Here is a 72089-nt window from a genome sequence, read left to right as displayed (position 1 = left end):
CCAAGGGAAAAGGGGCAGATAGCCTTCTGGAAGGCTCACTGACTTAAGGAGGCAGAATAGCTCAATGGAAGAACTCCTGCTTAGCATATATGAGGTCCCTGGTTTGATTCCTGTCTCTTCCTTGAGAAATGACCCACCAGGTTATCAGGCATATGGCTGAAACTTTATGACAGGGAACATACGGACATTCTCTTTTTATTAGCTTTTCTAGGATCTCTTATTTAAAAAAAAAAAAGGGGTGGGTGTGGTTTCCTTTTTTAAAATTTCCCTTATTATATTCACTAAAGCCCAGTTCAAAACCTGCAGAGTGCAGGCTGCAGGGTGAATGATCAATGAACACCAGTTGCCTGAAAAAGATCCTTAAGGGTCTAAGAGAGAAGGTTGTTTTCTGTGTTTATTTTTGTTTATTTTTAATTTTTCTATTGACTTAAAATATGAGTTGCTGCTGTCTTGCTTCTTGCTTGTCGTGTATCCCCTTCCTTTGTTTCTCTGCTTGTTTGTTTTACCTTTTTTCCTTTTTTTCTTTTGTTTACCGATTTACTCTACTGATGCTATTTCTCTTCTGTCCTTCACCTTTATTTCTCTAGTTTTCTGTTGTTCTTTCATTCCACCTCTTTTATTTTGTCTCCAATTTTTCTTGTTTTTATTTCCCTCTCTCTCCCTTTTTCTCTGTTTACTTTCTTTTCTTTCTTTTTTCTTTCCCCCTCTTCCTGCCATTGAAGCCTTTTAATCCATTCTATATATTTTTTCTCTGTTTCTTGTTTCATTATTTTTATTTCATTTAACTAATCTTATTCCTCTGTGCTTCTTATTTGTGTTAATTTTTCAATTTTCTAGGTCTTGTGTGATTGCTCTCTTACCTTTTACAATTATTATTACTATTATTCATTTTCTCTTCTTATCTCTTCCTTTTCTCTGGTCCTAATTTTTTTTCTTTCAAAGGAACATAGACAACAAGGAAATAGAATTAGAGAATGAAGTGTCAAAGTGAAACCTTACCATACACACAAAAACAACAAAATAAAACCAAAGAATAGAAAGAGACACTAATCAACAGAATAAACCCATCAAGACAAACAGATGCCTAGACACCATAAAAAATTACAAGCTGTACTAAGAAACAGGAAGACATGGCTCAGTCCAACGAATAAACTAAAAACCAGGAGGAAATGCAGAACATGAAACAACTAATCAGAGATGTCTAAACAAATATCATGAATCAACTTAATGAAGTAAAGGAAGAGATTAAAAATACTAAGAAGAGGAGAATATACTGGAAGTATACTGGGAATATACTGGGAGAATATACTGAAGGTTTTGTAAACATACATAAAAAGATAACAGATATGAGTGTGATGAATGGCACAATCCAAGAAATAAAAAATACATCTAAGGCACATAACAGCAAATGTGAACCGGCAAAGGAAAGAATCAATGATGTCAAAGACAGTACATCTGAAATCAAAGAGAAAGATAAAAAGATAGAAAAAATCCAGCAGGGACTTAGGGATTTGAATCACAACATGAAATGCACAAACATACACATTATAGGCATCCCAGAGGGAGAAAAGAAGGGAAAGGGGACAGAAGGAATGTTGGAGGAAATAATGGCTGAAAAGTTCCCAACCCTATTAAGGGAGATGGACATACATGACATACACAGGAAGTGCAGTGTACCCCAAACAGTATAAATCTGAACAGGACTACTCCAAGACACATACTTTTCAAGTTGTTCAATGCTCAAGACACAGAGAGAATACTGAAAGCAGCAAGAGAAAAAAGAACCATCACATACAAGGGAAGCGCGATAAGATTAAGTGCTGATTTCTCATCTGAAACCATGGAGGCAGGAAGATAGTGGTATGACATAGTTAAGATGCTAAAAGAAAAAACCTTCCAGCCAAGAATTCACTATCCAGCAAAAATGGCATTCAAAAATGAGGGAGAGCTGAAAATATGCACAGATAAACAGAAATTAAGAGATATATCAATAAGAATATGTCACTTCAAGAAATATGAAAGGGAATTCTGCAGGTGGAAAGGAAAAAATAGGAGAAAGAGAGCTGGAGGAGAGTGTAAGGAGGAGAGTGTAAGAAGAGCCAAAAAGAGAAAAAGATGAAAAAAAAAACAACATATGGAGCATAACCTAAAGAAAATAAGGCTAATGTAAGTAATTCCTAATAACATTGAATGTTAGCGGATTAAGCTCACAAGTCAAGAGACACAGATTGGCAGAATGGATAAGGAAATATGACCTACCTATACACTGTCTACAAGAAACCCACCTTAAACCCAGGTATGCAAGGAGACTGAAAGTGAATGGTTGGAAAACAATTTTATAAGCAAACAATAACCAAAAAATGGTGGGAATAGCTATACTAATACCAAATAGACTTTACATGCAAAACTATTATAAGTGACAAAGAAAGACACTATATATTAATAAAAGGGGTAATCTACCAAGAGAAAAGAACAATCATAAACATTCATGCACCTAACTAGGGGGCTTCAAAATACATGAGGCAAACACTGGAAAAACTAAATGGAGAAATACATGCTTCTACAATTATAGTGGGGGACTTTAATACATCACTATCACCAATAGACAAAACATCTTGAAAGAAAATCAATAAAGAAACAAAGACTTTGAATAATACATTAGAGGATCTGGATGTAACAAACATATACAAAACATTACACCCAAATACAGCAGGATATACATTCTCCTTAAGTACACATGAATCATTCTCCAGGATAGACCACATGCTAGGACACACAACAATTCTCAATAAATTCAGAAAGACTGAAATTATATAAAGTAATTTCTCTGACCAAAATGGGCTGAAGCTGGATATCAGTAAGGGACAGAGAACCAGATTAAGCACAAATTGAACAACACACTCTTAGACAAATAGTAGGTCAAAGAGGAAATTTCAAAAGAAATCAGAAACTACCTTGAAACTAATGAAAGTGACCACACAATGTATCAAAACCTATGGGATGCAGCAAAGAAGTACTGAGAAATTCATAGCCATAAATGCCTATATTAAAAAAGAAGAAAGAGCTAAAATCAAAGACCTAACTGCACACCTGGAGGAATTAGAAAAAGAACAAACTAACTGCAAAGGAAGTAGAAAAGAAGAAATAAAAAAAGATTAGAGCACAACTAAATGAAATTGAAAATAAGAAAGCACTAGAAAAAATAAAAACAAAAACAAAAGCTGGTTCTTCAAGAAGGTTAATAAAATTGACAAACCCTTACCTAGACTAAGAAAGATAAAAAGAGAGAAGATGAAAATACATAAAATAAGAAACAAGGAAGGGATATCACCACTGACCCCACAAAAATAGAGTATTATAAGAGGATACTTTGAAAAATTATGATAACAAGATGGATAATTTAGAAGAAGTGGACAAATTCCTAAAAACACACAAGCAGCCTACACTGTCAAAATAAGAAATTGATGAACTCAGCAGACCAATCACAAGTAAAGAGGTAGAATTAGTGATCAAAAGCCTCCCAACACAGGGAAAACCAGCAAGATGCAGCTGAGTAAGGAGCTCCTAAAGTGTTTACTAACACCCAGAGCTCCATGAGACCAGAAGAGCATCCTGGGGGCTCCATGAGACCAGAAGAGCATCCTGCAACATCCTTGAAGGAATGGAAGGAGGAGACTGCCCATCTGCAGAGAAGATTCATAAGTAGAGCGCTCCCTACCACAGAGGCCAGTGCCCATCCTACACTAGAGGCACAAGCTGCTTCGGGGGCTGTTTTGAGGTTGGAATTGAGAGTTCCACTTCCCTAGAATGGGGAAGGAAGAGACAGTTGGGCACCAACTTCAGCTACGGATGAGTAAATTAGGCGGGCTAACATATAATCCTGAGAACAGCTAAAGTTTAAGCCTTTCCAAGTCAGAAAGAGGCTGGGAGCTGCCATCTTAACTCCACCCCAGTCACAAGGGGAAGCAGGGTGGACTGAAAATCACAGTGCTGGTAGGGACTGCTTTCTTTCTATCCAGGTCAGATTGCAGCTGTACCATAAGCCCCAACCCCACCTACAGCAGGGAGGAAACTGGGGAGACCTGCACCAGCCTCTCTGGGAAAGTACCAGCCAAGCCATAGAGGCCTGTGATTAATCTACTTTGTGCTGCCTCAGGAGCTATTCTGTGGCTGGAATTGGAAGTTCCATTTCCCAAAACAGGGGAAGAGGAGACAGTTGGCCACCAATTTTGGCTACTGATTAGTAGATTCAGCTGGCTAAGGTATAACCCCAGGAACAGCTAGGGTGTGAATCTGTCCAATTCAGAAAGAGGCCAGTGGGCACCATGTTGAATCTGTCACCAGCATGAGGGGAAACCCAGCAGACTGAAAATCACAGTGACAGTAGGTTTCTTTCACCCAGATTGGCCTGCAGCCCTAGCCTAGGCTTTTGCCCCACTTCTGGCAGGGAGGAGGCTGGTGGGCCCTGCATCAGCCTATCCAGGTAACTGCAGGTACCTTTGGCTGTCATGGACTGAATAACTGGAAGTCTACCATGGCAACTGCAGTCATCTTGGACCCACACTGCATAGCTTATTGCCCACACCTACAGCTCCATCCCTGCCCCAGGCTGGGGAGAAAGGGATGTAAAGCTTCATCAGTCTCTCTGGGCAACTACATTTTGGGCTGTACAACTTGGATTATTCCACACAGCTGTGACTCTGTACCTACTCCTGGCAAAGCAGAAAGTTGGGAGAAGCTTCATCAGTTCCTGGGGCAATAAGGGCAGCTTGAGAATCCACAGCTTATAGCATCAAATACATCCTTGGCTGCTACTACACAACCAGCAAGGGAGAAAAGGCAGGAAGCCCTAAACTAAAGAGAAAAACTGCACTCAGAATAAATACTCAAGTAAGCCAGATGCCAAGACACCAACAAAAATATTATAATCCACACCAAGAAAGAGGAAGATATGGCCCAGTTAAAGGAAGAAGGTAAGCCTCCAGATGACATAAAGTGAACATACAAAAGAACAGATAAAGAAAAGAATGGAAAAAAAAATTGAACAAGGTCTCAGGGAACTTAAAGATAGCAAAAGATGTGCAAACATACATGGGTGTCCCAGAAGGAAAAAAGAAGGGAAAGGGGCAGAAGGAATATTTGAAGACATTATGGTAGAAAACTTCCAAACCCTATTGAAGGACATAGATATCCATGTCCAAGAAGCACAATGTACTCCCATCCAAAAAAATCCAAATAGACCAACTCTGAGATAAATACTAATCAGAATGTCAAATGTCAATGAGAGAATTTTGAAAACAGCAAGAGAAAAGCAATGCATAACATATAAGGGATACCCAATAAGATTAAGTGCTGATTTCTCACTAGAAATCATGGTGGCAAGAAGACAATTGTTATCATATATTTAGGATACTAAAAGAGAAAAACTTCCAGCCAAGAATCTTATATCCAGCAAGATTGTCTTTCAAAAATGAGGGCAAATTAGAATATTCACAAATAAACATAAACTGAGAGAATTTCTAACCAAGGGACTGGATTTTCAGGAAATACTAAAGAGAGTGCTAGAGCCTGAAAAGAAAAGACAGGAGAGGCTTAGAAGAGAAATCAGAAATGAAGATTATATCAATAAAAGTAACTAAAAGTGTCCAAAAAATGGTGAAAATAAAGTATGACAGGTAAAACTCAAATAGTCAGAAATAAACTTAACCAATGATGTAGCACTTGTATTCAGGAAAGCTTCATCTAGGTGCTAAAAGAAATTTAAAAAGCCCTAAATAACTGGAAGAATATTCCATGCTCACGGATTGGAAGACTAAATATCATTAAGATGTCAATTCTCGAATTGGTATACAGATTCAATGCAGTCCTAATAAAAATTCCACCATCATTTTTTAAAATTGAAAACATGATTATCAAATTTATTAGGTAGGGTAAGGGGTCCTGAATAGCCAGAAACATCTTAAAAAGGAAAAACAAACTCTCATCTCCAGACTTTAAATCATATTACCTACCTAAAGTGGTAAAAATAGCATGGTACTGGCATAAAGACAGACACATGGACCAATGGAACCAAATTGATGGTTCAGAAACAGACCCTCACATGTATGCTCAAGATATTTTGGACTAGCCTTTCAAACCCACACAGCTCGGGCAGAACAGTCTATTCAACAAATGATGCTGAAAGAACTGGATATCCATAGCCAGAAGAAAGAAAGAGGACCCTATCTCATACCTTATCCAAAAATTAATTCAAAATGGATCAAAAACCTAAAAATAAAAGCAAGAACCATAAAGCTTCTAGAAGAAATTGTAGGAAAATATCTTCCAGACCTGGTAGTAGGTGGTGGATTCTTAAAGGAGATAATAGGAGGACTGAGATGGAATACTGAGTTTAATGTATGTAGAAATTTTAATTAGCCTTAATGTAAAAGTGTGGAAATGTATAGAGTGGATGGTAACAAATAGTGAGTAACAGCTTGTTTATAAATGGGGATGTGGCTGAAAATGGTAGTCTAGGTATGTAAATGCCAAATGACAAAATGCTAGAAAATAATCAAAGAAAGGAATAGCACAGTAAACCAAGAGGTGGATGAGAATTGTGGTTGATGGTAAAGATGCAAGAGTGTCCTTTGTGAGCTAGAGCAAATGTACTATTTTTGCAGGATGGTGGGAATGTGGAGAAGCATGGGAAAAATACAACTGGAGTGACCTATGGACGTGGTTAGCAGTAATAATATATTCTTGCATCTATGCCAAAGATATACTGTGTTGATAATGGGGCAGTACGTGTGTGCCAAATGTATACTATCTGCAGTAAATGTTCCACCACCACAGTGTGGTATGTTGATAGAGAGTTGTTGTTTGGGAATTCCGCACATGTGCATGATTATTTTATAAGTTTACAACTCTGTCACAAAAAATATATATTTAAAAAATAATAATAGGGTGGGTTGTGGGAAAAATACATCAAATGTAAGATAAGGACTATAATTAATAGTAAGATTTTTACAATATTCTTTCATAATTTGTAACAAATGTCTCACGACAATGCATGGTGTTGGTGGAGGATTGATTCATGGGATCCCTGTATTATGGTATTCATGTTTGCTTTGTAAGTTCACAACTTTTACTATACAGTTATTGTTTATATATGTTTATATATAAATGATATAAAGATAATAATAATAATAGGATGGATTGGGGAAAATACTTTGGTTAGTAGTAAAATTTTGACAATGCTCTTTAATCATTAGTTTAAAATATTTAACAACAATGCAAGGTATTGGTGGTAAGGTGAGTTATGAGAGTTCTGTATGATGTTATATATGTTTGTTTTGTAAGTTCACAACTATTACTATATACTTATTGTTTATGTATGTTCACTTATGAATAATATACTTCAATAATGTTTATGTATGAGTGATATACTTCAATAATTTTTTTAAAACTAAAAAAAGATCTTTTGAGGAGTAATGTTTCCATAACTTGTTGAGCTGCTTTTTTCTGTTCTTTCACTTTTTGAATTTGAAATAAAGCTGTTAATTTTTTTTAAAAAAGCCTCCCAACTCACAAGAGTCCCATCCACCAGCTGTGTGGGATAGAAGCCCCCTCTCAACTGAGAGGTGCAGTGGCCATCACCATCCCATGGTCTTCATGATGGAGGAATAAAATAAGGGTTAGAGTGGACTTACTGGTATTCTATCATAGAATTATTGTGACTCTAGCAATGGGAGAAATTATATCATCAATGCAGAGACAGTGGCCATGGGAGATCCTGAAGGCAGGCAGAAGGAAAAGAAAGTGTGATATGGGGCGTTTTTGGGAATTGGAGTTGTCCATGATATTGCAAGGACAAATGCAGGACATTATATATCCTGCCATAAACCACTGAATGGACTGGGAGAGAGTGTAAACTACAATTTAAACTATAATCCATGCTGTGTAGCAGTGCTCCAAAATGTATTCATCAAATGTAATGAATGTACCACCTAATGAAAGAAGTTGTTGATGTGGGAAAAGTGGGGGGTGTGGGGAGTGGGGCACATGGGAACCTCCTGTAACATTTTGTGTCATCTATATATCTTTTAAAATTAAGCTATATATATATACATTTTTTTTTAAAAAAAGCCTCCCAACTAAGAAGAGCCCAGGACCAGATGTCTTCACAGGTCAATTCTACCAGACATTCCAGAAAGAACTAACACCAATCCTTAAACTCTTCCAAAAAATAGGAGAGGGAACATTGCCTAACTCATTCTATGATGCCAACATCACCCTAATACCAAAGCCAAACAAAGAAGCCACAAGAAAGGGAAACTATAGACCAATCTCTCTAATGAACTTAGATGCTAAAATCCTCAACAAAATACTTCCTAAGCATATTCAATAGCACCTCAAATGAATTATACACCATGACTAAGTGGGTTTCATCCCTAGTATGCAAGGATGGTTCAACATATGAAAATCAATCGATGTAATACGCCACATAAACAGATTGAAAGAAAAAAAAAAAACACACCACATGATCATCTCTATAGAATGCAGAGAAAGCATTTGACAAAATACAGCAAACTTTCCTGATAGAAACACTACAAAAAATAGGAATAGAAGGAAACTTCCTCAACATGATAAAGGGTATATATGAAAACACACAGCTAACATCATATTCACTGGTGAAATCCTAAAAGCTTTCCCTCTAAGATCAGGAACAAGACAAGGATCCCCACTTTCACCCCTTCTATTTAACAGAGTATTAGAAGTACTTGCTTAAGTACTTAGGCAAGAAAAAGATGTAAGAGGCATCCAAATTCAAAAAGAAGAAATAAAAATTTCAGTATTTTTCAGATGATATGATTCTATACATAGAAAGCCCTGAGAAATCTACAGTAAAGCTTCTAGAGTTTATAAATGAGTTCAGGAAAGTCACAGGTGATAAGATCAATGTGCAAAAATCAGCAGCAATCTAAGGAGGAAATCAAGAAAAAAATACCATTTACAATAGCAACTAAAAGAATCAAATACCTAGGAATAAATTTAAGTAAAGATGTAAATGACATATGTAGAGAACTACACAGCACTGTTAAAAAAAATCAAAGAAGACAAATAAATGGAAGAATATTCCCTGTTTATGGATAAGAAGACTAACCATCATTAAGATGTCTAACCTACCCAAACTGATCTACAAATTTAAAGCAAGCCCAATAAAAATCACCACAGCATTTTTTACTGATTTGGAAAAACTAACTATGAAATTTATTTGGAAGGGCAAGAGGCCCAGAATAGCCAAAGTCACAGTGAAAAAGAAAAATGAAATCAGAAAAATCATACTTACTTTAAAACATACTACAAAGCACAGTGATCAAAACTGCATGATATTGGCACAAGGACAGACATACTGAACAATGGAACTGAATTGAGAGTTCTGATATAGATCCTCACATATATGGTCAACTGATATTCAACAAGGCCACAAACCCATTCAACTAGGAGAGAATGGCCTCTTTAATAAATGGTGCTTAGAGAAATGGATATCAATATCCAAAAGAATGAGAGAGGAATACCATCTCCCACCTTATACAAAAATTAGCTCAAGATGGATCAAAGATCTAAATATAAGAGCCAAGACCATAAAGACCTTGGAAGATAATGTTGGGCAGCATCTACAGGATCTTGTAGCAGGAAATGGTTTCATGAACTTAACACCCAAAGTACAAGCAATGAAAGAAAAAATAGATAAATGGAACCTCCTCAAAATTAAAAATTTTTGCACCTCTAATGAGTTTGTCAAGAAAGTGAAAAGGCAGCCTACTCAATGGGAGAAAATAGTTAATAACTATATATCTGATAGGGGCCTAATATTCAGCATGTATAAAGAAATCCTATACCTCAAAATGAAAAACACAAACAACCCATTTAAAAAATGAGCAAGTGATTTGAATAGATACTTCTCCAAAGAATACAAATGGCTAAAAAGCACATGAAAAGATGTGCTTCAACATCAGTAGCTATTAGGGAAATGCAAATCAAAACTGTAATGAGATCATCTTACACCCACCATATTGTTGACCTTAAAAAAACAGAGAACTACAAGTGTTGGAGAGGACGTGGAGGAATGGGAACCCTCATCCACTGCTTGTGGGAATGTAGAATGATGCAGCCATGGAGGACAGTTGGGTGGTTCCTCAGAAAACTAACTACAGAACTGCCATATGACCCAGTAATTCCACAGCTGGGTATATACCCAGAAGAACTGAAAGTAGGGTCACAAACAAATATATGCACACCATTGTTCATAGTGGCATTATTTACTATGGCCAAAACTCAGAATCAACCCAAATGCCATTCAACAGATTAATGGATAAACAAATTGTGGCATAATACATACAACGGAATATTACTCAGCTCTAAGAAGGAATACAGTATTAAAACATGGGATAGCATGGATGAATCTTGAGGACTTTACGTTGAGTGAAGCAAGCCAGGCACTGAAGGACAAATATTACATGACCTCACAGAACTAGCATCTCGAAGATAGGCTTAAAGGAAATAGAAAGGGAGAAGAAGGTTGTCAGCCAATGCCCATATGGGCAAAATCTATGATAAAGGGGAAGTGTGTAGTTGTACAGTGAAGGGACATTACAGTATCATGAAAGTAATGATACTTTTAGGTTAGGTGGTGCTGGTTTGTCAGGGGGTGGGGTATGGAGGGTGGATTGGACTATCCATGGAATTGGGGGAGAGTTGGGGAAAGGAACAGGTGAACACTGGAGATTGATGGGTACATGGTTGAAACTACAATGTTTGGAATGCTCTTTTGGCAGTATGGCAAGTGACGGTTGTTAGTATGGGGTGGTGGATGTAGGGGACATTTGGGACAAGGCACACCTAGGACAGGCTTCTAGGGAGGGTGTGAGTATTCATCTTGCCATAGTGTTTTATATCAGTGGATGGAAACCTACATAATGGTGGACTCCCAACATGGGGAGGCCTGTTATGTTCTCAAATAGAGGGCCAGGAGTCTCTTGAGAGCATGAGTGAAGCCTAATGGGGGAGGGCAGACCAATGTGTCAAGACCTCAGTGTTGTTGCAAGAAAATGTGAATTATTTCCTTCGAGGAGTGAAGCCTGATGGCTCCATTTGTTCTGAGGGGAGGGGGAGAGAGGAATAGAATAAACGTTCCACGTGATCTTGCTATGATGGATACAGGGCATGGTGAATTGCATCACAGTTTATGAAAGTGTATGGTCCAAAATGTAAACCATAATGTAAACCATTTACCATTGTTGGAAGCTGTTTCAATATTTGTATGTCAGTTATAACAAACATACCATCCACATATACAATGTTATTAATAGAGGAAGGGGAAAAAGGGGAGGATGTTGGGTATGTGGGAGTCCCCTGTATTCAGTATATGACGCTTCTGTAACCTAAAACTTCTTTGAGGAAAAAATGAAAAAAAAAAAAGTAAGACACTGAGGGAATAAATGGAAGACAATGTCACTGTACATAAAGGACCAGAGATTTTATAGTGAGGAAAGGGAAAATGTCCCAAAATTTTTAAAATATTTTTTCATTATTTTTATTATCCTAAATTTTTATTTTTATTTTTTAAAATATTTTTGAGTTTTAGTTCTTATTTTTAAATCTATCATTATTGATTTTCTTATTAATAGTATTTGGCTATTTTATTGTCTTCATATTTGAAGAAATTTTGGATCACAGAAGGGTTACAACTGTGGCAGGGGAGGATCATTGGTGTGGGATGTCAGTAATGGAGGATACATAGGAAGAAGCTCGCCTGGGCATACATATAAGGCACATGAATGAGTTCAAATGTTCATGGGGCATTGTCACAGTGGGTGGAGATTCACACAATAACCAAAGGAATATCAAATTTCCATCCTGGGGAGCTCTGCCACATTCTCTAATATATCAGCAAGAATCCCAGAAGTACAGGGGCAATGACTAGTGAAGAAGGATGGTTCATTGACAGTCCCTTGATATTGATGACTGTACTTATGAACCTTTACTCTTGAAATTGAAACTTAGCCTAGTGTGGTAAGGTGCCTAAGAGTTGTCTGCTGGGAGCCTCCTTGTTGCTCAAATGTGGACTCTCTCTGAGCCAAACTCGGCATATAAATACATTACTGTCCCCCAGTGTGGGACATGACTCCTAGGGATAAGCCTCCCTGGCACTGAAGGATTACTACCAAGCACCAGCCAGCAATGCAACTGGGAAAAGACCTTGATCAAAAGGGGAAAATGAGTTTATATGGCCAAAAGACTTCAAAGTGAGTCAGGAGGTCATTCCAGAGGTTATGCTTATGCACATCTCAGAAGGATTTCTTTGACTGCCAAAGTAGATACTATCCCAACAATGGCTCTTGAGGGCTCTAGAGACATCCAAACACTATAGTCAGGGTAGATAGCTCAGGAGTTTGGTGCCTTGCCATTTGGCCCTACTTTGGAATTTATGTTCCCCAGGGTGACAGAGTTGGACTCAATTGCAGATCCCTACACATGGCTCTTCTGTCCTATTAGGTCCTATAATTAGTACTAGAGTTGGTAGTTGTATGTCCAAGAGACTTAAATCTTTGGGCTTTCCATGTGCCAGTTGGGCCCTGATTCTCGTTGGAATAGCAACACCTACTCTCCAGTTCATTGGTCTCACCCAGGAAAACTAACATGGTGGTGAGGATGGACAACTACCATACCAAGGAACCAAGAGAGTCTACAAGAACAAGCAAGAAAGTCCCATCCGTTGGACCTATGGTATCACAGCCCCATCTCAATTAGAGGTGGAGTGGACATTACCATCCCAGAATCCTCAGGACTGGAGAATGAACTATGGACTAAAGTGGACTTACTGGTATTCTACTATAGACTTATTGTGATTCTAGCAATAGAAGAATTCATATCATTGATGTAGAGATAGTGGCCACTGGAAGCTCTGAGCACAGGGAGAGGGTAAAACAGATATAATACAGGGGCATTTTTGGGACTTCTGAATTGTCCTGAATAACATTGCCAGGACAGAAAAAGGCCGTTATAAATCTTGACACAACCTACAGGTGTGGGAGAGAGTGCAAACTACAGCATAAACTTTAATCCATTCTTACTGGCAATGCTCCAAAATGGGTTCATCAATCGCAATGAATGTAGCACGCTAATGAAGGATGTTGTTAATGTGGGAAAATGTGGGAGGTGTGGGGAGGTACGGGAATCCCCAATATTGTTTATGTGACATTTATATAATCTAAGTCTCTTTCAAAAAATAAAATAAATAAAATTTTTTAAAAAGCCATAGGAGAAAAATTTAATTCACATCATGAAATAAGCTACATAAAGTTTACTAAACAATTAACTTACTCACCAAATGTATCCTATCTTTGGATGAAGATATACTCATAATTAGAAATTTAAACATGCATATCCTCATATACACATTACATTTACACACTGACATATAGTCAACATGTAATAAATATTATTCATCTTTCAAAGTCCGTTGAATGCTTTTTCTATAAGGCCTTATCTGCTCCCAATTATATAAATTTATTTCTTTTCCAAACTTCTCCAGCAATTATCAAATGCAGCAATTGTTGTAAAACTTAACATATGCTATCTTATAGTATTTTTTAGATATTTCATATTAGTCTTATCTCCCAGATTATACATTCCTGGATAGGGACAAAAAATATATATATTTATTGTCCATACCCTAAATATTTAACAAATCAATATAAAAAATATTTTAAACAGAATTTCATTGACAGTATAATTTTACACACAGTATCAAATACTAAATGTACAGACACACAGAAAACACTCAAATGCAAATCCACTATTCTTCCTATGTTTGAGAGCTTTGTCTTTGTGAAAATTCTGATTACCTCCCACTATTGAAGCTGAAATCAGCTGCTTTCCCTCAGTTCCCTGGTGGTAAGTAAAGGCAAGGGTTCAAAATCCAGACTTGATCAATCAGATGTGACACAAAGAAGCAAGGACAGAGGAGAAACCATTCCAGCAAAGGCAATGAGAGAAGGCTTCCACAGGCTGTGGTGGCAAGAAGGTAGCTCCCTGTGGCATGAGTTTGGCTAAGATTTCTACTGCTCAGAGAAATCTGCTGGGATGCCACAAACAGGGTCAGTAGCCATCTCCCAGCCCTACCTACACCCCTCCTTTTCTTTGTGTGCATATGTTTCAGTATGTTTCCATTTTGCAGGGGGCAGGGGGACACATTATGTCTAACCAAATGGTCAGACTGTACCTTGAATCCAAAACCAGGAACAAATGAGCCCAGCTATTTATCAGGGCAGAAACTCTGCACAAGTCTTGTTTGATATATACATATTTTTTGCTCAGTGGCAGGGCCTCCCACCCGCTGGGGTACACACATCTTGGGCAGTATACGTGTCTCTCCTCCTGACACAAAGCGAGGCATACAGAGCTGCCATCCACTGACCCTGACTCTAGTAGTTGACCCTCCCGGGTGCCCACAACAATGGGATCTCTTGCCCTGCTCCTTTGAACTTTGTTCTGTGTAAGAAATAAAGCAGTCATTTGCTGAAAGTTTCTGTTGGACATGATGCATCATATAGCAACTGGCTCTATACCTTCCTAGCAATTCTATGACCTGGCTAATACCTTTTAAACATTCCTTTTCTCTTTATATCAGAATATTTTTCTTTTGGTTGTAACTGAAAACCCTTAAGGATACACAATGTATGTATGTGTGCTTACATTTGAGTATATACTAACATACACACACAAACACACCTGAAATCATCTCCTAGAAGGAAAAAAAGTATGTGTGAATATGTGTATGTGTGTGCATTCCCTGTCAGTGCCACATAGCTTAGACTTTTTGCAACTAAAAGGTGGAGGCTATATAGTTTTGTTTTGTTTTGTTTTGTTTTTTGCTTTTTCAACCCCCTCTAAAATGGTTCATGTTCTGATATTTTCTAAATAGATTTTATTGATTTTTGTTTGCTTGCCTGTTTTAATAAACATTTACTCGCTCACAGTAGAAATTTGATCATTCTCAGTATGACTTTTTCCCTTACCAAGAATGTTTATATATTTATTTATGTATTACTTTGAGCAATTTGATGTCTGTATTTTTAAAGTTGTATTCATTTCTCTACATGATGAATGGTGTGAGAAAATAATCTATGTTTTTCTAACTGATCATCTAGTTACCTGACACTACTTATTAAGCAATTCTCTATTTCTTTTTTGATTTGAATTGCCACCTTTATATAGTATTAAATTCATATGTATATCCAGGGTACTTTGGATATTTTTTCCAAACAACGTAAGTCTAAATGTATGCCCCCATTTAATTAATGCAGCTTTGTAATTTGATTTATTTTCTGGTTGAGCAGATGGTATCTTATTTTCATTGAAATAAATTCTTTCATATCTATGATTTTTATTAACTTCCTAATTTCTAATATTTTTTTAGTTTTTCTTTTATCCCTCAATTATCTTTGTAAGACTTTTACCTACAATATTATTCTTCTTAAATAATCAGTTCTGGAATTTATTCAATGATTTTACAGTTTTTTGTCTACTAATTCATGGTTTGTTTGAATATATTTTTATTTCAATAACTAACTTCATCCACCTTAATTGGTCCTTTTCACCCTCAGCTCTTTGGAGATAGTTCTCATTTGTCAAACTATAAATATGTTCCTTTTGGCCTCTTTACTTTGGTTTATGTTAATTATATCTCAAAATTTTCTTTCATGATGGGGGACACATGGTTTGGAGGGAGTTCTCCAGGGCATGCATATAGAGTATATAAAAATGTTTGGATATTCATTGGGTTTTATCATAGTAGGTAGAGTTACAAATGACAACTGAGGGAGTGCTGAGTTCCTAGCCAGGGGAGCTCTGTCACATTCCCCAATGGTACAGCAACAATCCCCCAAGTGCAAGGGCAAAGACCAGTGAAGAAGGATGGTCCAATGCAGAGCCATTCATACTGATGACTATGCTTATGCGCCTTTGTGCCTGGAATTTCAACTAGGCCTAGAGTTGCACGGTGCCTAAGAGTTACCTCCTGAGAGCCTCTGCGTTGCTCAAATGTGGCCATTCTCTAAGTCAAACTCAGCATGTAAGTGCATTACCTTCTTCCCAGTGTGGGACATGACCCTGTGGATGAGCCTCCCTGGCACGGGGGGATTACTACCAATCACCAGCTGGTGATACAATTAGAAAAATACCTTGAATAAAAGGGGGAAATGGAAAAGAAAAATGTGTTTATATGGCTAAGAGACTTCAAAATGAGTAGGGAGGTCATCAAAGGGGTCACGCTTATGCACGTCTCAGCAGGATCCCAGAGAGAGCCAAAGTAGATACAACCCCAGGTACTGGTGATCCTGAGGGCTACAGAGACACACAGGTTCTATCATCATGGCAGATGGCTCTGGAGTTCAGTGCCATGTCAGTTGGCCCTACTTTGGAATTTGTGTTCCTGAGTGTGATGGAGTTGGACTCAGATGCGACCTTTCTACACATGCCTCTTCTGTCTCTTTTATTGAACCTGTGGTTGATGCTGGGGTTGGTGTATACCCAAGAGAATTGAATCTCTGGACTGGTCATGTGCCAGCTGGCCTTGAGCCTCAGCAGAGTTGCAACACCTACTCTCTGGTTCATTGGACTTACCCAGGTCAGCTAACAGGGAGTTGAAGATGGTCAACAACCACACCAGGGAACCAAGAATGTCTACGATTGCAAACAGGAGAATCACATCCATCAGCCATGTGGGATCTAAGCCCCCTCTCAATTTAGAGGTGGAGTGGCCATCACCTTCCCAGGGTCCACAGGATGAAGAAATAAAATATGGATTAGAGTGGACTTATTGGTATTCTATTGTAGAACTATTGTGACTCTAGCAATGGAAGAATTTGTATCTTTGATGTAGAGACAGTGGCCACAGTAGTTGCTGAGAGCAGGGAGAGGGAAGAAGAGATGTGATGAGGGGGCATTTTCAGGACTTGGAATTGTCCTAAATGATATTGCAGGGACAGATGCTGGACATTATATATCCTGCCATAACCCACTGAATGAACTGGAGACGAGTGTCAACTACAATGTAAACTATAATCCATGTGGCACAGCCGGGGTCCAAAATGTATTCACCAAATTCAATGAATGTGCCACACTGATGAAAGAGGCTGTTGATGTGGGTGGAGTGTGGGCTGTAGGGTGTGGAGTATATGATAACCTCTTATATTTTTTAATGTAAAATTTTTGTGATCTATGTATCTTTAACAAGAAAAGACAATTTAAAAAAATAAAATTTGTTTAAGATTTATTTTTTATTTCTCTCCCCCCCTAGTTGTCTGTTGTCTGTGTCCATTTGCTGTGTGTTTTTCTGTGACTGCTTCTATCCTTATCAGTGGCACAGGAATCTGTGTTTCTTTTTGTTGTGTCGTCCTGCTGCGTCAGCTCTCCGTGTGTGCGGCGCCATTCCTGGGCAGGCTGCACTTTCTTTCGTGCTGGACAGCTCTCCTTACGGGGTGCACTCCTTGCATGTGGGTCTCCCCTATGCGGGGGACACCCCTGCGTGACACAGCACTCCTTGTGTGCATCAGCACTACACATGGGCCAGCTCAACATGGGTCAAGGAGGCCCGGGGTTTGAACCGCTGATCTCCCATATGGTAGGCATACGCCCTATCCAACAGGCCAAGTCTGCTTCCCATAAATAAATAGATTCTTAAAAAAAAATTGTTTTGGAAAATTCCACTCTCTTTCATGGCCCATTTTACATCGGACAACGAAGTCATCTTGGGCCGAATCTATTTAATGCAATCATCAGTTATTGTACATAAAATGTGGTTTCTTAATATGGAGTTTCTGTATATATCTTACTTCCTTTCTCCTAGTAGACTGAATTTATTGGAAACAGGAAACAAATTCCAAAATAATTTAGCATAATAATTAACAAAGCGTTTTTTCAGTGAACCATTGGCAAGCATATATTAACCTTTTTTTCTTTGTCTTTCTTTTATTTAATGTATTTAGACATCTTTCATTTAATATAAAACAGACCCCATGATAAAATTAGAAATATTTCAATAGTAGGTTAAACTAGGATCAGGAAAAACACAAATTAGGTCAAGTACAGGGAGAAAGCTTGAATGGAATTTTAGAGGCAAGGGGTCCATATATTTATAAATATAAGACATAAATTAATTTGGGACGTCTCAATAACCAAAGCAAAACTAGAAGAATGATTGACATTTTAATGAGAAAACCATGTGCTGTACTTAGTGTGTGCTTCTTGTCCATGGGAAAGAACATTTGTATAAATTGAGATTCTTGATCTTGAGGGTCTTAGAGCAAGCTGTAGATACCTTAAAAAAGAAAGAGAATGAGCAAAGATGGTTATAATAAGGCAATTAGAAGGCACAAGTTAATGGGGGAAAGTATCATGGGGCATATAAGAACCATCCCACTAAAGTTCTAGTGAAAGTTAGACTCAGGGAAATGATTATCATTCAGAGAAATTGAATGATTATAAGAATAATCCAGACAGGAGACATGGCAAGGGGTATGGTAAAAAGATGTACTATAACTTTTTTACTCAGAAAAGCAAAAGGGGGTAAATTAGTAACCAAGGCTGTGGTCTAGATAAGATAAACAAAGTTTTAACACCATCCCTTTTCTTTTCCTTTGAGAAAATCTTTAGAATATGGAGCGAGAGTGGGGTTATTATCAGTGAACCTATTTGGCGTATGTCATGGTGTTGGGGTCACTGAGACATTCCCAGTTCATTTAAAAATCAGCATTGAAGTATTCCTATATTTCAAGAGGGCCCATTTACAGGATGCTAATTGTTGACTTGGAAATAGATATAAAACTCTCAATTTTAAAAAAGATTCTGCTTTATGTCAAACCTTGTGTGGCAGTGTGGATTTGGTGAATTCCCAAAAGAGAAAGTGTATGTTTTTAAACTAATTTATTCCTGTGGGTATGATATTCTTTGATTGTATTAAATAATTACTGATAAGATCAATTTAGGACTTTCAGTTGGCTCTGTCCATGAGGTGTGACTCAGGTTGAATCTGCTGCCTTTTGCTGGGTCTGATGAAAATGGAGACACAGTGAGATGCACATACAGGAAAAGGAAACTGCTCGTTTTGATCCTGTCATCTGAGAGAGGACTAGAGGGTTGCTTAAGCATGAAGGCCCTAGGAGGCTGGGCCCTTGGAGCAGCTCAAGAAGAGAGAAGCCCCTGAGAGGCTCAAAGAGCTGAGGCCCAGGGAGAGATGGACCATACGGTCAATAACTTGCAACTGAACTCAGGAGGAATGTGGAGCAGCCAAGCCTGAGAGGAGGCCAGGTAAGAAAGAAGCCCTATTTATGCTTGGTTGCCCTCAACTGAGCTCAAACCTTGGCAGAGATCAGTGGCCATCTTGCTTCACCATGTGGCAAGTAACTGTGGTGAGAAAGCACTTCTTATTTGGACTTTTCATGGCCTTGGAACTGTATGCTTTTACCCGAAATAAATCCCCTTTATAAAAGACAACTCATTTCTGGTATTTTGCATTACAGTCTTTTGCAAATTAAAACACCTTGCTTAGAGTAAACAAATAGCTAACTTAATTTTCTGAATGCTTTCCAGTGACAAATGGATATATTTGGTGTCACCAGTTAAGTTACTACCACATTCAAGAATTATTTATTTTCAAAATTATTTATTTTGCTCTCAACAGAAGGTCACAAAGCATTAAAAGAAATGATCTGGTACACAAAGTTTTCAGTTAGTTACACCACCATGAAGTTAAGTCAGATTTGCAGGTATTTAAAACCCAGAAGTAAAATGGTCTGTAATGTCTACATGGAAAGACTTTGAGAAAAGAAGTCCTTTCAGCAACATAAACACAGATAACAAGATGCTAAATCTGAATTACAAGGCTTTTGCCTGGATATACTGATTTGGTATTCTTGAAGGAAGTATCTTCATTGTTTGCCTTTTCTTCATGGGATGTTAAACATTCAGAACAATTTATGAAGCCATAAACCTGCAAAATTTCTTTTCCAGCTTAAGCTAAGTCAAGGCAATCTTTATTTTTATTTGTCTGGTCCACACTACTAAAGTCAGTTTATCATTGACTGAAGTGGCCATAGTCATTCCCTCTGGAGTACCATTATAATGATTTTTTTATTTTTATTTCCTACTTTATTGTTTTGCTAAAATCAATATTTGAGGCTTCATTAAATTGACAACTAAATTTGAAATGCATTTACTATCGTTCAAAATGCAAATGACCATTCTCTGCTTTTAATTCTAAGAAAACAAACATAACAGTGTTATGAATACATGTTTATTTTGAAATATTCTACTCAGTAGTTTCCTTTATATTTCTGTAGATATATTTCTGTTCATATACTTCTTTGTATGAACATAAATTAGAGATTATATTCTTTCCCTGACTTCATTTGCTACCATTATTTTTGCAAAAATTTTTAAAAAATTTACAATTAGAAAAGATTCAATACTGGTCGTATATGAATTATATTTCTTATAGAATTATGCACATCTCCTGGATTTGTTCTTAGCTTTCCTACCTTCCGTGTGAATTTGAAAGGAATCTTAAGAATACAAGGTGAGAATTTGAGTTATTTTTCACCACACAGTTCAGTTCTGTCATTTTCTACGTTAATAGGATTTTGTGACTGAGTGACCTTGTTAATATAGCAATATGTTTTCTGCCATATCATCAGTAACAATTTTCTAAATAGAAAAGACTAGCATTAAAAAAAATCATGGTTGATTTCACTCCATTTTTCCTTTTACTTTGGCAAAAGCAAACAACTCTCATTATATCTTAATTCAACAAGAACCATCTAAAAAAAAAAACAGTGCTACTTTGAGTGTTGAAAATCCAACATGTTGAAACAGGGTAAAAAAAAAAAAAGCAAACTGCTGTCCAATTACACAATCTGATGGCGACACCTAGATCTTTGGCAAATATGTGTGTGTGAGAGAGGGAATGTGGGAAAAGATATTTTATATCAGACATGGTAAAATGGAATTAGGAGACCTCTAAAGATTACTATGAAAGAATGAGTTACATTAAGATGGCTAAAAGTAATTTTATTTTCCCTTCAAATCTTTGAACCTATGTCATGTTATGACAGTTTCTGTTAATCCTACAGTATCATATCAGTCAGTTCTAGCTCTATGATATAGATTTGAGAGCTTGTCTCTTAAACAAACAAAAAAAAAATGTGCAAAAGCAGGAAAGAATACCCTTTACCAAGGGGAAACCAAGAATCCCAGTAATTTAACCTTACAGGCAGCTGCGGAAGGCTTTTGCCCTTGGAAAAAGGTAAATAACCTTCATTGGGAACACTCAGCATGTTTCACTTGTGATGTCTCATTTTCCCTTTCCCAAACAGTCCTCATTGTATCCCTAAGTTCATTGCCAACTTTCCACAAATGTATTTTCTACTCCTTTGGTAATTCATTACTCTTCAGGACCTTCGCTCTTTTCTCCATTTCAAAGTTTCTTTAATCTCACTAGCATTCTTAGATCAACATTCTCGTCATCTCCAAATCCCTCTGGTTTCAGGCATCCTCATCCTTTCATCCTTTGGGTTCTCTCTTCTCCACCCTGGCCATGTCAGCCCAACCTGACTTTTCAGTTTAAACTTCCACAGTTTTCCTCTTGCCTTGTGAATAACTGCTCAAAAATGCCCAGAAGGCTGGATATCAACCCACAGGAACAGCAGAGCTTGAATACAGAGTTTCACAAAGCGGAATGAAAGCACTGATACCAATCTGACAAAAGTTTTCAAAATCAGTTTCTGAAGACTTAGGCTGAACTTACTTTTCTTTGCTCCTTTGAGCTAGGCTTCAGATGTCTTAGGCTCACATCCTTGAGGCTAACATAGAGTACTTCCACTACATGAAACAATGAGAAGCACACCACCCCTGAAACGTTCCTCTCGTTCTTTAAGGAATCCTGTATTGGGGGGGGGGGGGGGCGGGAAGGGGGGGCAGGGAGGATCCAACTTTCTAAAATCATATATAAGCTGTTTAAACAGACCTTGGAAATAACTAACCTGGATCATGTGATAAGAAACCAGCAAAAGCCTAAAGAGTAGAATTATTTGAAAAACTACTACAGTGCTAGCACGTGACAGAAGTTGTAATATTACATCAATTGTTAACTCTTCTACAGTCAGGTGATAAACACCTGACATTCATAGCACAGATACTATGGGGATGGGAGCAAGCCCAGTGGGGCTGGCAGGGACATGATGGCAGCATTTATGTGACACTGGAACATAGAAGCCGATGACTAAATATTAGTGGAATGAAGGAGTGAATCTCATGTGGATATAATGGGAGATGTACACAGGAGTATAATAATCCTCTGTACACAAGAGATGAACTCAACCTGACCTCACACTGCTACGCTCAGTACCTAGGGGTCCCTCCTGAAAGAAACATCAGCGTTTCCTCCTCCATATAACATAAAAACAAGCTATGTGGGAAGCGGATTTGGTTCAGTGGATAGAGCGTCCGTGTATCACATGGGAGGTCCATGGTTCAAACCCAGGGCCTCCTGACCCATGTGGTGAGCTGGCCCATGTGCAGTGCTGATGCATGCAAGAAGTGCTGTGCCATGCAGGGGTGTCCCCTGTGTAGGGGAGCCCCATGTCCCATAAGGAGAGCCGCCCAGAGTGAAAAAAAGTGCAGCCTGCCCAGGAGTGGCGCCACACACACGGAGAGCTGACGCAGCAAGATGATGCAACAAAAAGAGGCACAGATTCCTGGTGCTGTTGACAAGAATACAAGCAGACACAGAAGAACACACAACAAATATGCACAGAGAGCAGACAGCTTGGGGCAGGGGAGGGAAGAGAAATAACTAAAAAATAAATCTTTAAAAAAAAAACAAGCTATGCTTTTGTTATGTTACTCTGGCTCTGATGTTTTCCATTAAAATAGCCTATCCGAACTGTCTTAGTTTGCCAGGGATGCTGTGATAAATACCACAGAATGGGTTGGCTTAAACAACAGGAATTTATTAGAGGCTGGAAGTTCAACATCAACATATTGGCAGGTCACGTTTTCTCCAAAGTCTATAGCATTCTGGTGGTGGCTTAATCTCTAGCTCAGTCACATGGCAGTCTGTTTCTGTCTCTTCCTCTGATTTCTACTTCTCCCGCTCAGTTCTCTCTTCATAGGGACTCAGCATAACAAACGAAGGCCCACCCTCATTCAGTTAGGCATCTTCATGATAGCAACACATCCAAAGATCCAATGTGCAAATGACTTTACTCCCACAGGCCTCAGGGTTAGGAATGGAACATGTCTTTCATGGGAGACATGGTGTTGCAGTGTGGGCTCGCCCGGAGGGCCGCTGCAGGGGCGGTGTGGGCTCGGGCGGAGGGCTGCAACACACGGAGGGGCCTTCCGAGAAGGCGCTCCGGGGCCGGCAAGGTGCGGAGGACGCGCGGTAGGAAGAAGACTACGGAGGAGACCAGGATCTGTGCGCAAGTCTGATTTATTCAGGAAGTACAGCGGTTAATATAGGGCGAAGACGGGGGAGGGGGCGTGGCCGGGGGGCGGCAGACGGCTGATAGGTTCGTGCAGGGGTGCATCACTGGTTGCGGGCAGAAGACGGGGTAGCCAGGGTTCTCGGCGGCAGTGAGGCAGGGCTGTCATGGCGCGGCGGTGGCCCTCGGGGGAGAGGCGGGGTTAGGCCACTGAGGGGGAAGTGGGTGCAGCTGGGCAGAGGGGCGGGCAGTACGCCCGAACCCCAAGCGGAGGGCCTTAATGCCCATTCCCGCCACCCGGGTCCGACTCGCACCGGCGCCTGGAGACGAGCCGACCCCTGCTGTCGCCGCGCTCCCACACGGTGCCACCCTACACATGGTTCAATCCTCAACAAATCCTGGCCTCTGCCAATCCCTTATGATATACGCAAACCCCTTGTGCTGCATCATTCACTCAGTTTATCTTTCATGCACAGTAAGTTCACATAGAGCATGGATTCTCAGTGGGAGCAATATCAGCCCCAAGGGCCCAGACACTGCTGGAGTGTGAAAAAATCTTACCCTTTATGTGTAAAGTAGAGATGTATATATAGTACAAAAACAAATGCAATATATCTACGGTATTAAAGTTTCATGGACAGCAATTAAGAAAAAAGAAATGCCTAAAACTCTTATGGGGATGATAAAAAAGGTTGGAAAAAAACTGATATAGAGCATTGATAGATCTCCTTACGCCTTTTAAATATCAGGCATAGCTAGTACATTACACTCATTCCTCTTCCCTCACCTCTTTATTCCATTAAAGGTGGATTTTATCAAGGAAATCCAGTTTGGACTTTAAAAGAAAGTTGCTTTGGTGCATGTAATTGTGTGTTTGCACATAATTCATGATAGGTGGCAGAAAAAAATCTAAAGTTTTAGAACAATTGGGAAAATGATGAAAGAATTTGTTTTATAAAATGGAATTTTACGTGACTTCTATAAGCAAAACAATAATTTCCTAACTCCATATTGTTTTCATTATGTTAATAACATTTGTGATACATCCTTGGAGAAACAAATTGATGTAGAGAAGGCAAGACCATTCAAAGTCTTCATTAAGAATATTATAAAAATCCAACAAATACCCTCATGACTACCATTCATTTCTAGGGTGGCAGGTAGTCCCAATATTTATAGATTTCAGAAGAGGTGCCAAAATATTTGAGTAAGGTCACAAGTCTCCTTTAGCTGTATTGTTCTGAAAAGAAACAAAGAAAACACATCCCAATGACTTTTTAAAAAAATTATCTTCCCCTCTGGTGGCTTTTTGCATGCTGTCTACTTTCTGTGTTCATTCACTATGCGTTCTTCTGTGTCTGTATTTATCTATTTTATTTCACCACCCCCCTTGCAGCTTGCTTGCTGTCTGCTCTCTGTGCCCATTCGCTGTGCGCTCTTCTGTGTTTTTTTTTTTTGCTCGCCTCCATTTTTTGTTGCATCACCTTGCTGTCTTGGCTCTCCATGGTGCTTGTGGGCCTGGCAGCGCTCTGTGGCATCTGTGGGCTGGGCGGCGCTCTGTGGCATGCAGGCGAGCCTGCCTTCACAAGGAGGCCCCGGGGTGTGAACCCGGGGCCTCCCATGTGGTAGACGGGAGCCCAACGGATTGAGCCATAGCCACTTCCCCCAATGACTTTTTATTAAAGGAGGTTTTGGAAATTTGAACCCAGGACCTCATATGTGCAGGTGCTCAACCACTGAGCTACACCTGCTCCACCTAATCGCTTTTTTTTTAAGATTTATTTTATTTATTTCTTCCCATGTGCTTGTCGTTTGCACTTGTGTTTCAATTTGTCTCCCTTGTTTCTTTAGGAGGCACTGGGAACTGAACCCGGCATCTCCAATGAGAGAGAGAGGCATCTAATTGCTTGAGCCACCTCCGTGCCCTGCTTTGTTGTGACTCTTCTATTGTTTTTCTTCTTGTGTCTCTTGTTGCGTCATCTTGTTGCGACAGCTTGCTGGGCCTACCTGTTGCATCAGCTCGCTGTCCTACTTATCTTCTTTAGGAGACACAGGGAGCCTCTGCTCCCTGCGTTGTTGTGTCTCTCATTACACTTTTCTTCTTGTGTCTCTTGTTGTGTCATCTTGCTGTGTCAGCTTACCACACCTGCCCATCGTGCCAGTTCACTGTCTTCTTTAGGAGGCACCAGGAATTGAACAAGGGATATCCTGTGTGGTAGGCAGGAGTTCAATCACTTGAGCCACATCTGCTTCCCCTAATGGCTTTTTAAAATGATTATTTGCTTAGATTTTTGCTTTTTGTCAGTGTGGTTTTTTTTACCCCATAAGTGAACAAAGTTTCTACCTTATACATCAGGTTTAAGAATGAACTCATTTAGTCTTAATTGGTTAAATTAATTAAAGCCTCAGGATTAGGGCCTGTGGATTCTTTTACTCTAAATAGTTCCTCTTGTGACATTCTGTTTGTGAACCTGTCCCTTGGTTCTGCAATGTGCAGAAAGTGAGATCGTTTGAAGCACAGATGCTATGGTGAGTACATCTGTTTTTCCAGGCAGTTCTAATCATTCTGGTTCACTGGGTCTGCCTTTATGAGTTCTTTTGATTGGTCCTTGAGGGAATAAACCTTAGAAGGACTTACATCAGTGCAAATACATACACACACATATATACACACACACACGCACATATATAAAGATTTCGTAATAAAATGCCTACAAAATTATTTTATGCAGTCTTTCAGGACTGCCATTTAACTCATTTTGCTAGACAAAGAATTGGATTCAGTTACAGAGTTTTTAAATTTTGTTCTTGTTTTTTGTGATATGTGCTTAGACAATTTTAATTTTTTACTTTCTTTGCCAGACTACAGAGTTATCTAGGTTTGAGGGGACATGGGGGTGGTGGTGGGAGAAAGTCATCATGCAGACTTTAATAGAAGTTACACCTACCTATAAAGGATTAATGTTGACAGCTTCAGGTCTGATAGGGAAAAGTTAGGAATATTGGGGTTATTTAACATGGAGAAAAAATGAGGCCAACGATTGATTTTTCTAAAACATCACTTTCATTTGTTACTTCCTTGCTTCAGAATTATAAACAGCACCTTGTTACCCAGAGATTAAAGATAGGAGACTTGAGCAGATACTCAGATCCTACTATAATATGGCTACAAATTTCCCTTTGAATTTATTTCTCTATTCTCCCTTTACAGGATTTGCCTCTACCCAACCATCCTGAAAGATGTTTCTATTTATTATTACCCATTATTTCTAAGGAGGGTCATATACCATCTATCTTGATGCTAATGACAATATTGACAATAATAACTGTCCTTTATTGAGCATCCACTATGTGTCAGGAACTGTTCTAAGCACTGTGCAATTATTAACTCTCATTCTCAAAATAGAGATACAGTCCTTTTGTATATAGAGATACAATATAGAATACAAAGTAACCATAGTAATGCTCATTTTATATTTTAGGAAACTAAGTCTCAGGAGAAGTTAGATAAATTTGCCTAAGATCACAACTGAGAATCAAAATGAGATCTTTCAAACTCCAAAGTCTAAGCTTTGTCTACCCCACCCTGCTCACCCACTAAGTGACTGCATGATGGAAAAATAGATACAAGATATTAGTAGCAAATTTATTTTTAAGAAGAATTGTGAGAGCTTATTCCAAGGTATGACTGCATGAATCATAAAACTATGGTAGATGTACTTGATGAAATAAAATAAATGCATATATTAGGAATGAACATTTCTTATTATGCAATATCATAAAAATAAATGATACAGACTTGATAGAAAATATTCTTTTTTAAAAGCCCAGAATAAGTTTAGAATTGTTAAACTAAATTAACAGTGCTCAGAAGGGATGGTATGATTAAAGATAAAGATAATTTATTGTTCTTTCAAACTAAAATGTATTCATGTTTTCTTTAATAAGAACAGATTACCTTTATTATAATTTTAAAAGAAATAACTCTTGGTTATATATGGATCTGTGACATTAGGAATAAATAAAGCAAAATTCTTCCCTAAAATTCACCCTCAGTGAAATATAGTGAATTCTGTGCCCTGCCTCCCATGGCCCCCCTTTCCTTCCAGCTGTATCCTACCTTGTTTCAAGGCCCAAAACAACCAGCATTCTCTCCAAACACTTTTCCAGACCTCCCTTTCCCAGTCCTTGCTTTGCATGTCCACTGTACATTTTTATCTGGGCCACGCATTTGGCCCTTACATGCCCTGGGATTGTTACTTTCCTGTTTCTTGCATTAATGTTTTATTTCCTAAGCTAGATTTCAGTGTCTTGTCAATCTCAACTAATGTGCCCATGGTTTAATGGAATCATGTAACCTTCTTCCATCTAGTATATCAATCAGTTTGTCTCCATCTCTAATGAGTCAAGAACAAGAGAATTAAGACTAACTCACACATGAGAAAGAAGATTTAACGTTTCTCCCTAAATATATTTATTGACATTAAAAGCTATTACATACTGGAGTCAATAACCAACTGGTGTTCTGGATTTATACTCTGGAGACCTTTCTTATTAATTTGGTTTGATGAGTCTAGCAATTTGATATTATTTATGAATTCCAAAAAAGATATATTTGTAAACTGGTCCATTCCTCTGGGTGTGATACACTTTGGTTGTATTCAATTCAAAGGTTTTACCTTTACTAGATTAAATCGAGATTAGGACTGTGATTCCACCCCATTAGTGGGTCATGACTCAGGGTTGAGTCCCCACCCCCTTGGTGTGCTATATAAATGGACACTCACTCAAGACACACAGGAGAAGAAACATGGAAGAGAAAGAACTCCATAGATACGGCAGAGCAGAGAACTTTGATCCTGGCCTGGAGAGAACTAAGCCATTTGCCTGATAGTTTGCAGCAGAAGGCACCAGAGTCCTGAGCAGCTGAGAAGGCCTGGAAAGAAATAAGCCCTCCAGCCTACAGCTGGGATCAGAAGAAGCTGGCCCACGGAGCCTTAAGAGGAAGGGGAAGGCTGAACCCTTGCAGAGATTGGCAACAGACTTGGGTGAGGGAATACCTTTTATGGTACCTTGAGTTGGACTCTTTAATGACTTGAAAATGTAAGCTTTTACCCCTAATAAATACCCTTTATAAAAGCCAACAGATTTCTGGTACTTTGCATCAGTACCTCTTTGGCTGACTAATACAATGGTTATAGTCTTGGTGAAGGCCATAATTACATGAAAATGATACCTAAAGAGTCATCTCCATTTTTCAAGAATTAGTTGATGTCCCACTCCTTTAAACAAGCAAAAATGCAATTGATGATAATTACTAGGCTACCATATTTTTCCTAGATTCATGATGAGTCTACAGGAAGTAAAGAGAACCCTTCCAGAAAAGATGATTTTTCTTTCTGTAAGTACCTTTAAGGGTCAACAAGAAATGATCAGAAAATTTTAGCTCTTTTAGAATTGTATAGTTCTAAAATATTATTTCCTTTCATTTGCTTCTCTTTAAGAAAAATAAACCTTATATTATATTTTCAGCCCCCTCAATATATCAAAAGATTCTTGAAAAGAGATACACTGTCTTATCCATTCCATTGTCACTAGAACCTAGAATGGTGCTTGCTATATACAACATACTAAATATTCACTGAAGGTATGAATAAATAAATTTTTGTCCCCTTTTGGTCCATGCAGGCAAATCTTGAGTCTCAGAATAAACTAAAACCATAGATGAAACCACTCCTCTAAGAACAGAAAATGTTGACAAATTCACACTGTTTCTTGCAAATTCTATTGATAATTTCCTATCCTATCTAGATAATATCCTATAGAGGCTAACATATATATACCCTATAGTGAATTGAATGGTAGTCCCCCAAAAATATGTTCATGCCCTAATCTCTAGAACCTATGAACGTGAACTTATTTGGAAAAGTGGGTCTTTGCAGACATAATTAAGAATCTTGAGATAAGAGCATTGTGGACTTAGGGTGGGCTTTACATCCAATGCCAGGGTCCTTATAAGAGAAAGGCAGAGGGAGATTTGAGACTCAGACACACGGGGAGAAGCCCATGCAAAGATGAAGGTAGACATTACAAGCCAAGGAGTACCTGCGTCTAACTTTGCCTTGTTGCTGGCATGACTCTCCAACCCTACTCTGTAATCAGTGACACTGAATGGCATCTGTCTGTGCCATTGTTCAACCCAGTGTTAGCACTGACACACCTTTCCAGGATCACAGACTCATTTCTTCTCTTATCTAATGCAAGCCAACACTTCATTTCCATTTGTGACCACTTGTAAAACTATCCACTGCCTCCTAGATGGGATATTTTATTTCTGGCTTTCTTAACCCTCAACTGGTCCTCAGTTTCCACCTTCTCTTCATTTCTGCACTCCCAGAAAAAGGAAAGCTCCTAGAGCCTATCCAAAAATTACTGGGAACTATGCAATGGGCTCTGTATTACCTAGCTTCTAGAATATGACTTAATGAGACTTTGAATCTAAATTTTTTATATTTCCTAGGACTTCCTGTCAGGGATTCAACTGTGCAATCCCAGAATCTTTGTATGGAAATTCCAAAGAAATCATTTTTGGGCTGTACTAAGCTATCACCAAGTCTGAAGGCTTCAGAGATTCAAACTTCCCACTTGAGGAAGTACAATGTTTTCCTTTATTGAATCTTCAGATTTACCGGATCCTCTGGTTAGAAATAGTGTCCCTTGTAGGAGAAAATGTCATTTGTGAGATGTGGATGAGGAGTACCATTCACAAATGAAGGCATACAGTAAACAAAAAGCTGATTATTAGTCCATAAGGGGGAGAAGAGCCACAGACCAGAAAACCAACTGTAAGAATTTTGTAAAAATTTCTGGAACTTTATCATTTTCCTGGTGATGCTATTTTTGCTATTGCCATCTGTTTCTCTATAGTGATTAGTACAAAATTGCTCAAAAAAGGGGGTAGATGTCTGTGTGCTTATCATCAGAACACTAAAGAAAAGAAAAGCAGAAGACAGTTTCTCATACTGCAGGCAGTTTTGCTAGGAGAAAGAACTAAAGAGACCAGGTGTTGGCACTTCCAAAGGAGAGGAAAATGGGTTGCACTCTAACAGCCTATGGGTATTAAAGGAAAAAAAACAAAAGCAAAAAACAGGTAGAGCCTGAGAAAGGATCTGGGATTAGCCAAAATGAAGTTCTTGTGAGGTTTCCCCAAACGTGTATTGCTTCATAAATACATGTTAAGGTGGGCAAATCACTAGCAGAAATGTTCTTGAAAGTAAGAGTTTGGGGCTGTCCTTTACAGGATCTCTTAGAAAAGAGGGAAGTATTTACCTTTCTATTTATGACAGGCTGAGTGAGAATCTGGTTCTTGAGAAGCAGTACTAATTTTGGGAGGTGCACCAGATTGGGTATGAGGAAAATTAAATTCAACACTGAATCTACTTTTCACTAGTAACATTAGCCTGGTAAATTTAGTTCACTTTGTTTTGTTTTGATTTTTTATTTCTCTCCCCTTCCCCCCCACCCCCGTCTACTTTCTGTGTCCATTTGCTGTGTGTTCTCCTTTGTCTGCTTGTGTTCTTTGTCAATGGCACTGGAAATCTGTGTCTCCTTTTGTTGCATCATCTTGCTGTGTCAGCTCTCAGTGTGTGCAACGTCACTCCTGGGCAGGCTGTGCTTTTTTTGCGCAGGGTGGCTCTCCTTGTGCATGGGGCTCCCCTATGCAGGGGACACCCCTGTGTGGCACAGCACTCCTTGTGCACATCAGCACTATGCATAAGCCAGCTCACCCCATGGGTCAGGAGGCCCTGGGTTTGAACTCCTATGTGGAAGGCAGACGCTCTATCAGCTGAGCCAAATCCGCTTCCTTAGTTCACTTTGGATCTCAGTTTCATTCTTAATTTATGGGTTAGAAATAAAGAACAGCTAAGATTAATTTAGGTAATAGCAGAAGAAGTAAAACTGTATTTATTCACAAACTAATTGCCTATGTTGAAAATCCTATGGAATACACAGAAAAAATCCTAAAATTTATAAATAAATTCAGCAAGGATGTAAAACATAACCTCAAAATACAAACATAAATTTTATTTCTATATATATGAGTAGTAAATAATTAGAAATTAAAAATGAAAAGCAGCTTTTAAAATAACATAAAATATGAAATGCTCAGGAATAAATCTAACCAAAGATATGTTAGACATGTACTCTGAAAACTACAAAATATTGCTGAGCTAAATGAAGTGAGACTAAAAAAAAACAAAAGGACTTCATATTGTTAAGATGTCAATTTTCCCATTTGACCTATAGATTCAAGACAATCGCAATCAAAAGCTCAGAAATATTTTCAAAAAGAAATTTACAAATTGATTCTTATATTTATGTGGAAATGTAGAGAACCTAGAATAGTCAAAACACCTTTAAAAAAGAAAAAGTTGGGAGTTTTACACTACCTGACTTCAAGACGTATAAAACAACAATAATCAAGAAGATGAGGTATTTGTGACAAGACAGAAGAATTGAACAATGAACAGAATAGAAAGTCCAGAAATAGCTTCACACATATAGGGTCATTCATTATTGTTTCACCAAGATAAGATAGTATTTTTTTTTTCAATTCCAAGTTTTCTGAATCTAAACTCAATTTCTGTCCACTTTGCCAGTAATTTTCAGTGGCATATAATTCTAGATGGTGCCCAGAAAAATATTTTTTGGCAGTGCTATACTTATTTTTATATTTTTTTTAATAAGAGAAGTTTTAGGGTTATAGAAAAAATCATGCAGAATCCCTATATACCACCCCTATTACTAACACTTTGCATTAGTATTGTACCATTGTTATAATTGATGAAAGAATAGTATTAAAATAACTGCAGTCCATAGTTCATAGAGATCACTATGTTCTGGAGTCCTATGTTTTTTGTTTCCTATTCTAGTAACACATACACAACCTAAAAACTCTTTTAACCACACTCAAATGGTGTTGTGCCATCACCACCACAACCATCCATCCATCCATCCATCCATCCATCCATCCATCCATCCATCTATCCTCCATTACCAAAACCTTTCAGTCACCCCAAAGAGAAGTTCTGCAACAAATAAGCATTCCCCATGCCCTATCCCCACCCTTGCTTCTAGTAACCTATATTCAAGTTTCTGTCTCTATGAATTTGTTTATTCTAATTACTTCATATCAGTGAGATTACACAAAATTTGTCCTTTTGTGTCTAGCTTACTTAATGTAACATGGTGTCTTAAAGATTCATTTATGTTTTTGCCTGTTTCAGAATTTTATTCCTTTTTATGGCCAAAAATATTCCATTGCATATTATATACCACATTTCGTTTATCCATTTATCTGTTAATGGACACTTAGGTTGCTCCAATCTTTTGGCAATTGTGAATAATACCACTAAGAATATCTACTTGCAAATATCTGGATTTGAGTCCCTACTTTCAATTCTTTTGGGTATATACCAAGAAATGGGATTACCGAGTCTTATGGAAATTCTATTTTTAACTTTTCTGAGGAACAATCAAACTGTCTTTCACAGAAGTTGCACCATTTTACAATCCCACCAATAATGAATGACTGCTCCTATTTCTCCTCAATCTTTCCAACACTCATTATATCATTTTTTTTAATATTAGTAATTCTAGTGCGTTTGAAATACTACTCACTGTGTGTTTGATTTGCATTTCACCAATGACTAGTGATGTTGAGCATCTTTTCCTGTGCTTTTTGGCCATTTGTGTATCTTCTTTGGAGAAATATCTACTCAAGCCTTTTGCCCATTTTTAATTTATTTTTGTCTTTTAGTTGTTGACTTATAGGATTTCCTTATGTATTCTAGATATTATACCCTCATCATACAGGTGCCTTCAAAACATTTTCTCCCATTGTGTAGGTTGTCTTTTTATTTTCCTGATGAAGTCATTTGATGCCCCCAAATTTTTAATTTTGTTGAAGTCATATTTATCTTTTTTTTCCTTTGTTATTTTTATTTTGGTATAAAGTACAAGAAATCACTGTCTAACACAAGGTCCTCAAGATGCTTTCCTGTGTTTTCTTCTAGGAGTTTTATAGTTTTGGTTCTTATATTTAGGTATTTGATCCATTTGGATTAATTTTTCTATGTGATAGCAGGGAGGGATTCACCTTCATTGTTCCATGTGGATATTCACTTTTCCCGGCACTATTTATTGAAGAGACTATACTTTCCCAATTGAATGGAGTTGGCCCTTTGTCAAAAATCAATTGGGGAAGTAGATGAGGCTCAACCAGTTGGGTGCCCACCTACCACATTGGAGGTCCTGGATTCAGGGCCTATTGCCTCCTAAATAAGACGAGCAGATGTCACACCCACCACAATGAGCAGATGCCACAAGTCAGCAGACGCCATAGCGAGCAGATGCCACAATTCAGCAGATTCCACAGCCTGGAGAGAACAGATGTGGCTCAGGCCATTGGGCACTTGCCCCCCATGTGGAAAGTTCTGGGTTAGGTTTCCAGTGCCTCCTGGAGAAGGTGAGCAAACAATGAACATACAGACAAAAGAACCATCTGGGGCAAGGGGGGTGGGGGGAGATAAATTGAAAAAAAAAAGTAAATAAAGCTTTTTTAAAGAATGCATTTTTTTTAAAAGTCCATTGGCCACAGATATTTGGGTTTATTTCTGAACTCTCAATTCAATTCCATTGGTCTATGTGTCTTGTCAGGGGCTTGTGCTTACTAGTTGTTTTGGAGTTTCTCTGTTTACAGGAGTTTGAATGTCTCCTCTCTTTCCCAGGAGAAAGACTCTCTCTCCTAGGTGTTTACAGCATGAAAGCCTTTGCCCAAGACTATCTGCCTCTATAATTTCTTACACTCCTTTTATTGCCTCAAGTTGCTTTTGCATAGAAGGCAAATTCTAGGAGGGGAAACACACCAGAGAGGAGTGTCCCAGTCAGTCATATGCAGCTGAAACAGGGCCAGGCACCCATGGAGAGGGTGCAGACCCGCTCCAAAGTGCCCTGGGGAGGGAATCAGGAAGGGTGCCAAGAGCTCCTTCCTCAGTTCCCCAGTGCAGAGCTTTTTTGTCCTGGCCAACAAGTGCAGTCCTTCAGCTAACCGTCCCCTGCAGCCCTGAGGAAGCAAGTGTCTTTAAGTCCCCTCGGTTACCATCTTTGTGTGGGGGAAGTGGAACAAGGCTACCCTCAGAGCAGGGCCCAGTGATCCAAAGTCACCAATCAAAAGCAGTGTTCAGTGATCAGCTGTGCCAGCCACTAGTCTTGGGGAAGAGGATTTTTATATCACTTCCGGTCACCAGCAGTCTAGCCAGGGGCCGGACTCCACAGTGGTTGGCCGTGTGAGTGAGTGATGGACGCTGAAACCACCACATTGAGAGTACATTTGCTGGTTTTTACTGTATTTACCAGCCTCTTCTGCCCACTCTTCCCTGGAGGTTGTACAGTGTTCTGGCCTCTGACGTTTCAAAAATAGTTGTTTCAGACAGTTCCTGCCTGTTTAATAGTTGTTCTGGTGGGAGGACTGAATCCTGGAGCTCCCCACTTCACCATTGTGCCACAATCCTCCTTGACTCTCTTCTACCATTTTTAAAGCTGCATTTTTTTTATTAGCCCTCTCCTAACTACTGCCACTATTTAACTGTGTTCTGGCATTTTGAGGAAGACAGCTCTACCAGTTTTTGCTAGATGTTCAAAGATTCTTTGGAGGTTCCCTGGAACATCTCACACAGCCATCTTGGTCTGTCAGAATTTCTCAATTGATTCTCCACTGAGATGGCTCCCTTATCTGTCTGTTCATTGTTTCTGCTCGCTATCAGCTTGTTGTGCCTACTTGTTGTGTCTGCTCATGTTTTTTTTAGGAGGCACCAGAAACAAAACTCGGAACCTCCATGTGGGAGGCGGGTACCCAACCACTTGAGCATCATCTGCTTTCTGCTTGTTGTGTCTGATCATTGGGTCAGTTCATTATGTTGGACTCCCCTTGTAGGAGGTAGGTGCCCAACTGCTTGAGCCACATCTGCTCCCCTCAATTGATTTTTGACTAAGGTGCAAAAGCAATTCAGTAGAGAAAGGATAGTCTTCCCAGAAAGTAATGGTTGAAACTATTTGATAGTCATATGCAAACAAATGAACTTTCATCCATACTTTGTACCATCTACAAAAATAAACACAAAATGGATCACAGTCTTTAATGTATAACCTAAAACCATAAAACTTCCAGAAGGAAACATAAAAGACAATCTTGTTGACTGTGTTAAGCAAAGAATTCTTACATGCAATACCAAATCATGATTAATAAAAGAAAATTTATAAATTTGACTTCAAAATTAAGAACTGTTCTTTGCAGAATACTACAACTTCTGGAGAGGATGTAGAGAAATTGGAACACTTCCTCACTGTTGGTGGGAATGTAAAATAGTGCAGCCTCTGTGGAGGACAGTTTTGCAGTTAATCAGAAAGCTAAATATAGAACTGCCATATGATCAGGTGATCTAGCAATCCAGCTACTAGGAATATATTCAGAGGAAGTGAAAGCAAAGACTCAGACAGACATTTGCACACCAACGTTCATAGCAGCATTATTCACAATTGCTAAATCATAGAAACAAAACAAATGTCCATTAACTGATGACTGGATAAACAAAATGTGGTATACACATACAGTGGAATACTATTCAGCTATAAGAAGAAATGAAGTCCAGATGCATATGACAACATGGATGAACCTTGAGACATGTAGAGAGAAATAAGCCAGAACACAAAAGGAAAATATTGCATGGTCTCATTAATATGAGCCAACTACAATGGGTAAACTAATGGAGCTAAAATCTAGAGTATAGGTTACTAGGAGATAGAATGTGGGTTGAGAAGGAGTTGATGCTGACTGTATGTAAAAACCACTAAGGTAGTTTGTTATGTGGGGAAATGGATAGAGTTGATGGTAACACATTATAGTGAGTATAATGGAGGAGTCTAAAGAGGTTTAATGCCAATAGAAAGAAAGAGAATAATCTAGGAACTATATAATACAATGATTTCAATGGTGGATGATGATTGTGGTTAATATTACAAACATAAGCATGTTCCTGTGTTACAAGGTGTTAAGAATATGTAGATGCATGGTATAGTAGTTTGGCATTGTTGTTGTTCTTTTGGTTTTTTAAAGATTTATTTTATTTATTTCTCTCCCCTTCCTCCCACCCCCCTGTTGTCTGTTCTCTGTGTCCATTTGCTGCATGTTCTTTGTCTGCTTCTGTTGTTGTCAGTGGCACGGGAATCTGTGTCTCTTTTTGTTGCGTCATCTTGCCGCGTCAGTTCTCGGTGTGTGCGGTGCCATTCCTGGGCAGGCTGAACTTTCTTTTGCACTGGGTGGCTCTCCTTATGGGGTGCACTGCTTGTGTGGGGGGTTCCCCTATGCGGGGGACATCCCTGTGTGGCATGGCACTCCTTGCGTGCATCAGCGCTGTGCATGGGCCAGCTGCACATGGGTCAAGGAGGCCCAGGGTTTGAATCATGGGCCTCCCATGTGGTAGGTGGATGCCCTATCCATTGGGCCAAGTTCACTTCCCTGGCATTGTTTTTGAACTCCAAAAATAGTTATCAGATTATGTTTGTAAACTGGTCTGTCAGAGGTATCACTTTTCATTGGTTAAATTATGATTAGGTCCTTGATTGGGCCACATAAGTAAGGAGTTGAGTCCCCACCCCTTGGTGGGTAGGGACTTATAGATAAAAGACATGGCAAAGGACAGAGTTGAAGTTTTGAGCTGGAGCCCAGGAAGTAAACACATGGAAGAATGCAGAGAAGCTGAGCCCAGAGACAATCAAGCTTCAGGGAGAGAGACAGAACTGTGTTCCTGATAATCTACAGCTGGCCTTGTGAAGCTAGCAGGGCAGCTAAGCCTGGAGAGAGGCGAGCCCTGGGAAGAGAGGAACACGGGAAGCCTGAACCCTGGCAGATGTTGGCAGCCATCTTGTTCCAACACGTGGCAACAGACTTTGGTGAGGCTTCCCTTATGCTTTATGCTTTATGGCCTGGTAACTATAAGCTTCTATCTCAAATAAATACCTTTTGTGAAAGCCAACACATTTCTGGTATTTTGCATCAGCACCCCTTTCGCTGACTAACACACATGGAAAAACACAACTAATGTTATATATAGGTTTTAGTTAATAGTAATATTGTAATATTTTTTACAGAAATTGCAAAAGGTACTATATCACTGTTAAGGGTCAATAATAGAGGTGTGTAAGGTGGTATGAGATTTTGTCTTTTGGAGTAATGAAAATGTTCTGAAATGAACTGAGCTAACAACAGCACAACTCTGTGATGAAACTGAGAGCCACTGAGGTACACTTTGGATGGGTTGTAGAAGGCAGGGGACTATATAACACAGTGAACCCTGGGGTGAATGATGGACTGTGGTTAACAGTAAAAATAGAACAGTCTCCCATAAAATATAACAAATGTACAGTACTAATACATAGTGTGAATAATAGGATGGTTTGTGGAAATAATACACCAAATATAAACTATGGAGGATAGATAGCAGTAATATTATTATGATGTGATTTCATCAACTGTAACAAAAGTACGACAACAATGTAAAGTGTTTGTGGTGGGGCAATATATCAATCCTGTATGGTATGCATGATTGTTTTGTAAGCTCACTACTTTTCAAATATAAAAAAAGAACTGTTTTGTGAAAGACACTGTTAAGAGAAATGAAAGGTGGACACAGACTAAAAGAAAACATTTGCAAGCCATACACCTGATAAAAAGACTTTATCTAGAATATATAATATAAAGAATTCTTAAACCTCAATATAAGAAACAAACTTAAATTTAAAAATGGAAAAAAAATTTCAATAAATACTTCTACCAAAGAAAGTATAAGTTGGTAAATAAGCACATGAAAAGGTGTTCACCATCATTAGCCCATTAGGAAAAGGCAAACTTGAACCTCAATGATGTACCATTACACACTTACGAGAATGTCTAGAATTAAAAGACTGACCATACCAAGTGTTTATTAGAATGTAGAAAAACTGGAACTCTCACACACTGCTCATAGGAATGCAAATGGTACAACCACTTTGGAAAACCTTTTGGCATGTCTTTAGAAGTTAAATGTATATCTATCATACAATCCAACCAGTCCATATCCAAATATTTGTGCAAGTCAAATTAAATCATGTGTTCATAAAATCCCTTGCACTCCAATGCTCACAGCAGCTTTATTTGTAATAGCTTCAAACTGTAAATAGTCCAAATAAACATCAACAATTCAATGGGGAAAAAATGTAGTATATTTATAATACTACCCAGGAATAAAAAGGGATAAACTATTTATACACAAACCTACACAGAAACATGGGTGACTCTGAAAATAATTATGCTGAGGATAAGAAGACAGACTATACATACACACACTTTGATACCTTATGACTCCATAGTATTTTTAATAAAATTCTAGAACATGCAAACTCATAGTGACAGAAATCAGCTAACTGCCCTAGGTATGGGCCTCAATTTACCGATATTACTAGATTTATATAATTATACCTCAATAAATCTGCTTTAAAAAAGGATGACTTGCCCCATCTGTGAGAAGATATTAAAGGCCCCAGGGAACTAATCCATGCAGCAAAAGTTTTATTCTTTTTTTCCAAGTTATAGTGTTCTAATACACCTGTCTCTCTAACCAGATGTTAGGCTTTAAGGAAAACAACTGTTCCTATCCTAAAACTTAAACCACAGGAGGAACTCAAATATACCTGGTGTATTAGTCAGGCAAAGGAGTGCTGATGCAAAATACCAGAAAATGGTTGGTTTTTATAAAGGGTATTAATTTAGGGTAGAAACTTACAGTTACCAGGCCATAAAGTACAAGTTACTTCACTCCCCAAAGTCTGTTGCCATGTGTTGGAGCAAGATGGCTGCTGAGTTCAGCCTTCCTTTTCCTCTTAAGGATCCAGCTTCTTCCAATATCAGCTGTACGCTGGGATGTCTTGTCTCTCTCCTGGGGCTCTTTTGTCTCCAGGCTCAGCTGCCGTCCTGTTTCTACAAGGTCACCTGTAAATTCTCAGGCAAATGGCTCATCTCTCTTCCCAGGGCCTCTGACATGTTTAATGGAACCTTCTCTCTTTTCTCACGTATCTGTTTCTCCTGTGTGTTTACTTCCCCAGGTCCAGGGCCAAAAACTCCAGCATCAAAACTCCAACTAACTCCTCTGCTCTGCCATGTCATTTTCTCTGTGAGTCCTTGGGTACGGAGGGGGCAGGAACTCAACATCCTACCAATGTGGCCAATCAAAGCCCCAATCACCATTTAATCAAGTAAAAGTGAAACCTCTGAATCCAGTATAATCTAATATGCATGGAGGGACCGACCAGTTTACAAACATAATCCAATACCTATTTTTGAAATTCATAAACAATATCAAACTGCCACACCTCCTGAAGTTTGCCCCAAAACAATATTATAATCAGAAAGACTATCTTCTAAAAAACTCAGTGATAATTGTAATCCCAAGCCTGAATGCAGTTTTGCCAAAATGGCAAGTGACACAATATTAGAGGAACAGTGGTACAGTAGCTATGAACAAAGACTTTTGGGCCAAGGTGCCCAAATTAAAAATCTAGTACTGCCATTTAGTAGATGACTCTGGGTAAGTTACCCTGTGCTCAGATTCCTCATTTTTAAAATGGAGAGAATAATATTATCTCATAGCGCTGTTGTGATATTGAAGCAAATCATTCTTACATACTAATTAGTACTAGCGAAAAGTAAGTAGTATGTAAGTTTTTATTAATAAATAAAACAATGCTGAAAGACCTATTCTAAATTAAATGTGTGCTGATTGGGACAGTAAAAAGCAAGGCTACTCCTGAAGGATGATATAGGGTGAAAAGGCTTAAAAATAAACCAACAAGCTTGTTTGAAAGTCCCTATACTAAGAATCAGTTAGACATTTGGAGAACCAGTCCTCTACCTCAATACTTTTAAGGAGATTTAGTTTTTTTCTAGAAAAATGGAACCAGAAAGCCTCTGAAGGTAAATATTTTAGGATTAATATGGGCAGAGATGAGAGATTGGAATGAATCAAAGGAATCAAGTGAAAGCTGCCACTGAATAATGACTCTCCAGACTCTTTCCCTGTCTGCTCCATAATACCTGCCAGGCAATCAAGCTTATTCAACCTACATAACTGAAAAGGGAGTCCTTCCCCAGAGATCCTGAACTGCCCAAGTATAGGCTATTTGGACACATGTAATGATAAACTGGAAGACACTAAATCTCCTTACATGTGACATCCACCACAGACAAGTCTACCACTTCCACAAGGCTTCCAAACCATTTTGTTGTGCCCCTACCTTAAGTAGGAAGGGATAGTAAAAATTCACCACATATTTGAGGAAAACCTTCATAATGAAGGAAAAATGTTAGGGCAGTTTGAGATTATTTTATGAATCCCAAAAAGAGTAAGGTGTTTTTAATCTGTTTCTTTAGGTCTGATAACCTTTGATTGCATTGAATTCATTTGAGGGGATTTTGATTAGATTACCATTAAGATTCATTTAGGGCTTTTTAAAAATTATCATTATTTTTTAAAGATTTATTTTTATTTTTATTTATTTCTCTCCCCTTCCCCTTCCACCCCGGTTGTCTGTTCTCTGTGTCTATTTGCTACGTCTTCTTTGTCCGCTTCTGTTGTTATCAGCGGCACGGGAATCTGTGTTTCTTTTTGTTGTGTTATCTTAGTGTGTCAGCTCTCCGTGTGTGTGGTGCCATTCCTGGGCAGGCTTTACTTTCTTTCACGCTGGACAGCTCTCCTTATGGGGTGCACTCTTTGCGCGTGGGGCTCCCCTATGCTGGGGACACCCCTGCGTGGCATGGCACTCCTTGCGCGCATCAGCACTGTGCATGGGCCAGCTCCACATGGGTCAAGGAGGCCCGGGGTTTGAACCGCGGACCTCCCATGTGGTAGACGGTCACTCTAACCACTGGGCCATGTCCACCATCCTCATTTAGGGCTTTTGATTTGATGATGTCAGTGGGCGTGACTCAGGTTGAGTCCCCACCTCCTTGCTGAGTCTGATATAAACGGACATTCACACAGACAGAGGCAAGAGAGCTCGTCATTTTTCATCCTGCCATGTGACAGAAAGAAGATGGCTCAAACAGCTGAGGCCCTGGGGAGAGATGAGCCATTTGCATGAGAGTTTACAGCTGAAATTAGGAAGAGAGCAGAACAGCTGAGACTGCTACAGAAGGCCCGGAAAGAAATAAGCCCTATGCCAGGAGAGAGAGGACTACAGGATGACTTAAGCACGAAGCCTGTAGAGACTGGGCCCACAGAGAGCAAGAGAAAGGGCGAGTCCAGAGCAGAAGGCTGAAACCTGGGCAGAGATCAGTGTCCATCTTTCGTCCACATGGGGCAGCTCACTTGGGTGAGAAAGCACCTCTTATCGTGCCTTGAGTTGGACTTTTCACAGCCTCATAACTGTAATCTTTTACCCCAAATAATACCCTTTATAAAAGCCAACAGATTCCTGGTATTTTACATAGGCAGCCCTTTGGCATGTTAAACAGAAGTCTAAGCAAACAAATGAAAAGAAACTAGAGAAAAACAGAGGTGACATAAAAAAACAGAAATAAAACCTTCAAAAATATCACATCCATGTTACAAAAACAGGATGCTATAAATAGGAATAATCAGATTTTTTAAAAAGCTTTTTGAATTCAAAACTATAATTCCTGTCAGGTTCCCCAGAAACAGAGCCTGAGATGGGTGTTCTTGTTCAAGTGATAGCTTGAGCGAGTGCTTTCAGGAGAAAGGAGGGAATAAAGCAGGGTAGGGCAAGGGTAGAGATGTAAGCAAGAATCTGGTCTTAGGCAAAGGCTTCTTTCAATTAGGTACCACAGTGGACACTCTATAGTACAAGTTGCACAATTAAGTCACTCCCCTATTGAGGCAAGGATACAGCCTTCTGTAGCCCCGTGTCAGTCAGGCACTGTGTGAGGTCTAAATCTGGAGATGTGTATGCATAGTTCTTCAGGAGGGATGACTACAGTTTGGTCAGGGCAATTCTACAGAGAAGAGATGCTTGGACTTGTCAGTCCACACTCTCAGCAACTGAGGGATGGCAGCAGTAACAAGTCAAAAATACCTGAAAAAAAACTGAATATAAACCTTTTCATTTATTTTCTCCACACATATAGTCTAATTTTATCCTTTTCTAGAAACTCTTAATAGCCAAACTTTCTTCAAGGTTACCTGAATGCACTATGCAAATAACGAGCTTTTGAAATATTCTGAGTCATGTTGGCTATTTTGACCTTTACCACTTTTAAATTTTTTAACAAATAATAGCAAGAATTGCTTTAAATAAACTTCATGGTCTTCCAACAAATATATGACAACCCTTAGGCTAATATCTGATATCAATCTCCTCTCTATTTTTAGTTTGGATTATGTAACTGGAAAAGCTTCACTTAAATCTTCTTCTACTTTCACTGTATCAATAGAAGCTTTAGGGGAAAAAAAAGGTGGAAGGAGAATTAGCAAAGAAATTATACCAGAACAATTTCCAAAAAATGAAAGGCATATAGCTCCAGATTAAAAGTACCCAGAATGTCCAATGAATTGAGTGAAAAAAAAAAGACCCTCAAAAATACACATCATGAAATCTTAGAATATGGGAAATAAAAAATGAGTTCTTAAAGGTTTTGAGACAGAACTTCATGGGTTATTTTTATAACCCTTTTAGCACTACTTGACTTTTTTAAACTATAAATTGTAATAGCTATAACACAATGTTCACATTCCTTATAACCCCTACATTCCACAAAATTGATTGCTAAAATAAATGAGGCATACAATAAAAGGGGCTTATGGGAAAAAAAATAATCTTAGGTTAGAATACTCAAAACTTAAGAAGAAACCTCTGGTCCTTCTTAAGATGGTGGCAAAAGCTGCACCAGAGTACTGTTTGTCCACAGAATCTTTGGGGGATTATGATAAAGCTATCTTCTTGAAAACTCTGGAAAATACTTAAAGAGTTGCCGTAAGTAGGAGTGCTAAATCAAGAAAACGCAACTTAAAAAAAACTGTAGGCGAGAAGCTCATGGTGCCCTTGTTGGGTCCTGCAATCCCACCCAGGTGCAGTGTGGAGCTGGCTATACTCTCCTTGTTCCCTGTTCCAGAGGGAGCAGAGTAAGCTCCTTTGTGCATACGTAAGTACTTGTGTGTCACTGCTAATCTATCAGGCCCTCATCTCTTGCTCACCTTACCAAAACTTGCCCTGCAGATAGAAGGATCTTATGGACAGCTAATGCATATAGAAACAAATCAAAGTGACCTGGGGCAAAAGATCACAAGGCTTAAACACAAAATAAATTTTTATTTCTGGTTTTGTGGTCTTAAACTTCAGTTTATCTATATGGTTCCTTTAAAATAGTTCTCTCTCTTTATTGAGAGTCTTATATTGCTTGTTCATTATTTTCCTGATATCCTTTAGTTCTTTTTCCATGTTTTCCTTTATCTCTTTGAGCATATTGAAGATCATCTTTTAAAGTCTTTTTCTGGTATGTCCAAAGTCTGATCTTGTTACCAAATAATGTATCCCTGCCAGCACCTTCTTCTCAGCCCTGCTTTGCCAGCTCTATTCTGCATCTCCATTCTCTATCACTAGGAGGTATGTACTTGGGTTATCCCTCTACCTGCTTCCTTCTCAGTGCCCCCACTGTATCTTATTCATCTTGGTGTAGCCACAGCAAGCCAAATACAGGTATACAATGAATAAATAGTTTGCTGGACACAGCTGTGACCAGTGATAGGAAGCCAGCTCTAGAAATGGGAGTCCAGGTAGTCTTCTGGGATCCATATTGAGTTGAGAGAAACATCACCCCCTTTCCTTCCCCAAGTGGTGACGGGGTCTCTTCTGTGTGGGGCTAAGAACGCAGAATCCTCACCCCCAGGACAGGAAGGCAGGAAGCCAAGCACCCTTACAAGGTAGGAGGTAGGAGGTGGTGCCCTCAGTGGCTAAGGGATTTCCACACCAGTGACTTATGGTTGCTTCAGGGAGAAGAGAAGTGAGGGGATCATGGATATTCCAGGAGGGCACTGCCATTAAGTCAGAGTTGCCCAACCTGGCTGAGGCAAAGACTCCATGAAGAAGCACTGGAGATAAGAGAGGGACCTCAAAGGGGGATGAGGTGGTTAGGCCTGGGCCTGCCCACATGGGTCCAAAGAAGGCTTTGGCATGCAAAAGCTGCTTGGCGCCAGAAAGTCTCTTAAGAATGAAAGGGACAAAGCACAGAAAGTTTTGTAGCAGGCCTTGCTGGTGGCAGGGTTCAGGGTAGACCAGAGACAACCAATTGAAGGGGACTGTATTAATCAGCCAAAGGGGTCCTGATGCAAAATATCATAAATCGGTTGTCTTTTATAAGGGGTATTTATTTGGGGTAGACGTTTATAGTCACAAGGTCCTAAAGAGTCCAACTCAGGTACCATAAGAGATACTTCCTCACCCAGAGTCTGTTGCCACATGTTGATGCAAGATGGCCAGTGATGTCTACGAGGGTTCAGTCTTCCTCCTGCTCCCAAGGGTCTAAGGTCCCAGCTTCTTCCAATCTCAGCCACAGGTGGGACAAGTCTTGTCTCTCTCCTGGGGCTCATTTCTCTCTGGGCTCAGCTGCTCAGCTCTCTCTACAAGGCCAGCTGTAAACTGTCAGGCTAATGGCTCGTCTCTCTTCTCAGGGACTCCGCTATGTCTAATGCAGACTTCTCACATATCTGCTTCTCTGTGTGCTTACTTCCCAGGCTCCAAATTCAAAACTCCAACTTTCTCCTCTGCCCTGTTGCTTTCTCTGTGAGTCCCTGCCCTCTACACGGGAGGGGACTCAACGTCCTACTGACATGGCCCAATCAAACCTTAATCATTATTTAATCAAGTAAAAGTGAAACCTCTGAATCCAATCCAATCTAATATGCCTAGAGGAAAAGACCAGTTCACAAACAATATCCAATATCTAATTTTGGAATTCATAAACAATATCAAACTGCTGCAAGGTGGCAGATAAGATAACTGGTCCACGTCTAGGGCACCAGCAACTCTTTCTAAGAAGTCTCATCAGCACGAAATTACAGATGCTTTGCCTAAAAGGTACCTTCTTACTTGGCCTCCTGCAGTTTGTGGCCCATGTCCTTCCCAAATAGAATCTCACAGGGAAATTCAGTATTGTCCCAAAATAAGAGCTGGTCACCTTGCTTGGCTTCTCTAATATGTGTACACCTGGAAACCAAGGCCAGGGCAGGTTCAAAGTCTGACTGACTTCAGGTTTGTGGCCAGGAAAAGTGTTCCCTTCACCCTTCCAGATGCTCAGAGACTTTATCTAAGAAGAGTCATTCTCTAGAGCAGGGGTTCTTAACCTTTTTTTGTTCTGTGGACCCCTTTGCCAGTCAGGTGAAAACCACAGACCACTTATTAAGTCCACACTATACGGTATATTATTTAATAAATATATCACACCTACACCAACAAGTTCTCACAAGAATACTGATTTTCTGAATTTCAATTCAAGCCCATGGGACCCTTGTTAATAACCCCTGCTTTAGAGCTTTGTACAGCAGATTAAGACTGGCAAAAGGAAGACCAGTGAACTTGAAGGTAAGACACCTGAAATGATTCAGCCTGAAAAACAGAAAGAAAATGAATTAGAAAAGTGAACAGAGCCTAAAAGACATATGGGATATGATCAAGCATAGCAATGGGAGAAAAATAAAAAACAGAGGAAGGGGCATAAGTTATATTCAAAGACATAATGACAGAAAACTTCTGAAATTCAACAAAAGACATTAATATATATATTCCAGTATTCCAATGAACCCCAAACAAGATAAACTAGTAGCTAACCATACTCAGACACATAGTACTCAAACTATCAATGTCAAGGACAAGAAGAGAGTTCTGAAAACTGCAAGAGAAAAGAAACATGTTATGTACAAGAGAGTCCCAATAAGACTAAGTGCCAATTTCTCATCAGAAACCATGGAGGAAAGAAGACATTGGAATGAAATCTGTAAGTGCTGAAAGAAAACAACTATCAACCAAGAATTGTATATTTAGCAAGAATGTTTTTCATAAATGAGGGAGAGATTAAGACATTCTCAGATAAACAAAAGCTGAGAGAATTCAACACCACTACATATGCCATAACAGCAATGCTAATGGGAGCTCTTTAGATGTATAGGAAATGTCAACTTACAGTGGAATAAAGAAGAATAAAGAAAAAAAGACTTCTAGTTAAGATAACCATATGACTAATTATAAATGCCAGTACTATTGCATCATATTTTTAGGTATATAACACCAATTTTCACTGCTTACAAGTCTAAAATGCAAATCATAAAAATTAATGATAACTCTGGTTTTAGAATACAATGTATATAGATATTATTTGTAAAAAGGTTTAACAAAAGCATTGGGGGACAGAAAGGTATAGGAACATTGACTATATTTGCTATTATAGTTAAGATGATATTAAATCAAGTGTGATTGTTCCAGGTTTAGAATGTTAAAAATTAAATCTCATGGTAGCCACAAAGAAAATACATGCAGAATATATGTAGACTTAAGTCAGAAGGGAAACAAAATAGTATATGACAATAAATCAAATAAAAATGAAAGTAGGCATTAACAGACGAGTCAATGGACAAAGGAGGTATGAGACCCCAAAGACTAAGTACCAAAATGCAGGTGAAAATCCTGCGTTATCAAGCATTACTTTAAATGTGAATGGATTAAACTTTCCAGTCAAAGGCAGAGATTAACAAAGTGGAAAAAAAAAAAAACATGACCCAACTACCTGCTGTTTATAAAGACATCTTAAATTCAAAGACAAAAGGAGGCTGAAAGTGAAAGAATGGGAAAAAATACTCCATGAAAAGATAGCTAGTATAGCTAAACTAATACCAGATAAAATAGACTTTCAGACAAAAACTGTTATAAGAGACAAAGATGCTCACTAAATACTGATAAATGGGTTAATTAAAAAATAAGCCATAACATTTACATATATTTGCACCTAATGACAGAGTCCCAAAATATATGATGCAGATATTGACAGATTTCAAGGAGAAATAGACAGCTGTGCATTAATAGTAAGAGGACTTCAATATAGCATTTCAATAATAGATAGACAGGAGATCAATAAGAAAGAGAAGACTTGAGCAATACCAACTAGACTTATTTATATATATATATATATGTATATATATAACACTTTACCCAACAGCAGCAGAACACATTCTTCTCTAATGTACGTGGGTCATGCTCCAGGAAAGAGCATATGATGTCAGGCCACAAAACAAGTCCCAATAAATTCAAACTGGAAAACAGTTTAGCAGTTCCCCAGGAAGTTACACATGGACTTAGCACATGACCCAGAAATCCCAATTCTAGATGTATACTCAAAAGAATTTAAAGCAAGTGGTATGCAAATTATCTGTTTGAGTCACAAAACAGATAATTTGCATACCACTTATAGAGGCATGGTTCACAATTGTCAAAAGATAGAAACAACCCAAGTGTCCATCAACATAAAAATGGATAAACAAAATGTGGTATATACATACAATGGAAAATTATTCAGTTGTAAAAATAATGAAGTTCTGAAACATGATACAATATGAATGAATTGTAAAGAACTCTTGTTGAGTGAAGAAAGCCAGAGACAAAAGGACAAATATTCTATGATATATGTCACTTATATGAAATACTTGGAATATGCATATCACATTCAGAAACTAAAATATAGTTTACCAGAGGCTGAAGTGGAAAAAGGCTAATGAATGTTTAATTTGTATAGAATTTCTGTTTGGGGTGATGGAAATATTTTGGTAGCATAGCATTTTGAATGTAATTAATACCACTGAACTAAATATTTGTGGTTAAGAGGGAAAGTTAAGAGAATGGGGAAAAAAAACATAGAACTGTACAGCACAGTCAGCCCAAAGAAGCTATGGACTACAGATAATAGTATAATTACAATAATATTACTTCATCAATTATAACAAGGTTATCACACTAATGCACTAATGCAAACTGTTAAAATAGGGAAAAATTCATGTGGGGGATAGGAATTCTGTATCTCTGCATGAATTTTCTGTAAATCTAAAATTTCCATAATTAAAAAAAAACAACAAAGCCTTAGGTAAATTTGTTACTCAAAGAACCAAGAAAACAATAACAATTCAAGAAAAATAGTCCCATATTTTCAAAGTTTAGTCTTGGAATAGGACAGCAGGATGAACAATTAACAAAAGTTAAACTTTTCCAAGATCCATGTTCTCATTCTCTAGAACACTGGTTCTCAACCAGCTGGTTGGGGTGGATATGTGTGTGTGTGTGTGTGTGTGTGTGTGTGTGTGTGTGTGTGTTTTCTATTGCCATCTAGTGGGTAGAAGTCAAGGATGCTGCTAATATCCTACAATGTATAGGACAGGCCCCCACAACAAACACATATCCAGCCCCAAATTCCAGTATTGCAGAGGCTGAAAAACCCTGCTCCAGAATAACAAACATTGGCCTTTTGTCCATAACCAGATCCATGATCCAGGACAAGTAATAGCAATTGCAGAAAAGCTCTTCCTTAAAACTGAAGTCTCCCATCATTGGAATGTGATACCTGTGGAACAACAAACTCCCTTTTTTCTAGAAATTTTCAAGCAGTACCTGAATGATGATGTGTCAAGGCTGTCAAAGTCAATTTTCACCTTAGAGGAAATGTCAAGTAAAATTCTTAAGGATTTTTCCAACAAAGAACTCTTATGAAAGAGAGACTGGGGCAATAAGCCCAAAAAGGAGAATCTAGTAATAAGCCACACAGCTTTGATACACTCACAGATCCATTCACACCTTACACCTAAACTCTAGAAAACATTGCCTCAAAGTAATGGAAACCATTTTAGTAGTTTCTTAGGACAGGATGATATCTACCCATTTTATGTCAATTATACACTGTCTTCATTTTCTCAAGCAAATAATTTTCAACTCGGAATCTTTAATTAAAGAAGTATAGGATCTATAGATACTGGTGGAAAAAATTAGACAAAGGAATGAGGGAATTATAATATTAAAAATTCCTTTAAGACTATAAATGGGAACTACAGCCCTCTCCTGTAATATACTGACACAAAAAGGAGCTGAGATAGCATCCACATATCAGACCAGAGCTTGAACTTGATTGTTTTTAACTTTTTCTTAAAAGTGAAAAAACTCCTAGGAAGGGAAAGTAACCAAAAATGGGAAAGAGGTACCACCCAGCAGTATTTAAAATTTTAAGTTGGGCAATCCTATGTCTTAGGGGCAGATTTATCTATTTTTTTTAAAGATTTATTTTATTTATTTATCCTGCCCCTCTTCCCACCCCGCTTGTTGTTTTCTGTGTCCATTTGCTTTGTGCTCTCTGTGTCTGCTCATCTTTTCTTTAGGAGGCACAAGAAACCAAACCTGGGACCTCCCATGTGGGAGAGACACACTCAATTGCATAAGCCACCTCAGCTCCCTGATTGTTTGTATCTCTCATTGTCTTTCCTCTTTGTGTCTCCAGAGATTGCCAATTTAATTTCTTATAGATATTAACTTATTTACTTCATTTTAGGTTTTTTTTTTCATTCCTTTTTTGATAATTTCCAGTGTTCTGGCTTGAGTATATGCTTTTGTCTTTAGTATAGAATACTGCAGTTTGTATGTATGTGTGCGTGCGTGTGTGTGTGCTCTGACAATGGTTAGCAAGACATGATTCCATTGAAGCCAGTTCCCTAAAGTGAAATTTCCTTTGCTACTATATATCATCTGCTGGGTTCAGTGACAGCTTTTCCTGATACTTAGTGATAATTTATTTTAATTTAACATTTTTAATGAAAAATAATGTAAGAATTAAAATTGGGGAAAGAGTACACGATACCAAAACTAGCTCGAAATCTACCAATTATAAATTATATATAAACGTTATATATAAAAACATTATATGAATTAAAGATTTATGTTTTTAATCGCATCTTCAATAAGTGAAGAATACGGCTTGTCTGTTCAATGCACAATGAATTATTTAACTTTTAGATTTAGTCCCAAATATCATAACTACCTGCAGAAAAAGCAGAGAGATGGCAAAGGGGGAGCTTGAGAAAGTATGGTCAAGAAGAGCCTCCATCTGTGCTTCTTCTCATTCTGAGAAAACATACAAGCACATGATGACCCTTGTGTAATTATAAAGCAATTAAAGTTGTGTTTAGTACTGACTGCAGAATAGTCAGCAACAAGACTCAGTAAAAAACAACTCAGGGTTAAGATCATAGCTGGCAGGCTGGTGTACAGAAATGTGATCCAATTGCCTACCCATTCATAATATTTCTTTAGCAGTGTTTTAAATTTGCCTGAAAACAATAAAGTAGGTTGCCTGATTTTGATGTTGCTAAATAAAAATCCCTCTCTGGAATGCATCCCAATCTTGACGGTAGTTTGGAAAATAGAGACAAAATAACAAGAAGAGGACATTCACTGACTTTCTCCCATGGCCTGCAAAGCAACAGGGAAATTCAAAATTATTCTTCCATCCAACCCTCCTCCCACTTACTAACCATGTCAAGTGTGAGGTACTGATCCAGAGACGGCTGCACATGGATGTGAATAAGATGTCAGCTGGCCTAGGGGAAGGCAGAAGGCACAGGTACATTCTACCCCAAGCAAATCCTTATTTCATACTCTACTGCATCCACAGGGCATGGTTTCAGAACTCAGGAGCGTATGGAAAAAGACTAAAAGAGAATTTGGCTCCTTGTAAGTTGTATCCAGCAGCCTTTACGTTAAATTGTAGGTGTTATTTTTTTACTTGATATTATTTTCACTGTGCCTCGAAAAGAGACCTTGTAATTCTTTAGACAAGCCTGGCAGCTGCAGATTTATTATAAAACCACAACGAATCCATATCCACTGTCATTAAAGCATACTGTGAGATGATTCAGTGGCAGGTTTTGAAAGAAAAGGGGAAAACATTGGTGAGAAGGAGTGATGATATATGATTTGGTGATCCCCAAATTTTTAAGACTACTGCATTCCCCTCGATAACCTCAATTCTCTGGGTCTCCTGCTGGCTGCATTCGTTATATCATCTGGGAACACTGCCTTAACAATGTCTGCAAGGCTTAATACTCTGTGGACTCCACACCGTGCCTATGGGAGCATCAATACTTTGACAGAATAGATGGAGCTTTTCAGAAATAAGCTGGGCCTGGTACTGAGGATGGGCACAGGAATACCAGTAGACGCTCATTTCCCTGCTTCATTTCTCATTTTCCTATCTGTCTGCCAGGGTTGCAGTAATTCGACAGTTGATTTGGGATGGAATAAGAAATGTGGGGCAGGTGCTGAAAGAAAAATCAGGCCTTGTTTAATCAGCTTGATGGTGCCTCAGTTGAAAGAATTAGCTTCAGCATAAGAACCCAAATGCCCTTGACTAGTCCTTTTACTGCAATGGGCTTGTATCACCACTTACCATTAGACCACTGGATCCTTTCTGCCCTGGTGTTATTTCTTTGAATGAGTTGACCTCTCTTGCCTCACTTTTCTTCTTCCCTTTAGCTTGCTCACACGGGCTTGGTCTCACATTTCGTTTGGATCTTGTTTCCCCCAGATAGTGCCACACATCACTTTCTGTGTCTTTAAAAATCACCTACCCATCAACTCCTTGACACACTGCTTCCTTCTTTTCTCTTGATTCCACAGAGTTTCAGCAAAAGTAAAACAAATTCATCACTTTGAGAGTGTCCAGTATTGGGCTTGGCACTATTTGAGAGTCATTCTCTGGAAACATATTTCTTCTTTTACCTGTGTCCTACTTTAGTCTCTTTTCCTCTCAGACCAGGGATTGGTAAACTATAGCAAATCTGGCTACCACCTATCTTTGTAAAGAAAGTCCCTTGGGGACATGGCCGTGCTTCATTTTCTGTAGTGTTTTTGGTTGTTGTTGTTTGGTTGGTTGGTTGTTGTTTTAATACTTTATAACTGTTATATTTTTAAATACTTTAAATTACAAAAATGTTACATAAAAAATATAGGGGATTGGGAAGCAGCTGTCACTCAATTAGTTGAGCTCCCACCTACCATATGGGAGGCCCTGGGTTTGCATCCTGGGGTCTCCTCGTGAAGGCAGGCTCACCCACACACTGCAGAGTGCCACCCTGCCCACAAGTGCTGCAGAGTGCCACCCGGCCTGCAGACAACGTGGAGTGCCAACTCAGCAAGGTAATGCAACAAAAAAGGGAGACAAGCAAAAACACAGAAGAGTGTACAGCGAATGGACACAAAGAGCAGACAGTAAGCAAGCCACAAGGGGGGAAGGGAAATAAAATAATAAGTAAATATATATATAAAAAATAGGGGATTCCCATATGCCCCAATCCCTATCCCTCCCACACCTGCCTACATTAACAACATCCTTCATTAGTGTGGTACATTTGTTTCAATTGATGAACACATATTAGAGCATTGCCACTAAGCATGGATTATAGTTTACCCTCTATCCCACACAGTTTTGTAAGTTATGACAAAATATATTAGTTTTTATAGGTTTTGTTTATGGCTACTTCCACATTACAACAGGAGAGTTGAGTACTTGCACAAGATTATATGACCCACATATCTGCAACGAAGTACTATCTGCCCATAACAGAGAAAGTTTTCAGACCTCTGCTCTAGACAAAGACTGTTTTAGTGCCTCCTTCCTTTCTCTTCTTGCCTATTACTCTTAGCTAAACAAAGATCTCAAGGTTAGAAAAGTCAACTAGAAATAATACTAACCTAGAAATATCAAATGATTTCACAGAAGTATGGCTTCCATTTTCAGATAATTAAGAGTGGTTCCTCACTATTTCCCAAATATAAGTTTTTTTCTGCCATTACCACATCTTAAAATTAAAATTCATTTTTATACTCATTTCTTAAACTCAGATCATGTATCCCCATTTCCATGAGTCCTTTCTGGATTGTTTAGATAATGTTCTCCCTTTTGAAACACAGCCTTACCTCCATATCACTGACCTTCCACCTCTGCTTCCCTTCCCCTGTGCTCCCCTCTCCTTCAGCCTTCCTTCCTCTTACGATTTATGTGTTAGGATGAATTTTTTATTGCTTGAGGTGCCTCTGGAGTTTTCCTTACACTTGAAGCAGCATTTTTCAATGAAACTTGCACAGTGCTTCAGCTATGATGGATTCTGGAAAATAAAAATGTCTTCATCCCATCCATGAATGAATACTCTTATTCTAGTCTTTCATATTTTCCATAAGAATTTCTATAATGACCAGTGGCTCTGAAATAGCATTTCTACTGGACATGATAGTAAGATGCAGTCTTGATGAGAGAATATAGACTGGGGTTTTAAACACTATTTTAAATGGTTCACAAATTTTGAAGAGTCTAAGCATTCAATTAAAATATGTATTCCCAGTTTCTCTTGAAAAATCAGAAAATCTAGTACCACTGGAATCTCCAAATGGTTGTAGCTAAAGCTCAGCTGTTATTTTCCTCTTTAGAAGGGTAATTTGCTTTCTTATTTCCAATTCACCAGAGATCCCAACACTCTCATTGTCTTATGCTGGGCCAGCTTTATCATTTTTGTTGTCTACTCATCTCCTGTAGGCATTTAATTTCTAATTCCTGATCTAGACCAAATAAAATCAACATTTGACTGGAGAGATATATTGCAGAGATGATTATCAATAATAGCTCAATATAACCAGATGCGGGGTGGGAACAAGTAGCAAATGTATGTAATATCTCAGGTGAATCAGCCTGGACTCAGTATCACTAAAATGCTGAAAGAGAAGCAAAGAACACTTAATGTCATAGCTTTGATAGTCTATAATTGTAACCAAGACCAAGCTAAGACCTAAATTTGGTAATAGCATATTGTAGTAGACGGTAAGGTAAAGACACCTACAACAGTCTCTTTCCTGGTCTTAGACAAGGTTTGTCCCCTCACTTTCCCATAAATTATGAAAAACACCATGTTCGCTTGTTACCCTCTTCTCTCACACAACCCATTCTCATAGCTATGATATACTTCCCTGTTCTCACTAGTGACCAGATTATACCCAGTTATATCATTTTGCAAGGTGATAATTATCCAAATGCCACAGTTTGCCCAATGTGATCTACTCTGGGAGACAAAGAATGAGGAAACATAACAAGTATATGTTTACTTTTTTCCATTCAACATGGAAATATACAACTAGCAGAAGCCATCAATTATTTCATTACCAGTTCAGAGATGCTTTTTCTGATGATGGTTCTAAAGTATCATATATCCCTACTCTTGTAGTACTCTGTTGTCCAGGACACCTCAGCTGCAGATGACTCCTTTCTTGTCAAGCATAAATTTCCCTCATTATTTATCCTTGACTCAAGGAAGCTCGTCTGAAAGTTCCCTTTTTGGGCTCACCCTTTCTTCTGCCAACATGTGAAGGTGACTTTGGCTTGTCGATCAAAGGCCCCTTATCAGGTATAAGGTCTGTTGGATGCATGTTCATGCCATATACAATACACAATGGGGACAGTCAACTTGGCCTTTCAGCTTATGGAAATTAGAACATAATCTTGACAGGCATATAATCCTATGCACTGCTATTTATCTCTCCAAACAGATTACAAGCTTCTTGAAGAGGGAGATTAAATTTTTCTCTCCTGTGTTCTCACTGATTATGTTGTTGGCCCCTGAATTTCCATTATTAGACAATCATTTGGATTGGTCAAGGTTTTGCCCTAGTTACTTTACCCTTAGAAACTTTGCCACTACTACCATTATCCACTGTGGGAAATTAGCTAAAGATATTTCCTCGAAGGGAGACCTCAGGTGAGGTAGGGACTTATGGAAAGAAGTTCCTTGTAGAAGAGACCATACCCAATGCAGTACCAGGTGGAAGGGGTCTGCCTGGTTATTTAGAGCACAGCAGAAAGGATGGGATCAGGCAAAACAGAGAGTGGCACTAGTAAGGAAGGAAAGAGGAAAATAAGAATGTCATCCTGCTTAGAGAGGACTCTGTGGAAAAGCCTAACAAGAGGTCTCACATAAGTAGAGACCTAAGAGATTGGTTTCCTACACATCAGTCCATTTGAGAGACTCCTCTAGGTCTAACAGCTCTTTTGCCTGGCAAGTATTAGTACTATCATCTCCAGTTTCCTGTTTCCAAATAATGAAATATGTGAAATTCTAAATGTGCCTAAAAGTTACAAAGTGGCATATAATTCACTTTTTAAAAGAAATACTTGTTTCTGAAAGGATTTATGATAGGTCTTCTTTAGAGCATACGCTCATCTGTAACAACTTCAAATGTATCTCAAAGTGATTACAGATAACTTTTCTAAAACTACAAATATGACTTTAAACCAACACTAAATATATAAAGCACAATGATACTTGGAAGTGTCTCTATATTATAAATATGTCGATACACACGCACACACACAAACACCAAACACATATAAGTACACACTCACGCAGATTCATACCAACAGCTTCCCTTTAGGTTTTAATTAAAGTGCCAATTCCAGTGATTGATGATTTCCAGGAGTAGGTACTGAAACAAGTAAATAAAAGGACCAGTGGCATTTTGACAGCTGAGAGGGTGACAGGGATGCATTGCCCAAGTTTTACTGGAATAAATCACCTTCATGCTAGTTTTCACCTTTGACTCCGTTTCTCCACTTGCACTCATATATGTTCTGGGAGAGATGCTGGAGGAGGGAGAAAACACATGCAAGGAATTGAGACCCATTATCTCCAAAATCTCCCCTGAAGTCCTATAGACAGCAAAAAGAATCAAGAAGTCCACAGCACTGATATTATAATTAAACATTCAATGAACTGATTCAAAGACTTGTTTTCCTTTCAAGGTCCTGTCCTTACCATGAGCATTCATGCCAAGGAGTATGTTAAACCAATGAGAACAGACCATATCTGGGGAGAAGACAAAGTGGAAGCAGCCTTCCAAAAGCACATTTCATTTCTGGCTTTCATTCTTCTGCCGCTGCTAGCCATGTGACAAAGAGTCTGCCACTGCCGCCGGCTAAGACCTTTCCTCCCATCTCTGACCATCTCCCTGAGGAAAGATTCACCCTCTGATAAAACCTGCTGCAATTTAGAAACCTTCATTTCCTGAACAGAACCTTCCAACCACACTAAATGGATCTGAGTGAAAAAGAAAGTTAAGTGATTTGGAGCCTTTGTAGACTATATCCCCCTAACTGTATAACCCAGACTAAGGAGATTTATTTGGATGAAATGAGAAATGACCTTAGACTCTGTCTTGCATTTGCACCAAACTCCCAAACAAATTTCAAGTTTCAAGTGTTTATCCATTACTTTTCCTCAGGCTTTCTTCTCACATAGTGGATGCATCCTCCTCTTCTTTCTTCTCTGTGCTGAAGCAAATATATCAGCAGTTTTAAAAAGAAAGTGCTTAGAGATCTTTTTCTCACTGTTTTGCTGAGTAAGAAGCATATGTTGTGCACACAAATTTCAGTTAAACATCCAAACTTTCGATGGCACTGAACATCCATATCTGAATTTAAGCCACTCTTCATAACCTCAACATTTTGTACATTCAATATAATGCAATATGATAGTGAATGCACTTATTAAATAACCCCCATTCATTCTCCCAATATAAGTATATCTTAATGTTATCTTTCCTAGAAAATGTAGATAGCTGTATCTTCTTTCTTACTTAAGTGTATCATGGAAATAATGAGACTTTAAAGTCTTCTAAGACAAAGAGACTGTTTTGATCCTTAACATTTTAAAAAATATATTAAACAGATAATTGCCAAACTTGTTCTCAATAAACAACACTCATAGCCCTAGGCTAAAACCTGGCAACAATCTCCTCTCATTTCTATTTTTAGAGTAACAGATTAGGTAGCAGAGGAATTTCTGTGCTAATACTTTTAAACTCAGTGGTAAATACAGATTTTTTTACTATTCCTTGAATATTTCCACTTAGGATTTCCTTTCATCACATGTGAAGTGCTACGAAGATCACCACTATCAAATGATATAAATGGTCCAGTGTGTCCTGTACTGCATCCAGATGTACAGATAAAGAACTAAATCACATCAAAATTTTAATGTTGAGTTTCTTAAAATAGGCTCACTGCTCCTCCTAAACTCTTTCATACTAAGTGTTGGGGACGATTGGTGAGGGCGTGCGCTGAGATCAGCGATGCCAATAGCATGGCCACCAGAGTGGAGCCCATTTCCTGGTTCTTCTCCCTCCCTGCTCCTTTGTTCTCTGTTCCCACCACTGCCCAGGCTAACACAGTAACGCGCAGGCGCAAGGCGCGAAATTGAAGTCTGCCCTCCACCCCAGCAACGGCAATAGCCAATCCCTAAACCCTGCCACTTCCCCTAGTAACAGCAATAGCCAATCCCTAACCGCCATCCCTCCCACTACCCCTCCCCTTCCCAAGAGTATAAATGCTTTGTTCTCACAATAAAACTTTGCAGCTTGATCCTCACCCTGTCTCGCTGTCATTCCTCGCATCTCCTGTCTCACCATTCTCCTCCCCGCGACCACGAGCCCCCGTTCCCTGCCCCGCTGGCCGGGGCATTAACAGCTGGCGCCCAACGTGGGGCCTTTTGGCTTGCGTGCAAGAGAGAACCGCCGCCCTCACCAAGATAGAGAGCTCTCTTCACTCCGGCCAATGCAGAGGCAACATTAGCGGCGCAGAAGTCCGGGAATCCGGGAAGGATCCTGTCCAGGAGGGAGTCCTGGGAAGACCTACTTAAGGTAAAAATTTCTCTCATTCTCTTTACTCATTTAAAAGGAAAAAATTTTTCTTTCTTTCTTTACTTATCATGGGACAGGAACAATCTAAACATAATTTATATCTTAACCAGATAAAGAAAGCACTCAAGGCGCGAGGAATTGTGGTAAAAAAGAAGGGTCTTAGTGAATTCTTTAAGTTCATCATAAAAACTTGCCCGTGGTTCCCCGAGGAAGGGACCATAGACAAGAGATGTTGGAGAAGGGTCAGTGACTGCTTGAATGATTATTACAAGACCTTTGGTCCCTCTCGAATCCCTGTCACTGCCTTCAGCTATTGCCAACTAATTCATGACATAATTCGAGCTTCTCCCCATTTTCCTGATATTACTGAAATCATTATGGAAGGGGAAAACATCCTCAAATCACAAGCCCCTTCCAGGGCGCCCTCCCAGGCGCCCTCCATTGTCTCAGTTGCCGGCAATTCCCTGAACACTGATTCCCTGCCGGACAACCAGGCTATCTCCTTTGACGAGGACACGGGGAATCCCTCCTCTTCACGCCCAGAGAGGCCGCCCCCCACCCAAGCGGACATTGCTGTCCCCACTGCCTCTGCCCCTCTAGATCCGTATTTACTCCCCCAACCTAACCTAACCCCCAGGGAAGTCCCTGTATTCAAACCCCCACCATATGCGTCTGCAGACCACCTTCCCTCACCCGCCCTTCTTGTGCCCATCACCGCCGGTCCCTCTCCCCTCCCTGATCTTACACCCATCGTAACTCTAACACAGAGGCTAGAAACCCTCACACACACTCTCATCAGTGCTACATCGTCTCCCCAATCACACCAGGTTTTTCCTATCCTCCGGAGTGGGCGATCCACTTCTGCTGGACGCTGCCCTCCCACTCCCCGGCACTCCCGCTCCCGGCACTCCCGCTCCCGGCACTCCCACTCCCGACACTCCCGCTTCCGACAGAGACCCGTTAGCCCTCTCGGACAATAGTACTGATGAGTCCGGGGAAGATGAACCTCGATCCCGTGAGTCAGAGCCCGGCCCATCCAACAGGCCAGAGCCCAGGGAAGATGAACCCCGGTCCACCAGACCAGAACCCACCCCACTTAGGACGAGCGCGCATGCGCGGCGGCGCAGCCCCTCCCCTGACGTATATCGTCCCTTAAGTTTCAAAACCATTGAAAAATTTAAAAAGGTGGTTCATTCATATGGGCCCACCGCTCCATTCACCCTTGCCCTAATAGAGGCATTAGGCGATAAAGAGCTAACCCCTAACGATTGGTTCCAGCTGGCTAAAGCCGTGCTCTCCGGGGGAGATTTCATTACTTGGTGCTCACACTATGAGGAGGCAGCCAGAGAACGTGCTATACGCAATGAGAAAAAGGAAGAAACAAAAGGTTGGACAGTGAGAAAATTCATGGGCCAAAGTTCCGCCCAGTCCAATGCAGCTCAAGCTCAGTTTAGCGAGGGGCTCATTTCTCAAATTCAGAGGGCGGCCCTTAAGGCTTGGAAAAAATTGCCACAAAAAAACCACCCAACTTCTTCTCTGGCAAAATTAACTCAGGGGCCAGAAGAACCATTTGCTGACTTCCTTAGTTGGTTGCAAGCCACAGCCGAACACTTGTTTGGTGACACAGAAACTGGATGCGATTTTATTAAGCAACTTGCTTTTGAAAATGCAAATGAGCCTTGCCAACAGGCCATCCATCCATTTCGCAACACTGATCTTTCTAATTGGGTGCGCCTATGTGCAAATGTCACACCTGCCAAAACTATAGGCATGGCTATTGGCGCGGCTTTTCAAGACCTAAAAAGGTCCTTAACCAACCCACCTGTTTGCTTTAACTGCCAACAAATGGGACATTTTGCAAGATCCTGCCCCCTTAAGGGTACGAGATCTGGCCAACCCCCGCTGCACCAGCTCCTTCGTTAACAAATAAATCACGCTCCGCACGCCCCGCTACTGCCTGTCCTAAGTGTAAGAAGGGGTTCCATTAGGCATCTGAATGCCATTCTCGTTATGATATTAATGGGCAGCCCATTGGACAATCGCTGTCGGGAAACCCCTATCGGGGCCAGCCCCAGGCCCCTCCCAAAACAAACCCCGGGGCAGTACGGTTTGTTCAGCCAACCCCTTTCACAACATCTGCATCCATCACCCTGTTACATCTCCGACTTATGGAGGGCAACAGCAGGAAGTGCAGGATTGGACCTCTGTGCCGCCTCCAAGTCAGTATTAACCCCAGAATCCAGCCCCCTCCTCATTCCAACAGGAGTATATGGGCCATTGCCCCCAAACACTTTTGGCCTCATCCTGGGCAGGGCCAGCACTTCCTTAAAAGGGGTCCAAGTCCTCCCAGGAGTACTAGACAATGATCTTAAAGGCGAAGTCAAGATAATCGCAACAACCTCACACAACATAATTCCCATCCCTGCCTGCACACGAATAGCGCAGCTCGTTGTTCTCCCCTTGCATCAACTTAACTCAAATTTCAAAAGGCTGCAGCGTACCACTGAAAACCCTGGCTCTTCTGATGTCTTCTGGGCCCAAGCCATAACTCATAATCGGCCCACCCTAAAATTAAAATTAAATGGCAAACCTTTTGAGGGCATTTTAGACACTGGAGCTGACGCGACAGTCATCTCCTCATATCACTGGCCTAAATCTTGGCCTCTTACGGCTGCCGCCACCCATTTACAAGGAATAGGGAAGAGCTCCAACCCTCTCCAAAGCTCACAAACGCTTAGCTGGGCAGATGACGAGGGAAACAAAGGCACGGTAATTCCATTCGTTCTTCCTAACCTCCCTGTCAATCTGTGGGGTCGGGACATCCTTGCACAAATGAAAGTCTTCATGTGCAGTCCCAGTAGTGCTGTCACTGCCCAGATGCTTAATATGGATTTCATCCCCGGAAAAGGTTTGGGTAAACATAACCAAGGTATCTCACAACCTATTTCAGTAAAACCCAAAATAGACAGAGCAGGGCTTGGATTTCCCCAGGATTTAACATAACGGCCATTGACATCCCTGTACCCCACGCGGATAAGATCTCTTGGAATACTACACAGCCAGTGTGGGTTGATCAATGGCCTCTAACTTTAGAAAAAACCCTAGCAGCCATAGAGTTAGTACAGGAGCAGCTTGCTGCTGGGCACATCGAGCCTACCCAGTCGCCCTGGAATACCCCCATTTTTGTTATAAAAAAGAAATCGGGCAAATGGAGACTGTTACAAGATTTACGGGCCGTTAACAAGGCAATGATCCCTATGGGGGCCTTACAACCTGGCCTCCCCTCACCATTGCGATCCCTTCCAGTTTCCACAAAATAGTTATAGATTTAAAAGATTGCTTTTTTCCCATACCTCTTCACCCTGAAGACAGGCAGCATTTCGCCTTCAGTGTTCCTCAAATTAATTTCCAAGGTCCCATGCCCCGATTTCAATGGAAGGTCTTACCTCAGGGCATGGCAAATAGCCCCACCTTGTGTCAAAAGTTTGTTGCTACTGCAATTAATCCAATTAGACAGGCTTGGCCACAAATTTATATCCTTCACTACATGGATGACATCCTGCTAGCAGGATCGTGCATAACTGAACTCCATTCCTGCTATCAAAGTCTTCTTGAACACTTGACAGCAAAAGGTCTTCTAATAGCCCCTGATAAAATACAAACCTCCAATCCTTTCTCTTACCTTGGTTTTGAACTCTGGGATCAGCGAGTCCTTACTCCCCGCATTAAGTTACAAACCTCTCATTTGCTAACGCTGCATGACTTTCAAAAACTCTTAGGGAATATTCAATGGCTCCGTCCCTACCTTAAAATACCCACAGAAGTACTCCTCCCACTTAACGAAATTCTAAAAGGTGACACTAACCCCTCCTCTCGTAGGAGCTTAACTATAGAGGCAGTACAAGCGCTTGAAACTGTAAATCAGGCTATTCAAGCCCAAACTTGCTATCAAATAGACTACGGCCACCCTTTAACTTTTATAGTTCTGGCTACAGCTCATACTCCAACAGGTGTCTTCTGGCAATCTTATCTCAGCCAACAAGACGGGCAGGGTCGTCCTTTACTCTGGGTCCACCTCCCTGCTACCTCCCCTCGGGTACTTTCATCTTACATCTTTCTTACAGCCACCCTTATCACCAAAGGCAGACAAACTAGCCGCCAGCTCTTTGGCAAGGATCCAGATTCCCTTATTGTCCCATATACACGAGAACAAATTAATTGGCTTTTCCAAACTGATGACGATTGGGCTATTGCGTGCTCTTCTTTTGCAGGTAATATTGATAATCATTATCCACCTAACCCATTAATTCAGTTTGCTAAAGCCCACCCATTCACTTTTCCAAAGGTTACAAAACAAAAACCCATTGACTCAGCACTTTTAGTCTTCACGGACGGCTCTGCAAACGGAACCGCCGCCTATGTCATCCAAAATCAAGTTTTCTCTATACCTTCCCCTTATACTTCAGCCCAACTTGTCGAACTCTATGCAGTTCTACAAGTTTTTTCCCACCTCCAAAATCAACCCTTTAACCTGTATACTGATAGTGCATACATAGCTCAATCCATTTCCCTGCTAGAAACCACTCCCTTTATTAAGCCATCCAGTAATGCAGTTCCACTATTTTCAAAGGTCCAGAAAGCCATCCTTAAACAGCAGCACCCTTTTTTTATAGGGCATCTCCACACCCATCAAGATTTGCCCGGTCCCCTGGTTAAGGGCAATGCGTTAGCAGATGCTGCCACCCGATTAGCATGCCTTGCCCTTTCAAATCCCCTAACCTCAGCCACGCAAGCTCATGCGCAGCATCATTTAAACGCAAATACCCTCCGCCAAAAGTTCAACATTACCAGAGAACAAGCTAGAGAAATAGTCAAAGCTTGCCGCAATTGCGTAACTCAGCTGCCAGTCCCACATCTGGGAGTCAACCCCAGAGGGCTTGTCCCAAATGAAATCTGGCAAATGGATGTAACTCACTTAGCTAGCTTTGGACAACTTAAGTACATCCATGTCTGTATTGACACTTACAGCGGCTTCATCCTAGCCAGGTTACAGTCGGGAGAAGCCTCAAAGCATGTTATATCCCATCTGCTGCATTGCTTTTCTATTCTGGGCCAACCCAAAGTTATCAAAACAGATAATGGTCCTGGATATACCGGAAAAAACTTTCAAGCCTTTTGCCGGCAACTACAAATCAATCATGTCACAGGTATACCGTATAACCCTCAGGGCCAAGGCATCATAGAACGTGCCCACCGCACCCTAAAAAACACTTTAAGTCGCTTAGCAGAAAGTTCTCTTGGTCTTTCTAAACAGTGACCACGAGACCTTCTACATCATGCTCTCTTTGTTCTCAATTTCCTTACCCTGGATATGAATGGGCAATCTGCAGCCGACAGGCACTGGCATCCTGTCACACAAACGCAACAAGCTATTGTTATGTGGCGCGACCCTCTAACAGCGCAATGGAATGGACCTGACCCCGTAATCATCTGGGGACGAGGCTCTGCCTGCATATATGTCCAACAAGGAAATGGCCCTCGCTGGTTACCAGAAAGATTGATAAAACATGTCAATCCCCCACTCCTTCAACCACAAACTAACCCTTCTAGGGGGATAATCTCCCCCTGAGAAAAACTCCCTCTTTTCTTTTACAGCTCGTCCAATAGTCCAGAAGAGGCCCCTATCACCATGACAACCAACGCCAAGAAGACATCATATCTCAACTAAAGGTGACTCAGCCTTTCCAACTCCGCCTAGTGAAGACACTTCATCTCAACCGAGCAGCTCCAAACTATGCCTCTGCCTCTCCTGGCCCCCCGGTGATGCATCTACCTTAAGTATCCACCCTCCCAGTGATTACTTATCTTTTCTTTGCAGCCATTGTCTATTTAGCAACACCCCTCACTATTGGCTTAGCCACTGTTGCTCCAGACGATTGGAACCTTAAACAAAGACTCCTCCTCACTGTCATCTTCCTATCTATCTATCGTTACTATATTTACTGCCCTTATTCTCCTTCGTTTATAAAGCAGTCTCCTACAAACCACAACGCTTCCGTCTTAAACATACCATTCTCAACCCTATCCTCTAAATGATCTTCTCACTTCCCCCACAGCCTTTAATACTTTATTTCTTCCTCATAACCTTTGCCTTCTTGACAATATTTTCCGCCATCTGCCTAGCCGCTACCGCCCCAGAAGATTGGAACCTCGGCCAACGAATTCTACTCTCCATCGCCTTTCTGTTCATTATCCTCTTTTATGCTTTACTCCTTATCTTCCTCCCATAATGACTTCACCAAGCCTCCTTTTGTTCAAAACCGTCACCCTTCTTTTCCTCACACTCCCCATTGCACTCACCAACCCCAGCCATCAGCCTTTTAATTGGACAGTAAGCCTCTGGCAGGAAGAAGTAATCCTCGCCTACAATGTCACCCCAGGCCCCCCATCCTTTACTATACACGCCTGTGCTCTTGCTAATCATTGGACCTGCACAGAATCTAGCAAAGAATATAACTGCTGGGGGCATAATAACAAGCATGGCTGCTGGGGAAGGGATCGGGGCAGAGATCAAGTTTATGGCCGCTACAACAAGTTTATATCAAGCTACTACATCTGCCCTTCTTCGTCAGGTTCTTCTTCGCGTTCCTGCCACGATCCCGCGCACTATTACTGTCCCCATTGGGGGTGCGAAACCATAGCATTTGGATGGCCCGGAGCCCCTAACCGGGACCCTCACCTTTCCTTGGTCAATCCCCAATGGCCTAACGTCATTCTACAGGTAAAAGATCCCAGTGACATTCAATGGCTTCATGGCCGTACCTGGGGAATACGACTCTATATGACCGATTATGACTATGGTTCCTTTTTCATTATTAAGAAAAATCAAGTCTTATCACCACCCCCAGTCCCGGTTGGTCCCAATCAAGTTCTTAATCCCCTTCCTGCTCCCACTAACTCCCTTCATACTACAACATCTACCTCTTCTTCTCCCTCTTCTCTTCTACCACCCTGGTCACCTACCCCCGTAAACCCACTTATATCCCTTCTTAATGCTACGTTTAACACCCTAAACTCCTCCAATCCCAACCTCACCCAAAACTGCTGGTTATGTTTCTCCTCCGTGTCACCCTACTATGAGGCCATAGCCACTAATGCCCCTTATCAAACCTCCACTAACAGCAATCCCGCCTCTTGTAATTGGAATCGAACGAAAATTGGCCTAACAGTCGGGTTGGTTTCTCAAAGCGGACTTTGTGTCACTAAAATTAAAGGTTCTATTGCCCCATACATGCATATCCTTTGCAATATTACTATCACTCCTCAGCCAAATGCAACATTTCTTATACCTCCCAATAATACCAAATGGCTGTGCTCTTCCACCGGCCTCACTCCCTGCCTTAGTGTCCAAACCCTCAACAATACCAAAGAAACCTGCGTGCTTGCCATCATACTCCCCCACATCTATTTTCACAATGATAACCAATTCTTTGACTCCTGGCAGCGTCACCTTCTACCAACCTACGTACAGAAGAGAGAAGTTATCACCGCCATTGCAATTGCTTCACTCCTAGGTCTTGCAGGAGCCGGCACTGGAATTGCAGCTCTCACTACACAACAAACTTCTTTTTCCTCTATCAGGCGAGCTGTCGATGAAGACATAACCCGCCTCGAAAGCTCCATTTCCCATTTAGAAAACTCCCTAAACTCATTATCCGAAGTCGTCCTCCAGAATCGTAGAGGCTTAGACCTCCTCTTTCTTAAAGAGGGGGGACTTTGCGCAGCCCTAGGAGAAGAGTGTTGCTTTTATGTTAATCATTCTGGCATTATTAGAGACAATATGGCCCGGGTCAGAGAGGGGTTAGCAAAACGTAAAAAAGAAAGAGAAACCCAGGGAAACTACTCTTGGGGATTTAATGGGATTCTCCCTTACATTCTTCCCATACTAGGCCCACTCATTACCATACTCCTCATACTATCTTTTGGACCCTGGGCCATAAAAAGAATCATTCAGTTGGTTAAGGACCAGATTGACTCCGCTCTCGGCAAGCCTATTCAGGTGCATTACCACCGGCTCCACCTTGCTGATCAAGGTATGCCAACAGACCATCTATATATGGCCCCCTCCGCCTCAAGCTGCTGAGTGCGTGGCAAAGCACCGCAGGAGACGGTTAAAGAATTAACTTGACTGTTCTCTGAGAAGCATGCCTCGTTCTTATAAGGATTCGCTATGCTCCTGATTGCTTTCCCAACGAGGCGCCGGGCTGGTTAGTCAGTGACGGGCAACTTGGCTAGCCTTTCAGTCAACCTAAGGCAGGGACGTGGCCTTTCGCTGCCACGCTTCCCCATGACGGGTAAGGCTGATTGCGCGTAGCCTCGACCTAGCAGGCACAGCCCCCCACCCCCTCAGTATGCGAGCATCTGGTACGACACTGCTTATATCAAAACCTTCCATCTTTGGCCTGCGTAATCTCGAGAGATTGAGGGCAACCGTAAGACCCAGAAAAACTCTTGGGATGAGGGCGATAGGGGTTGAGGGCAGCCGTAAGGCCCAGAAAACCTCCCTCAGCTGAGGGCAACCGTAAGACCCATAAGGCTGAGGACTGCTCCATGAGGCCTCTCCTTGAGCAGTGAAAGGTACCCGCTCCTTAACTTTGAAGGCAATCGATATCAGAGCTGTCTACATCAGGGAAATGAGGCCTCTGCTTCCCTCAGCTAGCTTCCTTTAATAAAACAAAAAGGGAGGAGATGTTGGGGACGATTGGTGAGGGCGTGCGCTGAGATCAGCGATGCCAATAGCATGGCCACCAGAGCGGAGCCCATTTCCTGGTTCTTCTCCCTCCCTGCTCCTTTGTTTTCTGTTCCCACCACTGCCCAGGCTAACACAGTAACGCGCAGGCGCAAGGCGCGAAATTGAAGTCTGCCCTCCACCCCAGCAACGGCAATAGCCAATCCCTAAACCCTGCCACTTCCCCTAGTAACAGCAATAGCCAATCCCTAACCGCCATCCCTCCCACTACCCCGCCCCTTCCCAAGAGTATAAATGCTTTGTTCTCACAATAAAACTTTGCAGCTTGATCCTCACCCTGTCTCGCTGTCATTCCTCGCATCTCCTGTCTCACCATTCTCCTCCCCGCGACCACAAGCCCCCGTTCCCTGCCCCGCTGGCCGGGGCATTAACAACTAAGTTAACTTTAAAACAGCAGGTTTTAAAGTAAAGGATATTGACAATATTATATAATGTATAATGATCCCCATGGCTTAACTATATTTCAGTAGATTTATATGACCAATGAACATATGAAATTGACTTACTCAAAGCAACAAATGGTTAGAAAGAAGAACATGAAGCTGATCCACAGCTACAGACCTACTTGCTTTCTGAAATTTCCCTGGTATTGTTCATGTTCCAAGGATTTTCCACTGTAAAGTTACATTTTCTGCTTAATAAGTAAAAGTGTCACACTTTACCAGTGTCTGCTTTATAAGTGACATGCTAAACTGCCAGGCAGAAAATCAGCTCATCATCAGAGAAAAATTTCCCTAATACATGTAATTTTGATAGGAAGAACTTGCTTGGAAGGCATGTCTATTCACTTCAGTGTAACTTTTTTGTTCTTTTCAACAAGTGCTGATGCTTATAGTTGGCTTCCAGTTGTCTGTCCAAAGGATGATATTGTATTCATTGAGGTTATTTATCTCCAGGATACTCATTCCTCCAAGGGACCAAGGAAGACCTGTAGAATGTGCACTAAGTCTTCACTTTAGTACATTGGGTCAGTTTGCTGCAAAATTCCTCTCAAAGAGGAAGGCAGTGTTGAAAAATAAAAATTCACAGGGCAGCACCTTGACAAAATCATGAACAATGTTTCTATTTAATATTCTCATTTTCCACACTGTCCTAACAATAGGTATCCGTCTGGCATTGAGTAGGCTTCCAACTACTTTTTTTATAGGGTGTTAGCTTGCAGCAATTGTTTCCAAACTTGTCTTCTCCTTGGAATCACCTGGAGAGCTTTTTAAAAACGGAGATTCATAACTTCAGACATTCTGATTCAGTGGGATTCACTTTTGGGAGGTGTTTTTCCCTCTCTTCTTGTTATAAGAGGACTTGGTAGTCTGAAAAGCTTTTAAGGTCCAAAGAAAGGAATCCCTATTGGTAGACATATAGAGTTTGACAGTCTTATTGTAAAAAATTGTTTTCACTGTCATGTCTATATTCAATCTCACATTTTATCCGTAAGTATATAGAATTGTTTCTGGACTGCTTCTCAATGAATCCTCTTGTGAATCTTCATAGTTGAGCTTCTAACAGTAGGAAGGCAAGAACAACTTCTAATAGAAAGAAAAGACAACAATCTGCATAGGTGTTAACAGCATGGATTCTCAGGTAAAGCTTCTTGTGTTTAAATACAGATTCTGCCACTTTCCACCTCTTTTAAGTCCCAGTTAACATGGATGAAAGCATAACTTGCCCCCAAAGAAATGTTGAGAGAATTTATCAACATATGGGTGTACCACAGTATCTGGTACCTAGAAAGTACTCCATAAATGCAGGTCACTGTAATAATTAAATTTGAATGATTTATTGTAATCTTAACCGTTATCTTTTGGGGTTTCTTATAGTTTAAATAGGGAATCTATACTACCTCTGATTACTGGAGTATTAAAGGTGTTTCCAAACCTTTTAAACCCCTTGAGTATACTATCTGTTTTCTATTTGGTTTGCAATAAGATGACCTACTGTGACAAGACAAAAGAGCACTTTGTCTAAATGTCATAAGAGCATTCCCATGTGTTCCCTTCATTTTAGATCACTTTGGTGTCAAGGTGAGAATCCCATCTCTTATGGCTTCTGATATTAAGCTGGCCAGCTGCTTCTGTGAATTATCCTTTTCTTTCAGGATCTTGTGTTGATGTGGATTGAATTATGTGCCCCAGAAAAATAAGTTATTAATCTTAATCCACTCCTGTGGGTGTGAACCCATTGTAAATATGATTTTTGATAAGTTATTTTAGTTAAGGTGTGGTCAACTGAGTCAGGATGAGTCATAAAATTACGTTATTAAGAGAAAATCATATCACAGAGAGAAAGCTTAAGGTAGAAACAAAAGTACTGAAAGAATGTCAATGTCTGGGACAGAATGAACAAAGAAGAGAGAGGAGAGGATATCTTAGCAGAAGACAGCAACCAGATAATGTAGGACCCTGAAGCCCATGCAAGTAATTTGCATATTATTCTAGCTATAATGGAAAGCATTAAAGAGTTTTCAGCAGGAGAGAGCCATTTATCTGATTCACATTTTACAAGTTTCAGCCTAGTCTTCCTCATAAGAATACTTCACATTCCATTCACTACCACCATTGTGCCTTTGGTCTTGTTCTTTCTACTCACCTGATATATCCTCCTGTACCTCTTCCTACCCTTCAAAACAAAAGTCAAGCCCATCTTCTTCCATGGGGACTTCCTAACCCCTTTAGACCTCTTTTCTTTTCTCTGACTTCCATAATACTTAACAATTTAAAACTTACATGCTCACATGTTTTAAATACATTCTAGTCTTCATGTCAGGCTGATATAGCATCTTGTTTGTCTACTACAGCACCTACCTGAAGCACCCAGGGGAAGAGAAATGAATTCCTGCTATTTTCCCACCCTTTTTTCCCTGCTACCACTGACTGAATAAACCAGGAGGTATTTTCAGAGAAGAAGTAGGAATCAAAGAATGGTGAAATATAAATTAGTTTTACAGAGAGGGGAAAACTGTTCCTGAAGGGAGAATAAACAACCAAAGTGAGACCATTTAAAATTCACCAAAAAAAAGTGAAGAGTATAATTCTGTGTCATCACTCACTTCATTCATGGACAGGTTAAGTTCATTGGGTTTTGTCACTGTTGAACTTCTCATAGAATCAGCCATCAGGTTTCTGATGTTTTTATATTTCTGTCCAAACCCCGGAAATTTCCCCATAGTTATTTTTTATATAAATGGAGCAAGAGTGCAATTATGATATACTTCAGCTCCTTCTCAGATCTAAATTTCTTATTCTGCACTCTAATGTTCTAATTTTCTCCTCATCTGAAAGCTTGAATTGTAGCATAAAATACATTTGGGGGCACTGTATTTAGATTGCCTTCTCACATCTATTATCTAAGAATCTCTTTGCATTTCTAATGCCTTCCTTTAGCTCTTCTACCATCTTCTTGTAATCTACCTACTGTTCAGTTCTTAATTAAAAAAAGTTATTCTCCTGTGGTTGAATAGCTGCTTTTGAAATCCAATCAGTAAGATTCTTTTCAAATTTCAGTACTTAGCCTGATGAGTGCTTACTTAGTAGAGGATTCAAGAATTGAGGAGGTTAAAGAGCTGCTTTAGTTTCAGAGGAAACTGGGAGGGGGAAAGAGAGAAGATGCTGATGTTGATACAGCCTTGTAAGCTTTTCTCCTTCATTCATTTTCATTAAAAAAGATAATTGCATGAAAACAAGATTTTTCCCCCCTCAAGGGTACACCTGCTTATTCTGTGGCACATGACTTAAAAGAGTTTCTTCTTGTCTGTGACATCTGATATTTCCAAAGTAGTCTGGCATAATGTTTTTTCAGTTAAAAATCGAAACAAAACAAAAAAGAGATAGACAACAATTCCTCTACCCTAAAAGGAATGATAGCTTCAAGACCTTGCATTTAGTTATTTTCATGGTCAAAGATATATTATTTATCCATGGAGAGGAGATCTCCCCAGGAAATGGTTACTTGGTACAGTGAAATCAGTTCCTGCTCTCACTAATATAAATATAAAAGTGTATGAACAGGATTCTGATAGCTGGAGAGAAGATTACCTAGAATGTCCAGAATTTTTGTCTTTATAAATGGTAGAGGTTGTGTATTAAATGACTTGTTCTCTCAACTAATAATTGGAAATTTAAATACTCCAATCATGATTTGCTATGAAATGAGAAATAAGAACATCTTTATCTAGTTTTCTCTTCATTTTTAAGTGAAGACAGCTTTTTTCTTAAATAAAAGAAAAAAAAAGTACCTTGTTTTCCAAAAAGAGCATATCCACATCATCACTTAAAAACAGTTAAATTTCTAGACATTTTTGATATGGAAGGTCAAATTTTCATTTTAGTTTTCTTCTGGCTAGATATAGATAATGTCTCTTTTCCTTGCTGTTTTCTACCTCAATTTCTTTCTTTCTTTTTTTTTTCTGCAAACAAGACAGAAAAAATAAAAGAGCTTATTTTCTGTGATCTCAAATTTTAGGATTTGAGGGTGTTACCATTTTTACTTACTCGCTACCTTCTAAACATAACTAAATGTTTGGAGTAGAATGTACAAGAAAATAAGGAGGAAGGGAAACCAATATTCATTACTCTTGTACCTGGTTTGCTGAAAGAGTAAAGAAAAACTATTGATAATATTGGGTATCTAATTACCTAGATGTCATTTATCTAATCTAATGTGTCTCAGTTGAAGAAGTCTATTTTTCAAAATTAATGCTCTTTAGTTTTTAGAGAAGTTTTTGGTTTACAGAAAAATTGAGCAGAATGGACAGAGTTCCCATATATGAAATCATACAGTTTCCCCTATGATTAACATTTTACATTACTGTGGTACATTTTTTACCAAATGATAAACCAGTATTAACACATTATTATTAACTAAAGTCCATAGTTTACAATAGGGTTTGCTCTTAT

This window comes from Dasypus novemcinctus, chromosome 17 (assembly GCF_030445035.2).
Source record: "Dasypus novemcinctus isolate mDasNov1 chromosome 17, mDasNov1.1.hap2, whole genome shotgun sequence".
Classification (NCBI taxonomy): Eukaryota; Metazoa; Chordata; class Mammalia; order Cingulata; family Dasypodidae; genus Dasypus; species Dasypus novemcinctus.
The sequence above is the reverse complement of the archived record's forward strand: the minus strand, read 5'-3'. Positions refer to the sequence as shown.